Consider the following 62,027-nt stretch of genomic DNA (forward strand, 5'->3'; position numbering starts at 1 on the left):
AGACACATCGTGGTCGGAAATGCATGAGAGGTGAGGACTCTTGGAGGCCGGTGCATGTCCTCTACACTTGACAGAACGGGGCGAGGTCCCTTTAAGGACCGGTGTTCCTCGGCATCCTCACAACACCGTGTGCCGATGATTGCGTTTGCTTATTTGTTGAAATAACCCGCAGGCTACACTTTGCACTGTATAATATCTGGATCAAGCATAAGATTGAAAACAAAGATCCAGCCAAGCTGCTGCGGGGTGGCTGAGTGGTTATGGTGCTCGTAGCTGCAGACCCCAAAAACGCTGGCCCAATCCCGGGTCTCTGATCGAAATATCTTCAATACTTAAGTATATATTTTTGGTGTTTTGATTATAATAATAATAATAATTGGTTTTTTGGGGAAAGGAAATGGCGCAGCGCATCTGTCACGTATATCGTTGGACACCTGAACCGCGCCGTAAGGGAAGGGATAAAGGAGGGAGTGAAAGAAGAAAGGAGGAAGAGGTGCCGTAGTGGAGGGCTCTGGAATAATTTCGACCACCTGGGGATCTTTAACGTGCACTTACATCGCACAGCACACGGGCGCCTTGGCGCTTTTCCTCCATAAAGACGCAGCCGCCGCGGTCGGGTTCGAACCCGGGAACTCCGGACCAGTAGTCGAGCGCCCTAACCACTGAGCCACCGCGACGGGGCGTGTTTTGATTATAGATTTTAGTATTTTGTATAAGGATTCTAAGCATTCTCAGTAGGTTTTAAAGGGGCTGCGAAACACTGCTTGAACGGATGCCGGTTACACTTAAGATGGATTCTTTATGTCACACAGACGCTGACTCAAAATGAATTACGAGAATCGATGCATGGGAACGGGATTTATTCAATGAAGAAATTTCAAAGTACAAGCAAACAAAATGCTGCCCTCAACTCCTATTTTCGCACAGCTTCCCATACCCATTTCACTCTCCCAATGACGGCACTGAGGGCGACCAATCAAAACAGCCTATCTTAGCACGTGGCGGAAGTTTGTACTCCATGGTTGCCTGTTCTCAGTAACTCGTTCATACCAAGGCTGGTAGCGCCGTTTGAATGGTTACAACAACCATGTGAACGCCCAGCTGACCCAGCGATGTCTCATCGTCACGTCGGTGGCACAGAAGGGAACACTGATCAGTGACGTTCCCTTACTAATGGATCCGAACTCGAGCGCGAGATACAGCGACGGTGTGACAGCCTGCGCAAGATATCAGACACATTTAGCATAGCGTGTACCGCTACTGTTTACCGCGTGCCATCGTACGTCGCTCCCAGCGCGCTGGTTGGTCTCCGCGAACAAGGGGCGCGCGCTGTTGACGGGAACGTGGCGCCGCCATCTGGCGCCACCACCCGGTGATCCTCCACAAGCTGACGATGCGCACTGCCTGCTAAATGTGAAACGAACGCATCCTTCCTTTGGACCAAAACTAACGCTTATAGAGTGCAATGGTTCGATCGGATCTATTCCGCAAAGCCGCTCTCAGATACATAGAGAGTAGCCATAAGTGTTGAGTGCTAGGTCGTAGGATGTTTACCGAGAGGCGCAAAGTCCTTCAATGGAAAAAAGTTGCCAGAGCCTCTGGTGGTCTATTATTCTTTTACTTGCTTTACAGTGCTTTTATCAAGGGCAAACAAGTTGGTTTTGTTAATGTAATATAAAACAAAAAACTTGATAAAACATATTTGTGGTTATTAACTCAATTTGAAGTACATTTACTCTTTTTCCAATCACCAAGCCCCCACTAAGTGATGTCATATCCGCTGCTTAAAACCGTCACTGTGTGGTGACACCGTCAGCGCCACGAATTTGTTTTTGCGAGCTATTTAAAATATTAAAAACCGCAGTATACGTGGCACGACCGATGCAAATAGCATCACTATAACTCATTCTATGCAACCAACAGGCAAAACAATCCACTGAAATTGTGTTTCGGGGCCCCTTTCAGAGGATACTCAACATCATTTTAAACCAGCCAGAAGACGCGACACAAAGGAAGAAGCAAACAAGACGAGGCTGGACTAACAACTGAAGTTTTATTGAAAGGAAGAAAACAACGAAGACTCGCACTGAGATGCGCGCGCACATAAGCCGTATCAGTGAAAGGGCACACAAAAATTTTTCAATGGCAGGGTCTTACTAACAAGTTATCTAAAAAGGCAAATTCCTTAGCGTGAAGGTTTACCGACGGCTTAGCCACACACGTGTCCTTAGCCTTAGCAATGTAGAAGGCTTCAACTATCTCGCGACAGATTTGTTTTTCATTTCTATAAACTACAGTAGTGTCGCTGAAGTCAGGCGTGCAAAGAGACAGGTCATCGTCCGATTTGCATTCTCGAGATTGCACGTGCAACGCCAGATTAGAGTTCGCCTTCCCACCCAGAGAGTTAGAATGCTCCGTCAGGCGCACATTTAGACATCTGCCCGTCTGCCCGTAGTAGCATCGACCACAAGGCAGCGGAACGCGATACACCACATTCTTTCTGCAAGGGGTGAGCCGTGTCTTATGTGACACTGTGCTTCGGGAACGATCACTTGATGTTTTATCAAGCCTCCTTTTTACGCTGGCGCACAAGCCTCCTATCTTGTTTTTAGCTGTGAAGACAACGCCAACGTCATACTTCGCCGCAAGTTTCTTGAGTCGGTGTGAAACACCATGGAGGTAGGGTCTTCACAGCTAAAAACAAGATAGGAGGCTTGTGCGCCAGCGTAAAAAGGAGGCTTGATAAAACATCAAGTGATCGTTCCCGAAGCACAGTGTCACATAAGACACGGCTCACCCCTTGCAGAAAGAATGTGGTGTATCGCGTTCCGCTGCCTTGTGGTCGATGCTACTACGGGCAGACGGGCAGATGTCTAAATGTGCGCCTGACGGAGCATTCTAACTCTCTGGGTGGGAAGGCGAACTCTAATCTGGCGTTGCACGTGCAATCTCGAGAATGCAAATCGGACGATGATCTGTCTCTTTGCACGCCTGATTTCAGCGACACTACTGTAGTTTATAGAAATGAAAAACAAATCTGTCGCGAGATAGTTGAAGCCTTCTACATTGCTAAGGCTAAGGACACGTGTGTGGCTAAGCCGTCGGTAAACCTTCGCGCTAAGGAATTTGCCTTTTTAGATAACTTGTTAGTAAGACCCTGACATTGAAAATTTTTTTTCTGTGCCCTTTCACTGATACGGCTTATGTGCGCGCGCATCTCAGTGCGAGTCTTCGTTGTTTTCTTCCTTTCAATAAAACTTCAGTTGTTAGTCCAGCCTCGTCTTGTTTGCTTCTTCCTTTGTGTCGCGTCTTCTGGCTGGTTTAAAATGATTACTTACCAACTCGCCCAGTCCTCAACCTTGTTGAATACTCAAATTGCAGTAGATATGTGAAGCCACTAAGAAGTCAGGAAAGCAGCACTCTTCCTTACTGCTCATTTAGGCATCCATATGTAAAAATCAATTTCAGCTTTATTTCAGCTGCCGCAGTGGCTCAGTGGATATGGTGCTCGGCTGCCGACCCGAATTACGCGGGTTCGATCCTGGCCGCAGCTGTTGAATTTCATCATCATCATCATCAGCCTGACTACACCCACTGCAGATCAAATTCCTCTCCCATGTCTCTCAATATAAACCTGTTCTTTGCCAGCTGTGCCCAACCTATGCCTGCAAACTTCCTACTCTAATCCGCCCACCTACCTTCTGCCGCCCCCTGCTACAAGCGCCTTCTCTTGGAATCCACTCCGTTGCCCTTAAGGACCAGCGGTTATCTTAATTGCCTTCACAGTACATGTCCTGCCCAAGCCCATTTCTTCCTCTTGATTTCGACTAGGATGTAATTAACACGCGTTTGTTCCCACACCCACTCTGCCCGCTTCCGGTCTCTTAACGTTACACCTATCATTTTTCAATTTCAAGGGGGGCGAAATTCTAGAGGCCTGTGTTCTGTGCGATGTGAGTGCATGTTAAAGAACCCCAGGTGGTAGAAATTTCTGGCGGCCTTTACTACGACATCCCTTATAGCCTAAGTCACTGTGGGAAATTAAACCTCACAAGTTCGACTCCTCAAAATGTTTTGCCTCAAGTAACCCAAACAGCCTTTAAGAAGTGCCAAGGAACCCCCTTTCGCCTTTGATCGGTGTTGGCTGCGAAAGGAGCCTTTTGTGTTTTTTTGCTGTTTCGTTCACTTCTTTAAGTATTTGTTTTCTTGCTTTCAGAAACCAGCTTTAATTGAGTGCCCGTCTCACTCATGCTCAGACCTCTAACCCCAATACAAGAAAGCAGAAAATTAGTCGCACAGCCGCTTCCCCGCATTCGCGCTTTTTATAGTCCAGGCTGCACAAAGACGTGATGCCTCATCCGGCTTTTATTGGCGCTGTGGGATCACCGCGTTTTTTTTTTCATTCTTTCTAATTTCCACAAATACTAGCCTAACGCCTCAAAATGTCCTCATCGGAGGCAAAACCTCACCCCAGTGCGCTCAGCTGCTGACGCTGTCGAAACGCCCAGACAAACGTCCGATGAGGCATGCATGCTTTTTTTTTTTTTTGGTTCGGTTCTGCTAGCCTGGTGGTGCGGCCCACACTTTCAGTCGCCCCGCGCACGAGCGCACTTAGCATGCGTTGCCTTGTGCGCCATGCCCCTTCCAGCACCATCTTGCTGGTGGTGTCCTATACATACCTGCAGTAAATTCAAGATGATTCTTTGCGTTTCTTCAGAGTGGCACAGGACCTCTCCAAACGTGAATTCGATGGTGTTGAAGGAGCAGACGGTGCTGATGCCAGATGATAAAGACAAAGAGAAAATATATTTAAAAGATGTACATTGGCAAACTGCGTTACAAGTTGAGTCACACAGTCAAACTGCAACTTAAAAGAACAGATCTCACGCAGAGAAACTAGACAAAACCTTACTCATCGACCCGAGGTTAGAGTCTAGGTCTGTACAATTACGTGCCACTGCACGGAGCCTCTAGCTCAACTAGACAAGACCGCTCTCCAATGGTTTTACATGCAATTTTAATTTTTTTGCAAACAAAGCAGTTAGGGCGGTCATATATCGAGGCCCGCCCTAAGCCTCGATAACCAATGGAGGTAGCCACAGCCCCTGAAGGTTGGACCCAACTTCGAGCCCGGGGCTTGGCTATAAAGAAAAAGAAACACATACAGGAAACATCTCGAAAACCCTCTCCCCGAGGGGAGTTCTCGGCGTTAGCGCTTGATGCTTTCCCTTTCCCTGCCGCACCCGCGCGTCGCCTCTCAAAGGATGAAGCGTTTTTTTTAGCTAACTGGCGGGACCACTGACCCACTGGCTCGCCGCAGGAATGTCAGACGGCGGAGAACCGCAACGCTTCGATGCCATTGAGAATGCCAAAAAAAGAAGAAAAAAAGGGGCCCGTCGCGGAATGCGAGGTGGTCTGCATTCTGCCGCCGTGGGAACGCTGCCTATAAAAGGGGAAGAATCATCACCAGGAATAAAAATTAAAGCAAATTTATCGCTCAAACGTTTTCTTATGGGCGAGATAAGACAAAGCGAAAGACCGCTGGCTCTTTTATGCATGGCCTGTGAACGTGCTGAAAACTGCAGTAACAGCGACGAATCCAGTCCGAAGCGAGGCGTCCTGCATCGAAGGGCGCCGCCATGTTTGTCGCCGCGGGTACTCGTCTTCCTATTGGCTGACGAGATTCGGCGGATTTTTTTTCCGGCGGCAGAATTCGGTCCTGGACCGATCGGCCTTTCCGCTGGGTATTTCGGCGGAATCTCTGCCGCGTGAGCGGATTCCGCTCGCTCTCGCCGCCGAATGTCCAAGTGTGAACGCGCCATAAGACCAAGCGGCACCACGTGCTCGTTGTGTGCACCTCGCATGCTTTCTTGGCGCGCTTAACAAAGCCAGGCGTCTTCGGCCGTCACAGCGGTCAAGCAGCCAGTGCCTCTTTCCTGGTGCGCTTAACAAAGCCAGGTGTCTTTGGCCGTCACAGCGGTCAAGCAGCCAGTACCTCCTGCGCCTTTTCGATTGCTTGCGGGGTAGAGGGGGGGGGGGGGGTGAGGCACGCGGGTAGGGGGGGGGGGGGGAGCGTAGACCCGAGGCCCGCAGTGACCGCAAGCTAAGGGAATAATAAAAAAAAATGTGCGCGTTGATGAAGCGCGGCCTTGCACCTGCCCTGACGCAGCTGCGCTCAGCAGTGTTTAACGCGCTGCCAAGTTCACCGGACTATCCACCGTGGCCAGCGCTCTCGTCAGAACATTAACGTGTGGTCGTTATTTGCATGTATCTTGGCCTGCTCCCAAGGTCTGCGCTGGGGGTGGCAGGAAACTGAGGAATGAGCAAAGAAAAGCCCACACTTTGAAACACGTTTCAACGAATTGAGTACTGTGTTGTGCCTCCTTCGCACATGCCCGTCAAAAGTCCATGGGAAAAGAGGTATGGCCAATGTGCGTGCTCGCGGAAGCCACAAAAGTAGTCCGCGGAACCCCTGTGTTCCCAGGGGGTCCCCGTGGAACCCAGTTTGAGAACCTCTGCTCTAACCTCACTAAGCCCTGTGACGTCCCACTTAATGCCCGCTAGTTTCTTGATCAACTCTGCTAGGCTAGCCTCACTGGATGCGGATTTAGTTTTAAACATCGCTATGTTCAATTTCAAATAGCGCCCTGTCCACAGCCAGAGATTCTTAGCACCCTTCGCTGCGTCGAGGGTATGATTGCCACTTTGGTCACTTGATCCACAACCACTGTCATTGAAGGCTTTGAGTGATATGAGAAACGCCTGTAGGAGCATGTTTTTTTTTGGCATGCTCTGCTTGAAAGCTTGCGGCGTAGTAATTTCTACCGCTACCATTAACTATAATTGCTGATAATTGCACTGCTTGCTATTTCTTTTGAATTCAGGGACATTGTTCACTCTTCGTGGGATTCTGTGTTTCAGAGAGCCGAGGTCTGGACCACTTGCTCAGGCTGCAGCTTCGGCACCAGCTTAATTTCACGAAAGTACTTTGTAACCAGACTAAAAATTGGGCTTGGGGAGCATAACCTTTTCAAACTTCATGCACTTTCGATTAAAAACAAATATCTCTCGCCCTGAATAGCTTGCCTAAGCCTCAAAATAATAAATTCATTGAATTTTGAACAAACAGCACGTAGGTTAACTTTATACACGCGCATAACAAATTCCTCACGTGTCAAAATAGTTCGAAACTATTATTAACACACAAGAATTTATAAAATGAACACCACAGGGACTGTAGAATCATTTAGCAGTCTGAAGATGCAGATGATGCAGGAAATCCAGAAAAAAAAACGATCTATTATAGTACCGGTAGGAAAATTTGTCAGCAAGCAAATGACAGAGAACATGCCAACAAGCTTATTGTTTTGTGGAATATTTTTGCTGCGTCCTTTAGTAGGCATAAAACACTGCCCTGTTTGAAAGGTGAAGAGCGGCAAATTTCTTTGAAAGAACAAAATTAGTGGTGGCTTCTGCATAATGAGTTGGCTTTCCCGCACGGCGGCCGCCCAGCTGCTCCAATCCCTCCACCCCCTCCTGACAAAGTGGCTTAGCCCAGCTGCGCTCATGCGACGCTGCTCTCGCTCCCGAAGAGAGCCACCCGGCCACCCCTTAGCAAAAGTGGTTTTACTGCTCTTTGTCTCTCATCCATGTGCGTCTGCATGCGTTCGCAACTGACTCATTGGTGCGATACCTTCCTTCTCGAAATTCCCCCTCCCCACATCCCCTTTCCCCATCCCCGCTCCAAGCTGTGCCCCCGCGATATGGGTGGCAGATATCGAGCACACTGTCCCCCCACGTAGCCACAAGAAGTTGATGAGAGCGGTCGCGTTGCTCCGTGCGCCCGCTGAACCGTCTTCCCTCTCTGCGTCAGTCGCCTCCCAGCCTGCCGTCCGCACAGACGCGTGCGCCGCTCCCTGGATTGCGAGCACGCTTTGCCAAGGTCGCCTCCTCCTGTGTCCGCGCTCGCTCGCGGGCATGCGCCCGTGAACACTCCTCGTTCCCCGAGTTTCGCCGTGTCCTGACAGTGCTCAGTGTGCCCCAGTGCTTCCTTCTGTGATCAAGCCGTTGCACCTCCGATGCCGCGCCTGAGTGCCGGATTCGTGCTCGTCCTACCATGGCTCGCAGCGTGGATGCCACCGGTCCCACCACCCGTGGCCGAGGACTTCAGGACCCTGACAGACGTCGTAGCGTGAGTGTGGGCATTGACCCCCATTTCTTCCTGCGCCACCTGCGTCTCAGAGTACAGTACCTTAACGAGTACGAAGGACAGAGGGTTCTCGCCCAAGCATCATCTCTGAAATATCATAGCCCACAAAGTAGCAAAGCTCCTAAACCAGGTGACGATATAAAGTGGTTTTACAAGTGGTACCATTCCAAAGCGAGTGGTATTACAAGCGGTCCCACTTGCTTTCAAGGGGTGCCACTAGACTGCAAGAGGCCACAGCTGGGCCACAATCGATATATGAACATTTGCATATTCGGCAAACAAGGCAAGACTAAAACGATTCTTACTATAAGAACTATCAGCATCTTAACGTACTGAATTGCATTCATCGTTTGCTTGGTCACTGCGGTCGAAATGATGTGAAAAAATTAAAAAATGCTTTGTCACTGCGGTCGAAATGATACGAAAAAAATGATATGTGGATTAGCTCTAATGCAGGATATACAAAGCGAAATATGTCGGCGTTCACTGTTCGTTAGCGTTGACGATGTTCTAGACGGCGATTCCTTTGAGCAGAGGAAGGGCGCATACCTGGCTCCCTGTATATGCGGACGCCTCATTCGTGCTTGAAACACGTGGTGGTGTTGAGAGAAAGATGTGGCCTGAATGCATTAGCGCTCACAGCGTTGTGGCTGACATGCGGCACTGCAGCAATGGCTAGGCCGCAGCGTTCATTTGGTGATCGATCTCTCGCGATCAACCATGCCACGTCCCAGGGTGGCAGGGAGGGCGCACTGTCCTCCCTGTGCGGAACGCAATCAAAACAGGCTTTTGCAGTTGGACACCAAGGCCACGTACATGAAAGCGAGATTGAGGCCTCCACTGACCGACTGAGCCGGTTGTGCGCGTTTCCTTTCGTGAAAATGAACGGCCCGTGCAAAGCTGCCAACGCCAATGAACTGTATGAACGCCGCCGGCTCACTTGTTTTGTTTGGTTTTTGAGGAAAGGAAATGGCACAGTAACCGCCTCACATATCTCGGTGGACACCAGAACCGCTCCGTAAAGGAAGGTATAAAGGAGGGAGGGAAAGAAAGAGAAAATTGAAAGTTGGATTTTGAGGGAAGGCGCGGCGCATCGCAGCGGGGGAGAGAAACATCCACGGCGAGGCGCGCTTTGTGACGTCATGTGCCTCCTCGGAGCACCGCCACGGCGAAATCGAAAGTTCGTGGCCAGTAAAGCTTTCACTTTAATAACTGCTCTCAATGGGCAAGTGCCACTGCCCCTAGTATGAGAGTGTTATAAGTGGAGTATATATATTGGAGCAACCGTAGTGTGTTCTGTGGATGTACAAACGAGCCAATTTTACTATGTTCAACTATAGTATATGTGTTTCTTGTGTGTGAGGTGTGCTTGTATGTGTGTGTGTGTCGATTTTCATGATGGCATACACAGTTCTGTGAAAACGTGGGTACCAAGGCTGAGCATTGCCCTGCAGTCCTCACATATCAGTTTTTGTTTTGCACCTTAAACATGATTTGAAACCAACTTCAAAACGCAGCTGGAACCAACTGAAATATCCAACTGGTTCTAATTGGAATTTCCAATGATTTTTTTTTGGACCTGGTCAGTAGTTCCAAATGGCCACTTTTGTCAAGTGGTCCCACTTGCTCAAGTGGCTCCACTTGCAAATAGTACCTGTTGCAAAACCACTTTGAAGTGGGCTGACTGAATTTTCACATGGTCAGGAATGCCAAGAGAGTGCACCCACCCCCGCTGCCTTGTCCCCAGTCCATTCCCCAGCTTCCCATTCCTCTGCACCTCAAAAGGCCTAGATGTATCAGAGAAACATCTTGCTTAAGCCCGAGGTGCACCATGGAACTAAGTCCCTTACATTCTTGTTCTAACTCGCTCGAGAGCTCTAGGATAAGAATCCTCCCGCTATTCCTCCCAAACTACTACACAAGGGAAAGAAAAGTCGCAATGCAAACAAAGAGTCTTGTAGCCAGTCCTCTCGCTTTGGGAAGGCCCGAGTTCCCACTGAGGATGTCAATGACCGTCCCAGTGCTATTAGTATACTTCTGGCACCAATCCCAGTTGTAGCCAGTCATCTCGGTCTGCGCAGGCTCCAGCTCTTTCCACTATGGACGTCAATGACTTACCGAGTGCTATGTCTACCGCCAAACCCAGTCATGCCCCGTCACCCGCTTCTGAAGAAGCACGCAATGATTCTCATTCTCACAATCCAACCTCAGAGGATATTTCCTTTTACACCGCTGAGGGAAATACACCGGATCGTTTGGCCATATATGACTACACAGGCGAGGAAAACTCTTTGGAAGCTCATTTTCAGATACCCAGAACTAAGACTTCCACCTCCCATGCAACCACAGACGTTTCTTCGTGCCACACTGAGAATTGCCGGATCAAAATGAAAAAGAAAATCGCCCCCGCCCTCTGAAGGTAAAATATGCTACAGTCCTTTTCAAACCAGCGAAGGGCTCGCAGTCCCTGAAAGAGGCTGTTAAAGAACATGTAAGTGCCTACCTCTATTCCCAACAAGGTGTCCCAGAGGTAAGAATCAACCATGGTTGGAACCTCATTTCCGCGGATGTTACTGATGATGAGTCTCTCCAGTACCTCCTGACTCTGACATCCCTTTGTGGCATACACGTGCACTCTTTTGAGGCCACAAACAGTGAAGGCTCAATGGGCATAATATACGGCCTTGATTCCCAGATCGATCTCCATGCTGTGGCAGAGTCAATTAAGGCTGATGCCGATGTCACTAGCATAAAGTGTAATGGGTGCACCGTAACTGCCCGATTTGCAACCGCCTCACCGCCAGAAGTTGTATTCATCTGGGGCATGCGATTCAATGTCAAACATTTCAGGAACAAGACCCTCCAATGCTATAAGTGTGCAGGCTACAATCATGTAGCAGCTTCCTGCAGAAACCATCCTCGTTGTGGCAAGTGTGGGGGCAAGCATATTTTAAAGCATTGTGAAGCCAGCACTGCCAAGTGTGTGCATTGTAGTGGACCACACCCAGCCAACCATCCTTCCTGCCCAATTTGGCAAAAGAGAGCCAGGTTACTGCAGCTCTCTGAAGTACTGCTAATACAAATGAACTTAGCTCCATCCTAGCGGCACATTGCAAACCAGTTTCCTCCCCACTCAGCTCGTGCTCTCCCAGCAACAAAACCCAATGATCCTCTTGCAAAGCTCTCATACCTGGAAGTGGCTAAGGAGTGCAGAGTCCCTCAGGTTATTGGCAAGCCACAAAGAAGCCCCTCACAGGTTGAGACAGTGAGCCGTTCACTGAAAGACAATGTAACTTCTGCACTCATGCTGGCAGTATGAGCTCTCATGGCACAGCTTCCAACCACCTCTCCCGAACGCTTAATTTGCTAATCTGCACTGCAATCGCAGAGCCCCACCACTCACCACTATGGCTAGACGAGCAGGCACCACTGCAGGCCTGTGCATCCTCCGGTGGAACACCAACTACCGGCGTCCTAGACTTTCAGAATTTTTAGGACTGCTAAAAACCAGCATGCAAGAATTTAATGTCCTTGTGGTGCGAGACGTTTGTATACCCATGCAGGATACCAGAATTCCAGGCTATGTGGGCTATGGAAGCCGCACAGAATGCAAAGAATACTCCTGCTCTCCTTGCAGATCTCCCAACCATGTCCATGCTGGACCACGTAGCACTATTTTCGTCCGCAGTAACCTCCCTCGTATAGAAATAGACCTTGACAACTTTTTCAATGGCCCCCATGAGTGCTCCGTGGTCAGGGTCCGCACAGGCTCAGTAGACACCATAGTCATCTCTACTTATGTAGTACCTTGCACCCCTTGGGACCCCTCTGTCATAGCCACCATTCAAGCAAGACTAAGGAAAGGCACTCTCATCTGTGGATATTTTATTGCCCACCACAGAACTTGGGGCTGCTCGTACACGGACAGAAGAGGCCGCCTGCTCTATGAGACAACTGCTGCTACCTGCCTCAATCTGCTACCATTCCCCAAACCTACATAAGGGGCAATACCTCTTCAACCATTGACCTCGCCTTCACTTCTGACACATGCTGCTACAAACTAGAACAACCTGCAGACAAATGAGGATCAGATCATTTTCCCATCTTCATCACCCCAGACTCAAAACGGCGTCCTCCAAACAAAGCGTACAAAGTCATCAACTGGGCAACTTTCAGAGAGCTATGCAGTCTTCCAGGGGCAACCTCTTGGAGCACATAAGGGAATGTGCATCCATAGCCACCACCCACTGCAGTTTTCCAGGAATGCTACTTGTCCCTGACATTTGCCTTCTCTCATTGAGAGCAGCAGGACGAAGAGCTGAGCGGAAGGCAATAAAAACAAAAAACCCAGCTGACTGGATTCCCTACAAGAAAATTAGCGCTGCGTGTCGCAGACATGCAAGATGAAGGAGTCATGGGCTGGAATCTGCAGGAGCCTGGACAGTGCCCGAAGCTCAGCTTCAGCCTGGAGACTTCTCAAATCCTTTCTGCAGTCCACTATCCCCTGCAACTATGTTCTTGGAATTGCCATAGCCCAAAACCTTACCATTGAAGGCCTCACACAGCACCTTGCAAACCACTTTGTCTCGCCCTGAACACCACATGGACCTGCCCTCTAGCTTAGGAGACAACACCCCCTTCGCTTCCTTCAGCGATAACTCACAACGCACTAGTGCAGACACTGTGGCTAAAGCAATTCACGCCACCTATCACTCACCTATTGCACCCCATGAGCGCCTCTGAATTCTCAATCAAGCAAAAAACGAAAACTGCCCCAGGAGCTCATGGCATTATGCACCAGGTGCTCTTTAACCTTGATCACCCTCAAAAACTTGCTCTACTCGAAAGACTGAATGAAATATGGAGATCTGGTGACGTGCCTGAGGCCTGCCGTACTGCAATTGTCGTACCCATTTGAAAGGGAAATAAATCCCCTCAGCAAGCCTCATCATACAGGCCTGTATCCCTCAGTTCTGTAGCCTGCAAGACCTTAGAGGCTATAGCACTGGAAAGGCTCAACTGGGCAGCCTCTAACACATCGTTTTCTTCCGAACAGCAGACTGGATTCCGACGTCACCGCAGTACCACTGACTCCATATCAGATGTTTCATCACTAGAAGAAGCTAAACCAGTTGGTCACATTGCCATTCTGGCACTTCTTGACATTAAATCAGCCCTCGATAATCTCCCTCACAGATTCATATTATTAGCCCTTGACCAACATAGAATAGAAGGAAGCCTTCGGTTCTTTGTTGAGTCATTCCGAAAAGAACGTTATGTCATAGTTGGTACAACCCTCAGCACACCAAGACCAGTCAGGAATGGAGTACCCTACGGCTCTGTCCTAAGCCCTTTCGTTTCTAATCTCACTCTGGCCGGGCTCGTAAAAGCAATCCCAAGCAACGCTCCTTTCCCAGTTCATTGTACAATATATGCAGTTGACCTTGTCTAATGGATTCGTGGCCCTTCCAGACGACTAGTTTCCATCTGCAAAGCCCTATAGAGGGCCCTCTCTGCCGTTGTGACATATCGCATCAGGCGGACTCGACCTCTCCTCCTCAAAATCAGAAGCCCTCCTCATACATCCTAAAGGCCAATGACACAAGGCCACCACCTTAAAACTTTCTGGTACCCCTCTGCAATGGAAGACGTTAAATACCTTGGCCTAGTCATCGACTATAAATTCAGCTGGATTCCTGCTGAAAAGGCACTCGTCCCCAAAGTGACACGTGCAGGCAAAGCCATATACAAACTCCTTGCACAAGGAAACGGTTGCAGTCCAAGCGTTGCCGTGAAAATCTCTGAGGCAGCAGCAACCTCAGTTCTTTATGCCCTGCCACATGGGAACCTCTGACCCTCCAGACTACAACACATTGAAATCCTCCGCAGAAACTTCATTAGACAGTACTTAGGACTGCTAAAAATTTCTCAAATCCCTGCCACACTTGCAGAGGCTGGATTATGGCCACTGTCCCTCCTTCTCCTCCAATGAGCCCTACGCGTAATTGATCGCCTCAACCATGCCCCCGATGGAAGGGCCCTCCTCTCAAGAATCAAATCCAATCAGTCCTCAAGAGCTGGGAAGCTATGCACCACGCATACGAGGAGATCATTGCTAGTCCCTGCTTCCCCAGACCAGTTCTCCCTCCACCACCTACTCGGCCTACCTTGACCATTTCGACACAACTTGACGGGGTCAGAAAAAGACACTCTCGCACTCCCCACCATCAAGCAGGCAACCTATGCCCTACTTTAGGAAAAGATTACAACAAACTCCTTATTTTCACAGATGGCTGTGCTCTTCCATAACCGGGCAAGCCACTGCGGCCTGCCTCATCCCCTCACTCGCCCTTTCACGCACTTTTCGCCTGGACTTCCCAGCCAGCTCCACCAAAGTAGAAATGGCAGCACGGCACCTTGCAGGTGACACACTTCAGTCCCTGCTCCGTACAATTCCTCTCGCTATAATTTGTGACTTGAAAGCAGTACTATTAAGCCTGAATAGACCCAAGACTATCCCATTTACAGCCCGTCTTTGAACGCAGACTTTTGTCTTTAGAGAACTGGGGTCTCGAACTCTCCCTTCACTGTATCCCATCACTCCTGGGCATCCCGGGGAATGAAGAATTGGACACCTTGGCAAAAGGAGCCCATAATGACGAACCTCCCATATCACGCTACGTTTCTCCCTATGACTACTCCCACCACATCATACGAAGAGCCCTCACCAGACGTCATCCAGGCACCAGAATTTCTGCTGGTAACCCATTTAAGCCCTTCCCGAAACATGGTCTCACCAGGCGGGAATGTTCACTTCTTTTGAGACTAAGGATTGGCTGCTACTGGGCAGCATCCGGAAGGTACTCCAGAGGTCTCGTCCCATCTCCCAACTCCTCATTCTGTGTTGACATAGAAACGATTGATCACCTCCTTATCGCCTGCCCCACTTATGACACAGAGAGAATCGCGCTCTTTGATACATACCGCAAATTGGCTGTTTCTACCGGCACAGAAACACAAATGCTGTATCCCAGCAAACAGCGGCTTCAGGCCCTGCAATGCCTTGGTAAATTTTCTTCACATCACGAGCCTGTCCACGGTGCTTTAGTCTACATCAGGCCTTCACTCTTGCCCCGAGTGCTTCTAGCCAAGTCCCAACCCTTCCTAACTACCCTTATTCCCAATTCCTCCTTCCGGGTGCTGTGCAGTGTTCACCTAGAGGAGCCATATACCGCATCTGTGACGTAACCCCAATCATCCAACGAAGCCACCAAGCAAGCATTTGGTATATTTTTGGTGCTCCTGTTACCGGCCGCTGTACCTCGTGGCGCCAGCCGCCTGACGCCACTGCTGTGCTTACAGCGCCCTACGCGCCGCAGGGGACTGCGGTTTTCAGCGTCCCTCGCTGCGCTGCTACCTGTAGTTGTTTCCTGCGGTCTTCACCTGCTGCCACATGGACCAACCAGCCTGCTGACAGCCCCCGCTGCCCTGCAGTCCTTGCTGCTTGCCTTCAGCAAGCCCCTGTTGCGCGCGCGCCGATCTCAGCACGCTGCCATTCATCCCCCACCAGTTTCGTAGGGCCGCCGACGGGTGCACAGGTCAGCGGCCGTTGTCTCTCAACTAGGCCCTTTGTCACACCCTGCGGGCATCCATAAAGGCCCTTGCTTCTATGCGCGCCGAAACCTGGTTCGCTACTTAGGATTACTCAACTGTCATCCAAGGATAACTTTCGCTGTATCTCATATTCTGCGCTCTTACAGCAGCTACTCTCCTGTGCCCCTGCATAGCAGCGGTTTACCCAGCAGACTTTCATCACCACCTTCGAAGGGATTGCCATTGTGCAGTGTTCGCGTGTGTCTGCTGCTCGGATATCTCGCTCTGGACTCTGGACGAACAATGACATTTTCGCACGCACCTCGTGTGCCTTGTTCTTCTTCCTGCGTTGTTGGCAATTCTCTCCTCCCAGGCTTCGTAATGCCCTTCTCTTCGTGCGCCACTGGCCCGCCATTCTCGTGCACCATTCGTGCCCGCTCATCCCTTCTCGCAGCTTTTGCAAGCATTGCACTTTGGCTGGCAGCTACTTCTTATTCAAGTCTGCCATCTCTTCTACTTTTGTCCGCTCCTCTAAGGCGTTTTGTGCTCGTGTGGAGTGCTTTTCGGCGCATTCTCCGGGAATTCTCGTCTTGGCGTGTCCGCCGTGGGTTTGGCCGCAGTCATTGGTGCACACGAGGCTGGTGGACGCGCGCTTCGCTGTCTAAGGGCGGTAGTCTGCATTTACCCGTTCACGCATGGGCAGCCCCGGACTCCTCTGCTTCTGCCGCCACCGCTTCACTCCTTTTGTTGCCATTCTGGACTTGCCCTCCCGCTCCTTTCGCCGTGTAGCACTGCTGTTCGTGCTCTCTTTTGCTCAGGGCTGACCCAACTTCTATCGCACTATGCGCCATCAGCCGCTTTGCGGCACCTTCTTAGCTGGCTTACCTCGTCACCAAAATTCACTGCGCGCAGTTCCTTTGACCGTCATCCGCTCATGCATTAATTTAAATTCTGCCTTCAATCATTTCGGTGCGAGTGTCTTCAACTCGCTTGTCTGCGCGCCACAGCGGCCTTTCTCTCTCGTCCTTCAGACCTCATTTTTTTAATGCCTGAATTTCTTCTTTTTGCGTGCACTTCGTGCACGCTATTCCCATTTCATGCCTATTTTTCACATAACCCTTTCGTGGCTCTTTTATTTAATTCGCCACTTAAAATTTCACATACGTCTGCCTCCTGAAGGCTTCTATGCTTGAGCAATACGCCCGTTGGCGCATTCTGTGGGTTGTTCTCGTGTAGCGTGTTCCATGGGGTTGGCCGCAGTCGTAGGCGTGCATGGGGCTGGTGGACTCGTGCTTCGCTATCTAAGGGCGGTAGTCTTTGATGTTGGGTTCACGACGGGGCCGCCCTGCTTCACCCCATCGGACGCGCCTTGCTGTCTGTGCCCCCCTGCTCTTCTCGCCGTCGTGCGCTTTCGCTCACGTGCTTTTCTGCATGGGACCGACCTCACTTTCGTGCCCTCACACGCTCAGCCGCTCTGCGGCTCTCTCCAAGCTTGTTTTTTTTATTCGACCTACTACTCCGTGCGCAATTTATTGCCTGCTATTCGCTTCGGCAGAATCTCAATGCGAAGGGAGCCCTGACGTTCGTGTCTGCGGAATTGCTCACCTCTTCTCGGTTCATCCGATCACTGTGTGCTCAGCAGCCACACTGTCACCATCTTATCTACTCTTATCACCTCTATTTCACTCCTAATCGCCACCATGGCGCAGCGGCCATTTCTTCGCCAGAGCGATTGCTGCCGCGCTGCCCCTTTTTTCTCATCATCAATAATATCGCCTCTCTCTCTCATCTCCTACCTCCCTGGTGCAGATGCTGCTGCTGTGGTGGACCTACTGCCTGGTGATTGCGGAGAATCAGCAGCTCGATCCCACGATTCCCGGAATACGAGGAGCTCATTGACAACGGCAGCAGAATGCCCCCATTCCCTTCCCCTTGGATGCCATGAGTGATCCCATGAATTGGGCAACGTAAGCCACGTCCAGTATCCCCTCCTCAGAATATCCCAAAGTATCAACCACCACCACTATTCGGTTGCAAGATAGTGTGCCTTGTAGCATTAAGGGAACGAAGTGCTCATCCTCTCCGAAAGAGATGGCTGCCACAAACCGGCAGAAGCTGCCAATGTCCTCAGGGCTAGAGAATATCAGAAGAGTTCAATGCAGCGATAAGGTCTGATGTCGGCGCAGTGTACAGGGTCCTTAGAAACACGCCCAGTACGATGTTTAAATCTAAGGCCCACATTTCGGCTAAGACGGACAAGAGGCCTCTTGGTACCAGCGCCCACCGAATATGAGCAGCTGCTTATAAAGACGTGGAGGCAGCATTGTATAAGTGGTTAATTGATGTTAGCTCATAAAACATACCTGTTTCTGGTGCAGTGATTGAGCAGAAAGTGAAGGATTTCGCTTGCATGCTCCACTGACCAGACTTTAAAGATGGCTCAGGTTGGCTGCAGCATTTCAAAGGGTGTCACAGCATTACCAGCTGGGCTGTCACCGATGAAAGCCTTGTGATATACGTTGGTGGTGTGCACAAGTGGACTGTAGAAAAATGGAGCAACATTATGACAAGGTACCAACCCTGTGATACACTCAACGCTGATCAGACTGCTTTGTTCTGGGAAGTGCTTACAAACAAAATGCTCACCTGTCATGATGACAAGTCCCAGGGTAGGAAAGACAGTAAGGCCTGAATGTCACTGTTGCTCCCCACCATTGTCAATGGGTCAACCAAGCTTGGACTGCTTGTGATTGGAGAGAGCAAATCACTGAGGGCGGTATAGAATGCGCTTTCTGTACATTCACTTGGGTACAGCTAAGGGCTGCTGGCCAACATTGCAAGGTGGCTGGTACAGATTGGGATTGGGGACTGTCGTGTGCATTGCTCTGGTTTCTGTTTGTTGAGGCCTGTTTCTCTAATGTTTACTAACCTACATGCAGCTCAAAAGCCTGGAAGCCAAACGTCACCCAGAACATCAGCAGCTGAATTCTCACGTAGAGGCAGTGCTGTTCTGGGAGCGGCTTGATATTCCACAACATGCACAGGAGTGAAGCGCTCACATGATGGGCATCACCCTTGACACCATGTGAGCGGTATATGGTATGCACTGCCATTCCACATCATGAGAAATTTGTTTTTTAGGTTTAATTGCTTTAGTTTCCATTGATTGTTTTCCTTCAAAATTTTTGTCTCTGCATGCTTGCACCCAGCTAACTCTGCCACGTTGAACAGTCAAGCCCAGTCAGAAATGTCATCTTTGAAGGTACTGGATCTATCTGCATCGTAGCTCCGCGCTAAGTGAATTAATTATGCAGCAGACTCATTAATTTAAAGCTTTGGAGACTGGAGAGTTTTGTTTGAATTACTGTATCTACTAGTGTAACTTGCTCAAAATTTTTTCCTAAATTTAAGGGTTTAAAAATGAAAAAGGGGCTGTGCAAATTACGCTTAGATTTCACGGAGATTTCACGAACACCTCCTAAGAAAACTGTACAAAGCAAAGGCCATAAGTGGCATTGTATGTGGCATGTGGCTGCATATTATTTGACCCCACAACTCGCACCCCTGTGTGGTAAAAAAATATTCTTATTCCAACTAAAAAAAATTCGATGCATACTCTGCATAGTGGCATTTCTGTGTGGTGGTTTAGTAATATGTGGTGATTTCTTTCTTATTCTTAAACATATGTATGCGGAGCTGCACCTCAATATTAGTTCCGTTTCCACGGCTTCACCACTGCAAAAGTGTTCACTTGTAGTTTGGCATCTTCACACTGGTAACTGGATATACTTCTTATAGCATATCTGCATAATGTTATGGAATTTAGCAACTGCAAAACTGAGATGTGACTTTTTTTTTAACAAGTGGGCATGAAAAAGTATGCTTGGAAAACTAATTATGCGGCGATTTTTTCTGGCGCCAACAGCCTTGCAGCTCCAACAAACCTCCGCTTGATCGAATGCGCTGAAAATGGGACCGTGCATCCTCGCATAGCAACTGAGATCTTCGACTTTACAGAGTTGGTGCACGGCGGAAGTTCTAATGATCTGGCCAAATTTACATTATTAATTATAGGACCGTAAAAATTCTTTGAATCATCTATGATTTCTAATTATCCAAGTTGCAATTATTGAGATTTTTACTGTATATTTCTTGGTGGCAAGTGCCTGAAGCAAAACGGTAAATAAATGGGGGGGGGGGGGGGTGGAACCGGGAACATTGAGTGCAGTAAATAGGTACACTTCGCTTCAACAGCCACTAGTGCTGGACTTAGTCCTTGTCTATCAGATTTGGAAGCAAAAAAATATGCTGTGACTGGTTTATTTCTTCCACAAAGCTGTGAAAACTTCCCTGTAAGTACTGGTAGGTGACAGTATACCCACTATGCAGCTCTTCAGAAGTGGTTGATGGCACTGGCTTTAGTATGCACTGTTTTTATTGCTTGCATGTTATTGTTGTTACATTCAAATAGATGAGTGGCGGATTGGGCTAGCTGGTGCACATTTGACATTTTTTGAAAGCACTAAAGCAACACGGTCAAAGAAGGAACAGGCAGGGATGAGCGCTACTTCCAACTTTTATTTCATGAAACCGAAACTTTAATTGTCAAGTCGACTGATGCATTTTTCGGTCACTTAATTTGATACAATCAATTATATGGTGCAGCAGCATCGAGAAAGCTACCGCGGTATCTTATTGCGAAGCGTAAATACGCTGAAAATGAACCTGTGGCCCCACAGAAACGACCGACATCGCTAGCACGCATGAAAAGAAACAAATTGTTACCACAAACACAAGGGCCCCAGGGGACTACAAATTTATCTCCCAGGAAAGCAGTCGATAATCTTTGCTTGCGTGCGCTTCGTAAGCAATGGCCACACGGATTTCTCATAGGTGAAATGTGTCCAGCGTGTCTTCTCGTGTGTTCTGGCCAACTGCCGCAGCAGGTCAAGGGCATCCATCACTTGGCCTGGTATTGGCACGAGGGCTTTGTGATAGTGTCGTCATCAGCTTCTTTGGCCACCTCTCCCTCCACACTGCCTACAAGCCGCAAGCTACATGCGTCATCCAAAACTTCCGTCGTGACTGCGTTTGCGTCAGCACTCATGTAGTCGTTGAAACTTATTTCTATGGACACTTCATTCACTGGTCGTTGACACTCCCAGGCATTTTCGTGCTGGTGCACGGCACTCGCGCAGTCCGGTGCAGCTTTGGCAGTATCAGAACCTAGCATGTCGAAGCCAGCAGCCCTGAAGCAGTTGACAATTACTGATTGCTTCGTTGCTCTCCAAGCTGCCGCCACCATCTCAACTGCCATGAAAACGTCGACCTTCATCTCGCGCTTGAGCTCCAGGTTCAGAAGTCTGTTAACGGCTTGATGCCTGTATGCGCACTTGATGCTATATTATTAATTCCTTGATCCAGAGGCTGAACTATGCACGTTGCATTTGGGGGGAAGTAGTGAAGCTCCATGCTGGTCAGCTCGACTTCTGACACGTAGTCGGCCATGCAATTTTCCAGCAACAGGCACACTTTTCTTTTCTGACGGCCCATTTCGCTGTCAAATTCCTGGAGCCATGTCGCAAAAAATGACACGTGACATCCAAGCTTTTGAGTTCGCAACATACTTCACAGGAAGCTTTTTTGTGCCTTTAAAACATCGCAGCCTCGCGCTCTTACCAATGACTAGTGGGTGTCGTTTGTCAGTGCCGCCCATGTTGATGCACAGCAAAAGGATCAGCCTCTGCTTGCTGTTTTTACCACTGTGGCACCCTTGCCCCTTCAGACTGAGCTTTCTTTTGGGCAGCATTTTGTAGAAGAGGCCGCTCTCATCAGCGTGATGCCGGTCATCCTACGTGAATAGTTTCATGCGAGGTGTTTTTGCGATCTCCCAGCACCCTTTGAGACTTCATTTCACCCTTCGGGGAATAGCTGAAGTGGCAGAAATGTTGGTCATCATAAGTGGCCAGTGCAAGCCTTGGATTGTAATGGTTGGTGGTGCCTGATCAATAGGTAAAACCACACATTGTAGCATAGGATATAGGGACCACTTAAAAAAAAAGATTACTCGTGATTGCAGCAAAACTTTCACTTGGGTACAGCAAAGTGCTGCTGGCCAGCATTGCAAGGTGGTAGTGCAGAGTGGGCTTGGTGCTTGTTTTCAGGGCTAGTTAACCTCCATAAGAAGTTTTTACTAGTGGGAAGCTTTGTTTCAACTCTGTATGTGGGTTTACAGTTCTGTTGGTGAGATTATGGAACCATGCGGAACAATATGTTTTTTTGATTACCCTTTTCTGATGTTTATTTATAAATACTTCGTGGAGATAGATGAATTTGAAAATTTGGGAAGCATCTCTGCAGCATCTTTTTCCTTGTGTGGACATTCTTGCTCATGTGCATTGTGCCTGCTTTTGTTTCTTGAGGCCTGTTTTCTAATCTTTACTAACCTACGTGCAGCTCAAAAGCCTGGAAGTCGAAAGCCTCCAAGAACACGCTGGATTCTTGGTGCACAGGCAGGCCTCCTCTGGGAAAGGCTTGACATTCTGCAGCATGAACAGGAAGAGTTCAAGCGCTCACACGGCGGCATCACCCTTGGCACGATACCAGTGGTATGTTAGGCATTGCCATTCAACATCATGCGGCATTTGTGTTTTTTTTAGGTCAAATTGCTTCAGTTTCCATGCATTGTTTTCCTTCAGAATTCTTGTTGATGCATGGCTGGCGCCTAGCTAGCTTTGCCAGTTTGGTCAGTCCAGCCCACTCCTTAGAGATGTCTTTGAAGGCATGGCATCCATCTGCATCTTGAGATCTGTGATAAGTCAATTCATTTTGCAGGACTCATTAAGTTGCGGAGACCACAGATTTCTTTTTAGTTCCCATATTTACTCACGTAATTTGCACCATTTATCTTTCCTAAAATGAGAGCTTCAAAAACGGAAAAGTGGGTGTGCAAATTTCACGTAGATTTCACGAATGAGTCCTAAAGAATTCTAAGCAAAGTCATAAATGGCGATATATATGGCATGTGGCTGCATGTTCTTTGACCCCGCAACTCGCACCCCTGGCTGGTCAAAAAAAAGTTTATTGTATTGAAACTAAAACATCGACACATACTCCTCATAGTAGCGATGTTTCAGTGCACTGATTAAGAAATATGTGGTGATCCCTTCTTTACGCAGTCCTTCGCAGATGTATGAGGAGCTGCACCTACGAAGGGGTAGGGATTTGAAATTCGTCCCTTTTTCAGGGCTTCAGTAATGCCAGAGCGTTCACTTGTGGTTTCTCGGGCCTCTGCTATGGCTGATGTGAGACGAGTGCTCACAGACTGTAAAGAATCCTGGTACATTAAATGGTATACTCCTTGTATCTTCCTCTGTCCTGCAGGGCCCACTTTATTAAAGAGCGAACTCAACCGTGAGCAGACTGGTAGTGGAGCAGCTGGTTCGCAGGCACATTGCCCCAGTTTTCATATTTCTGCTCACCCTCTTATGTTTCTGAAGTAGCTTTCCTTCATTTAACTAATAATGAATAATATTTTTGTAGTATGCTAACTGGCATCTTCAGACTGGTAGCCAGGTATACTCCTTATAGCACGATGTTTACATAGTACTGGGAATAAAGCAACTGCTAAACTGTGAATCAGGTTTGGGATGTTACACTCTATTTGATGTGATAGGTAGTGATCATGAAAAAAAAATATATCCTTTTGAAGCCAACCATCGGGCTATATTTTATGGCTTCATTATTCTAATAGATGTTGAGATATTGGACTTCCTAACTTGTCAGGAGTCTGAAATTCACATTCAGAGAAAATGACAAAAACTAAGAATACTCCATTACATGTGAGATGATCAAAAATAATGGCATGTTTGGCCATGGAAATGGCTAACAAGCCTCAGGCGTGTAATCTGAATGACATTTTTCACCCGTAAGGCCCTTTCTCCACGCCTGCTGCCTGTTTTCAGATGCACATTTGTGTGCTGACACCTTTCTTCAGCGCAAGTCCTTTCCTTGACTGCATTAACTATAAATTTCTTGTTTTTGGTTTAATCTTGATGAAACTGCACAGTCCACTCAAGTTTTTCGAGGTGATTTCAAATATGCTATTAGTTTTCTGATAAATGAACAAATTGATATCATTAAAAACCAGTCTATTTCTTGGAGCCACATTGAAAAAAAAAGGCCGCCTAATTTAACCGCTACACCACTATTCTAATCACAGGCATCTCTAATCGAGGTCCGCCATGCGGTCCTTCAAAGGTTTTACCTATCTAAGATAACATAAGCTGATGTTATCAGCAGCCACTCCGGCTGACAGCCAGTGCGACGTCACCCAACCCGTGTCGTTGCATGCGGTAGAAAACTTCCTGCCCATGCCGCTCGCTCGCGCGTAGGTGCCACGTACAGAGAAACTGGCGGTCATACTGTCAGCTTTTTTTCTTAAGTCACTCACGGTAAGCTCCGCTGATGAAAGCTGCAAGGAACCATAGTCGACGCTAGCGATTACCAACTTCACCCTATTGCATGCCGCCGATGCGGTTAGCAGTCTGTCGCCACATATGCTACGGTATTGCCTGTTGTCGTCGGCACCGACGACCACAGATCAGTTTTCCACCCTGCTGCCTATTTTTTATGCATTCAATCGACTTTGCAAGTTCCCCTCTTCGACTTTGCGATTCCTCACGCTGATAGATTTTGCAAACTGGCGGCACCCCAATGCAACTAATAATGGCGGGAAATTCAAACTAGCCAATAAAGAGTGCCGATTTCGCCACGTGGTACAAGGCAGCCAGTCGCGAGGCTGCGAAAGAAAGCCGGCGAGCTCCACTATCAAACAAGGCTGGAGGGAGAGCATTATGGCAGATGGTTTTGATTTTCACATGCATAGAAAATGGCCGTATTTTGGTGCACCCTCTCGAGTTTCTGTGCCGCGGCGGCACATTCATCGGTCAATTTCTCAAAAGCTACGTGAGTCTTGGGCTCCAATCTTCACTTGTCGGTGGAAAAGAACCTCGCGAATCCAAATATGACAAAATTTAAAAATTGATATTTTCGAGAATTTTCTGCTCTGAAAACCCATGTCCCCCCCTTAAGGAAATATAGGTTACTACGGCATTCGTGGCTGAAACCGTTTATTTCAGCTGCATGTTCATTGCTTTCCACAAATCTTGTATCTTCTCTGAAAGGAGCTTCTGCACTGCAGCCAAAGTTTGCTCCGCATCAACGCCCTTCTTGCGCCCCCAATTTGCGCCCCCAGTGTGCTGTCTCTGCATATACAAAAGAAAACATTAGTTGTTACTTGCATGTCCAATTTAACATGACAGCTGCACTTGAGCAATACAAATTGCACATCTGCTGCAAGCTATAGCATGAAGAGAAACTACATCATAACTGTAGCAAAGATACCGAATGCACTGGTGATAATATATCACAGGCAGTATGTAACATGCAGATATAAGTGCCAAAGCATGTGTCCAGCATTATCCGCCACATGTCACGGTAAGCAGCCCCATACACTTCAACACAACAAAACCAGTTGATAAGCACTCTTCCTTACCTGCAACCATGTCCACTTTCTCAGAAGTGCCTGGCTAGGTGGCTTGCAAGCCCCTTTTTGGAGGGGCAACGTTGCGACTGAGGCTACGTGCTGCCAGGACTTTACTTGTCCATAAAACCTGTGCAGTGTCTTTGCACGCAATGGTTGGCTTTCTGGCTGTCATTACTTTTAGTGCACTTGCTGCACTTATTACCACTCCTTCTGCAAGGTGGACCTGCAAGGAATAGAAATTTCATGTCGTGCAATATAGGCTCATAAATGCTGAGCAAAAGGTTAAGAGGTGAAACAAATTGTTCAGCCCTATGCTATTTTGGCAAGTTGTATGTACTGAGGTTGTGACAGATATGCTCTAAATGACTTTAGGGTGCTGTTTCGAGAGAACAAAACAGCAGGTTTCTGTTTAACATAGTATATCCTCCAAATGAAACTCATATCTTCACAGTTATATTAATGTGACTTTTAGCTAACAGACCAAACATGTCTATGCCAGCCATGTATGACATGCAAATGGGAACACGATACAGTGAAAGCTCATTAATTCGAACCTCGATAATTCGATTTTTCCGATAATTCGAACTACACTACTTGGTCCGGCCAAGCTCCATAGAGATCTGCATATAAAAAAGCCTGTTAATTCGAAAGCAAGTCGGTTCCGCTACGGATAATTCGAACTACGCGCCGCCGCGTCTGGGCGGCTTGGCACACAGCACGTGGCCAAAAAAAGCACCTCCACATACATAGAGGCTGCGCACGACCTATAAACGGGGACAGAAGATGGAACCAGTAAAACCTTGGAAGAGTGGGTAAAGCCTAAATGACACCATCACCAGCGTGGCGGCCGGCGCCGCCGGAGGGTAGGCGTTGGCAGCTGCGGAGGCTGCTGCCTACCCTCATTTCCGCACAGCCTCCGAAACTCGCAACTAAATACTCGTTAATTCAAGCCCTGCTAATTAGGAAATACGGATAAGTGCTGTCGGCGCGGTCCCAGCCAAGGCACACGAAAGGCTGACTTCGGACGGGCGCTACAAATCACGCGTGAAAAACTTTTTTTTTCTTTTTGCGAGTGTCGTCCATCCTTCCACCCATCAGTCGCCAAAGGAAGCACACGTTCAGCCACGATCATGTTGCCAGCTTTTAGCATCGCCCGGCGGTCAGCCAACATTTTGTCAGCCGTTGGCCGGAAGCGGCCAGCGTGGGCAATTAGCACGGATCAATCAGGGCGCGACCGCGTCTGACTTCCGCTCGTTTCTACAACATGGCTGCGCCTGCCGAAGCGGCCTCTCGCTTCACCACGAACTCGTTGTTGCCGCTACACTGTGCCTTACGTGCACGGCAAACAAAAGTCGCACGAAGCTTTCGCTTTGTCTCAAGATGCCCGCAGCACAAAAGTTTAGCAATGAAATGCGACAGATTTTCAGAATGATTCTCGATTTTCAAAGCTCCTAGGCTTAGCCACTACGCGTTGGTTGACGTCAGGAAGCGCGGGAGGTTCAAACAGGTTTACTATTCTGGTTCAGTAAGTGGTCACTAAGGATAATTCGTCCTCTTTGTCGTCATTGAATAAATAATAGCTTAACTGTAAATGTGGAGCTATTATTTTCAGCATTTTACTAAGCATATGGAAACACGCCGTTTCTAACTCCTGGCAGCAGTGGTCTGGTGGCAGCCGCCCGTTTTCCGCCGCTTGTGCAGCATGGCGGCGGTGCGTCAACGTTTCGCCGCATTGCTCAAAATCAGCAGCGCTAGTTCGCTCCATGTGGGTCGCCCTTAAGGCGAACGTACTGAACACGAGGCTTGCACAACCAGACAAGTGCTGTGACTCTGCAAAGTTCACTTCTCCCCCTTGCTAGAGCTAACGTCAAAAGGTAAACACACTATGATGGTACCGCTGCGCTGCATGTTGGTGCACTGCCAAGAAATGCTTTCTTGACCGTGTGACTTCAAATTCTTCTTTTCAAATTCTTCGGCAAAAGTCTATGGTGGGTGGGTTCATTATGCGGGTGGGTTCGTTACGAGAGTAAATACAGTACATACACCATAATGCAAATGGTTCTTTAGAGGTCAGTCGATAATTCTAACATCGGATAATTCAAACTTTTTTCCCAGTCCCTTGAAGTTCTAATTAACAAGTTTTTACTGTACTTCTGCTACAAGACTTATTACAGGAAAAAGACACTGTGGTCGGAGCTGCTCACAGATCCATCTGCGAGGTGCGTGAAATCGACCTGGAACTGCAAACAAACCACAGAATTAAAGTTTATACAGCATAGACTGCTTATAACTAGGACTATGGAAATATTGAAATTTTCTAATATGAATCAAATATCAATATGAACAAAAATGGCTTTGAATATCGAATTGAATATTTGGTCAGCACAAAAAATAAATTCAAAAAAGAAACAAGCAAACACTGTTGCTCCTATTTTTTTTTTCTTCAAAATAGCGTATGTCCTTTGCAAATGAAATAAACAAAACTAGGCTGCCTGAGCACCAAGTAAAAAAACAATATGCGCAGAAATGTATACTACTTAATTGAACAGCATAACAGTATCCAACCTGTAATGCGGTCAGGCAAAATGAAATCCATAACATGACAAGACTGGAAAAAAGAACAACATGATGGCTAGTAAAACCTCATTAATTCGGAGTTCAAAAACCGACAGAAATGGCCGGGTTATTTGAAGGTCGATTTATAAAATGCCCTGCGGCCCCCCCAAAAAACTACCAAAAATGCGGTAGTCGTATGAGGCAGCTCTATCGTGCAAACACCTGTAAACCCGTGACGAGCACAAGTTTTGGCACGCTGGAATAAATGACGGACGTGAGCGAGATGGGACGCACGTTGACGTAGGAATGGCTAGACTGCTTCTAAAAAGGAAAAAAATTACCATCGAGGAGTCACTCAGCATCTGAAAGCAGCATGGTGCTAAGATTGCACTACTGGCGAATGCGCGGGCAGACAGTTGCCATTGCCACGGGCGAGTGGCGAAGCTCAGAAACCAAAACTACGCGGCCAGGTTATTTTTGGGGCCCTCCGAACGTTTGGACGTGTGCCGTTATGGCCTTTTAAAAGGTGCATGGGTTACAGTGCACCACACAAAAGGCGGGATTTTTACAGGATCATTTGCCCTGTTGTGACACCTCGACTCGCCACTTTGGGAGCCTCACGCAAAATTCCGCAAGTAGGCTTTCCCGCATAGCGTAGATGACCAAAACAAGATGGCGGTAGTCACACTCGTTAAGGTAGGGTCTCTAGAAATACTTGCTAGTCTGCCGTCCGCCGGCCGCGGCGGGGGCTGCTGATGAATGATCGCCGCGGTGGCACTGCTAGCAACTGGCCTGCCATGCCAGCCACGGCGTCTGTGGCAGACGCGCGTTTCGCCCGCGAAACAAATTCTCTGTGCGTTTTCATCTGCCTTGCACATGCGATTGCACTGATTATTTTTCTTTGATTTTAGCTTAGTCATGGTTTTTCAATGTGCACTTCAGTTATTAGTGTAGCGGTGCAAACGATTTTTTTATTGCGAAAACATTTTGTGCGCGAACTCCAGAGTCGAAGGTGAAACGAACCCGCTTATTTTTACACCCAATTTTTACACCGTGCCACTTATTATAATACCACCTTCCGAGGAGTCTAAATAAAAATTCTTTGTATCAAAATTATTACCCAGGATTCTAAACCCCACGGCCGTGTGTGCACGCAACAGAGCGCTATTGACAGCGGCGTTTTAATTCATGCTATCGATTCGATCTGAACTTCTATGGACTCTAAATAAATGAAGTTAGAAGGCAGACTGAATACTGGAAACTTCTACATGCATGCACAATTAAAACATCTGAGCCCTGCAAATCACGTGCTTTAGGCAAACTGCAGGAACGCATTCCTTAGTGCCTAGGCAACCGAGTTACAGAAGTAATGAACATAAGCATGCATTCTAAGCAGTTCCTTCGAATCCCATGCTTGGTAAAATTGCATTATTAGCCCATGCAATGTAGGTCACACGTAATGTCAGGCAAAAGGCACCCAAGGATCACTAATTTATAGCACAAAATAAAAATCGTTGTTGGACACATTAATTTTCGTCAGTTTGCACTCAAGCTGCCCACACTTTCGTTTGCACCACCTACTGGCATCTTGTCATCATTAACAGCTTCAGCTGCTCTTTCTTGGCTGCCCTCTCAACATTGATAGACTTCGTGTAGAAGCGCAGGCGAAGGAGAATATAGAATTTGATTATGCCATTAACAATTTCATGTCCATGTTTCACACAGGCCAGAGACGAAAAATTTACATGTTTTGAGAAATCAGCAAAGTCAGCAATGCTTTTCTCGTGCAACTTATTCAGACTAAAATAAGTGGTGAAGCTGTCTTCAAGGACGGTGATAATTTTCTTCAAGGGGCCAGACGGATAGAGTAACCCACCATTATCAAAGTTTGCAGTGAAAGCTGCAGCCCGATCATTTTCTGTAGCCACTGCTTTTTCACTCGTCAATGCGTACGCACAGTCTGTGCACTGGTTTTTTTTCAGTGCTTTTCGAGCTATGTAGCCAGAGATATAATAAATTAACATCTCGTGTCATTCCCCTATCACACAGGCACTATAGTCAGACGTGGTACTTGTACGTGGAGAACAAGAGACCAATGCAGTTTCTGCATCATTTAGCTCCCCTTTATCAATAAGGCTGTCAAGAATAGCTGTTTCTGAGGTACCGAAACTAAGGAAGTGACAACTTCTGGTGCACAGTTTCCCGATGGTGGTCGTTGCACAAGATTGTAAAATGTGAGTGCATTAACACTAACCAAAAACTGAGCGGCATTCGGATGGTCATTAGTTCCTGATGATTGCCGAACGATGCTGAATACGCTTTCAAGCCTGTCTTGGCTCAAGTTTGCAGTCATCATATACTTAAAGCCAAGGGTGCCTAGATGAGCCACTAAACTGAGTGTGCTCTGAATTGAAACACGGAGTCCCTCTGCTGTGCTGTTGCTCAGAAAACCGCCTATTGTGGCCTTTGCATGGTTTTCTCACTCTGTGAGGTGTTCAAGGCAAGGAACTCCTTTAAAAATTCAAAGTTTGGTGACTGCGGGTATAATGCTGCTTTTGGCACACGCGCAGTCATTATCCTTATGAGCTTATTCATCCTTTTTACGAAAGATTCTGTTGCTTCCACAAAGTCATAATAGCGTCTTAACTGGGTGCAATAAATAAAAGTACCTCTAATTAGTTGGAATGCTGGAGCAACCGTCATTTTCTTGAAAGAATTGGGATTCAGGTGTATGCTGATGATCTTTGGCATGGCTTTAAGGAAACACTCTGGCTGTCCATTTTCCAAGCGTCTCGGATTGGTTGAACGTGCACCCGACACTCAGGTGTGTTAAACCCTTTTCCTACAAATGCATTTCGCACATTTTTAATTAGAAGGGGGAAGTCCGAGATAAACTGCAGATGGCGCGTTGAGCTGACAGGATGTGGCGCCTTGCACCGTGTGCCTGTGCTCGCACCTGCAAAGATATGAGGCGACGCTGTAAGCAAATACTTTGAACAACCGTAACGCCGTAACCACCCAAATGATCTTAAGACAACAACACTTTGCAATTGAATCCAGTTCAGCAGTTACCTCGAATGCCAATACGCTTCCACATTGATCTATTCCAGCTTGCTCCTTCGCACGTGACATAGTCAACGAAGAATCCAGTCCTCGCACAGAGAATTGTCGCCGCAATGATGATCTTGGCTAAGATGTCTGCCTTGACATCGCCACGTGATGCGAAAATCCCAAGGGCTTGTGTCCACTTGCCTGGAAAGATATAACAGCAAATTTATTTTTCCCACAAACACAGTGTTTTAAGAGTAACGTGACAAATCTGACATATATGTTAGAAAAATAAATTACCCTGGAAAGGCTGGAACAGAACTACCATGCCATGGTCAGAGAGTTGGCCTTTTTGGGAATCGGGCATGAACTGAGCAATATCGACGAATCCTTCCAGCTCACCTGAAAAAATACAAGTAGTGTACACAGAATCTCAGTTGCCACATGTTTCATTTAAAGCTTACTTACGGGTGTAAGTAAGGTTTAAAAACCACTCACTAGTTGATTTCACATCAAGGTGCTCGGAGATTTTTATTTCATCAAAGACGATACCTCCTGTGCGTGAGAACTCATCCATATGTTGCGAATTCTCGGATAAAGCATTAAATATATTTGGGTTAAAATCAAATTCAGTCTTGAAGCTGTGGATGCGCTTTTGTAAGCATGTTCTACCTGGAAGAGCCAGGATGTTGTATCTTCGTATATGTTCATACAACTTAGGGCTTTTCATTCGCATCAGAATGCATTCAAGTAGCCACTCATTGGAATATGCCATCCCTTTCGTTGACTTTTGTTTGGCAGCCTCAGAACAAGTTCTGATAGCAAGCTGCTGCTTAGGAGGAAGGCCACTAACCCTTCTTTCAAACTGTTGCTGAAAGCTGTTCATTTTCATTTTTCATTTCATCTAGAGCCTTTTGCAGCTTTGCCATCTTGTCTTTCATATGTCGCACTGCCCGCGATTTTGAAGTCGGCGTCTTCTTTAGGCACGGCACTCTTGATTTCTTCCTCCTTGACAGGGTGTTTTAAGTTAGCTTTTGTAAGTATTTGCAAGCTATGCATGCTGTATCCGAAAGAATGGAACAGTTTAGAGCAAAGTAACGCCCATTTGAAGCCGTAAAGGATTTGCTGATAGGCTTCAATCCGAAGCCAGGGCACAAATTGAGTTTTGCAATGTCCTGAAGAAGATTTATTGTCTCTTCTGTGGATTTGACGTCCAACTCCTTCACTTTTTTTCCTCGAATGTACACAGTAGCCTTCATGGCAGCGTCATCCGAATCACTGCGACGGAGCAGAACTCGTCGACTTACGTATAAGGCGTCCGGAGAGCCGTCCTCACTTGTGTGGCACTGAGCAAATGTTACTTGCTGAGCATCCAAAAGATCGACATTTGTCCAAGGTGGCAGTGGCTGCAGCTCTCTGCATTCCCTGAGCAGAATCGCGTCACATGATCCACCGCCGCTAGATTCTTCAATCACCTCCACTGGTGCTTCAAGATCAATGTGCTTTTTTTTTTCTCTGGAGGTGCTCTGAGTCCCGGCGATTGCTTCTGCTCGCACAAGTTTCTATCCTTCCTCTTCCGAGGCAGTGGTTTTGAGATATACTTTTGGGCATCAGGAAACAGCGTAGGAACAGCATACTTCACAAGTTGCGGCACATCCTGGGGAATTTCCACTACCTTGCCCTGAATCACAGTCTTAAATCTTCGCTCAATAAAGCACGGTTCGAAACGACGCTCGCAAACGGCACTAGCTTCGTCGAGCACTCTGTCGCCACGCTTGATGTTGCGCTCCCACTGTCACCTCTTCTCTGCATCCTTTGGTGTCCTGAAGAGAGAGCATTTAACCTTGCAGGAACGGTAGCCCCTCTTGCATCCCGGCACGAAACACGTGCTGTCGCGCTTGTCACATTGTCTAGACTTCACGCAATCACACACCCATGAGCACACGCACACCAACACACACGCAGGTTAGCATTCACCTATTTGGAAAAAAACAGCAGTATTCTGGGCTTGCGACCAAATAGCAGCGCGCAACACTTCCGCAGCCACGGCAGGCACGGCACGACGTTCCGAATGTGTGCAGCGCCCCCTGCACATTCATCCGAGGCGAAGCCAACCAGTTCCGTAGGGGGCTCCGCACAAACGGCAGACTAGCAAGAATTTATAGCGACCCTAGTTAAGGTGACAGAACAAATGCCATGGGTGTGGGCATTAATTATATAACATGTTACGGAGGCATAAAAAAATTAAACGCGCTTTCGTGCTGCAATTGTTAGAAGCGGGTCGTCCCCAATCTTGCTCGCAGCATGTGTGGTATGTGGGAAAGCCCACTTGCAGAATTTCGCACAAGGTGAAGCCTAGCGGCATCGGAATGCGATTCGTCCACACGATAAACGATGGAGAAGAAAGAGAACAGGGCCTTTATATTGTTTTTCTGAAACGTCAAACTCTATATTCAGATAATCCGCCCAGATATTGAGCTTTTGCCACTACCAAATTTACGAAAGTCGGCGTGGTATACGATCGCTGCCGAGTATTCGTGATTTTTCGAATATTCGGAAATTCACGAATACCATTTCTTGAATACGAATATGAACTGAATATGAAACATATTTGATTCGTATTCGAATATTCGCACACCCCTACTTATAACGCATACCGTGGGAGTTGGGAAAATCGCATTATAAGCGGTACTGCACTGTAACCAAAACAGTTTTTCCGTGCATTCGCATTTTCATAATGGCCAGCCTACCTTTCGAATTCACCTGACAATGCATCAGACTCACAGCACTGCAATCACAGGCAACAAAGGTGTTTATTTGATCTTTTTGTCGAAGCGTCATAATGAATGAAAGAATGTTATTTTAGTCTGGCTCTGTGACTGAACTGCATTGCTAGTGGCTTCATCTTCAAAAACAGTGAAGCACTTGCTTGCTGAGGTTTCTCTGAGTGCAGGAGAGGCGCAGTTTGTTGCAACAGTCGAGCGTATCTTTGCAGGAAACTTCTCCACTTTCGCTCATTTCATCAGGCTCATCCTGAGATAGAAACTCATTGTGAGCACACACCGCTGCCACGATGTCTCCATTTGTGGCAGGCACTTCACACACAACTCCGTTGGAGTCGGCAACGACGAAGAGCTTATCTTGTGCTGGTCTCTGAAACGCTGAGCACAAACGCTCAGTGGGCTAAAACCATCATGCCCCAAAATGGTTACAAGGCACCTGGCCTTGGCTTGCAATATCGAGCCACTCACAGGAACGCTCTTGGCTCGCATCTCGGGAAACTGTTCAAAGTGGTGACATATTCGTACTTTGACGCACGAATCCGCTTCCTTGCAAGCGACGCGGAGTCTTCCTGCAGCTGTTGTTGCAGATTGCCTCTGTTCTTCCAAATGACGAACACAGTAGTGTCAGTGACAGCCTACTTTTTTGCCACCGTAGCCTTTTCCAAACCGCCTTCGATGCCCCTTGCAGTGCTCTGCTTGGTTTCAAGAGCTTGCTGTTTCCTGGCTTTCGGACGAGCAGACACCGTCGGCACTGAAGACAACCTGGGCTGGTAGACTTGCTCACGTTATAAACTTACCACTACTCCCGATGGCACATCTCGCTCATGGGCTCAGGCATGACAAGACGCTGCCGCACGTGCACTTGGTACAAGCAGCGCGTCGTGCTATGCGTGCCATGCGCTCGCCGCCGCGGCTGCAGCTCCAGCATGCTCGTCTGGCCGTGCCATCACATGCTTTCAAGCTTTGTCCAATCAGGGTGCCTAACGGAGGAGCATCGGAGGAAAAAGGCCTGCTTTGTGACTTAAATTTTTTTTCTATCCTCTCCTGCCTTCAGCCTTGCCTTGAACCACATTGACAGCGCTCTCCCGCCCTGCCTGGTGCCCCCTTCTTGTGCAATCTGGGAAGCATGCTCCTTGCGTCTGCTGGTACTAACGGGCCTGCACCGGTATGCGGCCCACAGGCTTTCCAGAAACCTCACTAAATGCTGTCTTCGGTTGTGCACTTCCGCGTATTAAACAGTAAGCCAATACATTGAACTCAGTGGGAAGCAATGTGGTTGTCACAAAAATTCGCATAGAATGCGGTCTTGCATTATAAGCGGTTACGTTATAAATGGTCTGAGGTGTATCACAATAATACATGCCTATCCTCCCAACAGGTTCATAGCCCTTGTACACTTGGCCAATTATGTTTTCCACTGTGTTCAGGCAGCCACCAGCACTACTCATGCTAGGTCACAGGTTTCTCAAGAAGTTTTGAGGTGGGTTGAAGTCCAGATTGGTCATATTATATCCGGTCCTGCTGTGGAACATGACCAGGTTGCAGTACCTCAGTATGTGTTCCACAATGAGCAGTGCAAAAGACCGTACATGACTGACTCCACTGCTGCAATGCTGGAATTGGGAGCCAGTATCAAAGTCATGCATACAACTGTGTTCAGTGATGTGGCTGGAGATTACAGAACATTTGTGATAGCACGCAAGGTCTTTACCACTGCAGCCTACAGGACTATGCATATACTCACTGCTGAACTGGCGTAACGTGAACACATTGCAGAGGTAAAGTCTGGTGTCATACCATGTGTTTTCATAGAAGGAAGTGCATCATGTTTTTTTATACCACTTAAATTTAAAGCACTGTATAAGCCAGTGATTGGTGATGTACAGTGCTGTAAAGTAGTATTGACTACAATAATATGCAAGTGCACAAGAAATTCACTTTTGTTGTACCACCATACAGCAACTGACAGAGTGTCTGAAGTTAATTTCTACTGAACTCATGCTTTCTAGTATTTGTGGGAGCTTTGCATGCTTTCTGGTGCACACACAAGTTGCACAACCCTTTACATTTAAATTCATCTGAAGCCATCTGTTGTTTCTCCCATTGGCTGCTCTGTGTAGCTTCAGGATTTGAAATGCTTATTTTTTTTTCAGACAAATGGGTTAGTTTGCAAACTTCCTTAGAACACAGTGCTCCTTACACATATCAATAGTTGCAGTGATTGCTCATTGATCTCAGTGAGGTTTTTTGGGTGGTATCCACACACATATCTCTTTGGAGGAACATATTCAAGCCAGCCTTTATCGATTAGTGCATTCCAGTGACAAAGGCGCTGTTTTCAGTGAAAACAAAGCTTTCTTAAGAATAAAAAGGGTAAACAATTGAAATACTCGTCTCTCAATCACTGGGTTATTCGCAGGCAAAGTGTGATGCGCCAAAACAGTTTTCAGGCTGTAAATCCTATAGGCTAGAGTTCAGGTCAATCCACTTCCAAGCAATCATGAAGCCTTTTTCAGCTTTCACATCATGATTTTGATAGATGTGGCAGGAAAATTTTTAAAATTTTCTCAGCGATACAAGTAACTGTAGAATTGATCTCTTCAAAAACAAAAATTTGATGAAGTTGTTTTCAGTGCCTCTAACCAGTGCTCGTTTATGGTTACATGTGATTCATGTGCATTCATTTAAAAAAATGTTTTCATGTCAGTATTTCATCTCCATTCTTTACCTTGAAATAAATTGAATATTACTGGTTTTATAATTTCACATAGTTAATTTCCTCCATGAAAAAAGAATATTCATTCCAGGGCTGTTCTGCATCTTTTTACATATGTAATGTTAATCACTTTATTTTTCCACACTGCGCAATCAGCAAAAATGTATGGATCTGTGTTGAAACTAGTACTGAAGACATAGGACAGTTCGAGTTCATAAGTCAAATCTTTTCACAAGCACATTGTGAATGTGTCAGTTGTAGAGCTGGCCAGATCTTTAGCTGGCCTGTACGACGGCCAGGTTTTGCGTGTTCCTGCAGCTTATGATGGAGCAAACTTGTGAAAATATCAAATCTAAGCACAGGCTCACTAAGCCCACGCTCAATATTGAGCGTTCAGCAAGTTTTCTTAGTCGTAAAGTGCAGGCGTGCTGAAAAAGTGACCGTCGCACACGCTAACTAAAGGTTTGGCCCGCTGTACAGGTGTCAAAGCATGCAGTTCAGCCTTTGTCTGATAGCAGAGCTGAAGTAAGTAACCAGACCGATTACAATTGTTAACCATACAGACTTTTGGGGAAAGAAATGTGAGCTATCACTGCGAGCCTTTACTTTTTTCTGCCAAAGCTCTCTAGGGCCTTCACAATAAGCATCAATTTGTATGATCTACAGGCCTGCACACTCAGTTGGAAACTACCTGGACAGAGCTCATTTCTATGAAGTGCCAGCACCTCATATGGGTATCAACTCATCTGAACCACACATAAATCCCACGCTCGAGTCCCAGTCTCCTCTGCTTCACAGTCTTGTTCCATTTCCAGACTACAAGGATTCCAATCAGCTGGTTCAGGCCAGCTGGTTTTGTTTATAAACCAGCTGGCTCCCTTTCCAGACTGGACTGGTTCCTGTTAGGACCAGCTGGCTACCAGCTGGTTCTGACTGGAACCAGCTGATTCCAGTTGAAACCAGCTAGAAGCAGTTGGGATTTTTTTCACCTGGGATTATTAGCACAAAGAGGTGCACGTCTTCTGTGGCACACCTTGAACCACGACCTTTGCTGCGGGGCAGACAGGGAACTGCTCTTCTTTCGTTTCGCACCATGGCTGGCATCGCGACGACGCCTTTGCTTCAAAGGGCTCCTACTTCTTTCCTGCGTGAGTTTTTTCGCTTGTTATTTATATTCCATTTTCGCCTCTCGCGATGCTGGCCTTCAGAGCACTCGTTTTTTATCTTCGTCTTTAATTTTTTGCTTGTTTTTTTCTTTTTGTTTTTGCTGTCGCTTTTCCCCATATTTTTAAAGCGTGGTTTCCCCGCCCATTCGCCTTGGCGGTTTCTGCGCGCCTCTCTTTTGCACCACGGCATTACTTGTTTTGGTTTGTCGCCCAGCCGCTGTTGGTTCCATTTCTTAAAATAATTTTGCCGATGCACTTTGCCTATTGGTGCACCAACATATTGCTTGTTTTCATTCACTTTTTCAAGCCTCCTTTCTTTCTATTGTTTTTTCCTTTCTATACTTTCTGGTTTTCATGCGTCTTTATGTTTCCTTTGCACCTTTTCCACATGCCAGGCCATGCCGGGGGTTCTCAGAAATAAGCTTGTCGACGTGGTGGCATCCCGAGCTAGCCATTCGCTGCGAGTCAGGACTGCGGTGGGCTTGAGGGCCATGGTCTGAACCACCTTCCACGAGGTGGTTTGCACCAGGTGGGCAATCTGGTGGCGCGACAACAATGCGGGCACCGAAATGTATTCCTGGTTCTGGGTGGTCTTTCATACCCAACACCTTTGCACTGCCGCGCTCGCTCGTTAAGCTCCTAACAGGCCATGGGTGCTTACATGCAGAGGTTTGGGCTGGCGCCGTCAGCCGAGTGTCCTTGTGGGAACGGGGGTTCTATGAGCTTACGTGTGGCATTGTGGACAGGCTCCCGTGTCGAGGGGGTGCGGGCAGCGGTCCGTCAGCCTCTTGGCGTGGTTGGATCACGGACCGCCGTCCCTGCGTCCTCCTAATTCAAATTGTGACTGTTATTAGCGCTGCACTGCTGAATTACATTCGGGGGCTTGTCCGAGAGAGGCGCTCTTTTTTTTTTATCACTGTGGCTTTGGTGGCTTCTCAGGGGGGCCCTTCAGGCCAGAAGAGGTGGATGCTTCCGCGTCCGCCCCTATGGGAGCCACGTGTTGCAGCTTTGTGGTGTGCATTTGTGTGCAGAAATCTCGTTGTCCCCAAACTTACTACTGTGAATGTGTTAGCATTAGAACTGTCTGGGTGGAGATGCGTGCCTTAAGGGTAACGCCAATTGTGGCCCATGTAGGGTTGTGTGGAGGGAGCTCGCTCTCTACGGGGGCCGGAAGAAGAGCATGCATGTGTCAGAATGACTGACGACAGAAATCTTGTCCCTAATTTCGCTACTATAAATACATTAGCATTAGGAAGTTCTGGGCGGAGGTGCGCACCTTGAGGAAGGGGAACACTGATTGTGGTCCGTATAGAGTTGCGCGGAGGAAGCTCTCTTTTAAGGGGGGTTTGAAAAAGCATGAGTGCACCAGAATGACCCAACAGAAATCTCGTCCCCAAACTTACTACTATCAATGCGTTAGCGTTAGAAGGAAGGGTCTGGGTGGAGGTGCCTGCCTTGAGGAAGGGGAACACCGATTGTGGCAAGTATAGGGTTGCATGGAGAAACTTCGCTCTCTATGGGGGCCTGAAAAGTAGCGTGTGTGTCAGAATGAATCCACAAAAATCTCGTCCGCAAACTCACTGCTATGAATGCGACAGCATTACACCGGTCTGGGCAGAAGTGTGCGCTTTGAGGCAGGGGAACACCGATTGTGGCTTGTATAGGGTTGCTTGGAGGAAGCTCGCTGTCTATGGGGCTTGAAAAAGAGCATGATTGTATCATAATGACTCGACAGAAATCTTGTCCCAAACTTACTACTGTCAGTGTGTTAGCATTGGAACGGTCTGGGTGAAGGTGTTCGTCTTGAGGAAGGGAACTTCGATTGTGGCCCGTATAGGGTATATTGGGGCAAATTTGGGGCACATCTTAAGATAAATTCCTGTTTTTTAAGCAGCCTGCTTTCGTATCATGTCCGACAGCTATTACGGAATTGTGCTTGAATGCCCATGATATTACCTGCCACTTGAAAAAAAAATTGAAAATTGATTTTTTATGAAAGGGAATGACATAGTAGTCTCTCATATCTCCGTGGACACTGGAAGCATGCCAATAAGGAAGGGATGAAGGAGGGAGTGAGAGAAGGAAGGAAGAAAGGTGCCATTGTGGAGAGCTCCGGAATACTTTCGATCACCTGGGGATCCTTAACATGCACTCACATCGCATAGCACACGGGCGCTTTTAGCGTTTTGCCTCCATTTAAATGTGGCCGCCGCTGTGGGGTTCGAACCCTGATACCCTGGATCAGTAGCAAAGCGCCCAAAACTCTACTTTTGACCCCACATATACAACGAAATTACGACTCCGCATATAGGTCGACTCCGAATATGAGTCGACCCCCAAACTTCAGAGGGTAATTTTTTTTAAAAAAAAAAGGTAGACTTATAGTAGGCAACTTACGGTTGTGCCGAGATGCCTCAATCGTAGGGATAATCGTTGGCACTTTCTATATGGCCTAAATTACGAACTGATTGGTGCTGAGGAGTTTTCCTTATATTGCCTTCAATGGCGCAGATTGTCTATTGCTCAATGCAGATATAGTGCCTCTGAATACACTTTATCTTCACAGGTTTACCACGAGCATTAATCGGGATGTGGCACTTTTCTTTCTCGGGAACTTCTAACACAAAAAACTCCATTTTGTAAATTCGTTACCCTGCTTAACTTTTGCTCATTTTTGCTTTTCATTGTCTTATGTCACACGATGTCTTCAAGCGATGAGCATTAACAATATATTGACACGGTGCATTCCGCTAGCACGCTCTGCTTTAAAAGAAGAAGAAGCGATCTGGAGCGGTGGTCAAGACCTTCGTCGAAGCCCACCGCTGTCTCTTGTGATCAGTGATCTCCCGCATTCACGCGTGACATCTTGGTGGAGGTGCTCGGTAGCACACCCCATGCCCAGGACCCCTCCAAGAAACCGGGACTCCAGCCCGCCTGAATCCTTGAAAGCCGAAGTTACGCCCACCCACCAAGGTAGCCGGCGGCTGCAAGGACTGCAACCAGAGTTTGGGCCTCTGCAGTCTCGTCCGACAGTGAGAAAACTTACCTCCGATTCAGCGCGACCATCAGTGTCCACACAATCCCCTGTTAGCATGCCGGATGCCATCCCTTTGCCGTCCGTCGGGTTGCAACAGCCACGTGAGCCACCCACCTTTTAAGGTTTTCCAGGTGAAGACCCGGAGGACTGGCTCCAGAAGTTCGAGCGCATAGCCCAATACAACAGGTGGGCTGAAGACGAAGCTGCAATACGTGTTTTTTCGCTGGAGGGTGCAGCTTGTTCTTAGTTTGAGAACAGAGGCCGCAATAACAACGTGGGGTTCCTTCGACTCAGTTTTTGCAGGCTTTTACCATCGTCCTCCGGAAAGAACGTTCCAAGCTGCTCCTCCAGACACGTTTCCAAATACCAAATGAGAGCGCCCTCGTTTACCCAGAGGACATGGCGAAGCTCTTCTGCCGGGCTGATCCCAACGTGTCCGAAGAGAAGAAGCTGTGCTTTCTTATGAGGGGCATCAACGAGTAGATCTTCGCTGGATTAGTTCGAAGCCTGCCCAGAACAGTCGCCGAATTTGTTTGCGAAGCCACTATGATGGAGAACATGCTCAACTTACGATCCAGACAGTACGAGCGTCCGCCGTCGTTGATGGCTACCAGTGGTGTCGATGCTTCTAGCCACGACGTCCTTTGGGAGACCATCCGGAATGTCGTACGTGAAGAGCTTCAAAAGCTCTTTCCAATCCAGCAGTCGCCTCAGGTTTCTTCCATTTCGGACACTATTCATGAAGAGGTCCAACAGGCGCTCACGCCGCCAGACCCTCTTCAACTGAACACAACACACCCCAGATGACGACATACGCCGCAGCCATTCACCGTCCACCGCTGCCTCCAAGTCGCCCCGATACACCTGTCCACATTCGCCGCCAACCACTCCTTTCTCACCCTTCTCAGGTCCCCCCTCAGAAGAGCGACGTCTCGCGTACTGCCGATCAGCGCCCTCTGTGCTATCACTGCGGCGCACCCGGTCACGTCTACCGCAACTGTCGTTACCGATGTATGGGTCGGCAGGGATATAGTGCCGATGCGCCCCGACCGCAGCGTGGTGAATGGCCTCGAGAAATAAGGTCTCCTATTCCCTGTCAGGAAAACTAGAAGCCGCAACCTTTGGGGGGAAGGTTGCTCACCGGCAACACGTCCAAGATCCTCCACCACTGCAGACATGACGTGCCGCTTCTACGACGTACCGACGATCACCAGCCCGATAACACACTTCGCTGCATCATCTCCGCCGCAGCGAAACCACGTGACGCCGCCACACCGCAGCCGTGAGCGGACTCCGCGACGTTCCCGTACACCTACGGCTACAGCTGCTGATCTGAACATTTCAGTCGACGGTACCGACGCCACCGCATTGTGGGCACCGGCTCCGATTACTGGGTAATCAGTTGACCTTTTGCCGCGACTCTGAAAAAGGTGACCACACTTTGGACGGGCCCACAGCTTCGTACTGCCGAGGGCCATTTGATCACGGCAGCTGGCAAGTTCACGTCACGAGTGACCATCAAAGAGGACACGTACCTAGCCGCCTTCGTAGTACTCGACCAGTGTTCCCGGGACGTAATCCTCGGAATGGATATTTTGACAAAATGGCGTGGTCATTGACCTTAAATCAAATTCAGTGATGTTCTCCACCGAGAACGCAGTCCACAGTTCTTCCGAACGTCCCGTGGCTCTTTACATCCTTGGGTGACGTCACCATTCCACCCCATTCAAGTGTTGTGGTATCTGTCGGCGCGAAGACGCTGCGGAAGTTTGAAGATGTCATTGAAAGGAAACAAATTATGTGTTTTTCGGCCGCTGTATTGCTGTCACCAGAGGGGTCGTTTGCCTCGAAAACGGAGAAACTGAAGTACTGCTTACGAATTTTGGAGGTGAGCACCAACATCTCAGCCTTGGGACCACTGTGGCCCACATTCATGGTATCGCCGACAATCAACGAGCGCCCAGCCTTGCCATGGTGTCGTCAGCAAAAGTTCTCACCGCTGTTCCCGACTTCCAGTACGACATTAAACCCACGCCTTTTTCGCAGCTGCGAGGCGAAGTAGAAAATCTCCAGCGCTACGGCGATACCTTCTCGACTTCCTCCCGCATCGGAAGAACACACTTGGCCAAGCATCGGATAATTACAGATCACGCCGTGCGCCCTCTTTGACAGTCATCTTACCGTGTGATTTCCACTGAACGTGCCGCAATCAGCCGTCAAACTAAGGAGATGCTTCGAGACGACGTCATTCAGCCTTCCGTAGTGCCTTGGCAGCACCTGTCATCCTCGTCAAAAAAAAAGATTGTACACTACGGTTTCATGTTGACTACTGTCGCCTAAACAAGGTAACTAAAAAAGATGTTTATCCCCTTCCTCGAATCGACGATGCTCTCGATCGCCTCTGCTATGCAAAATATTTTTCATTTATGGGCCTCAAATCAGGATATTGGCAAATCGAGGTAGTTGAACGGGACCGAGAAAAAAAAACGCATTTATTACTCCGGACGGGCCCTATGAGTTTAAGGCAATGCCATTTGGTTTGTGCCCTGCACCCGCACCATTCCAGTGGCTGATGGGCACACTTCTGGCAGACCTGAAGTGGCAGACATGCCTCGTCTACGTTGATGACGTGTTCGCACCAACGTTCGAGGAGGACCTTCGGTGCCTCGAAGTTGTGCTGCAAGCCACAAACTCTTCTGGGCTAACGTTAAAAAATCAGAAATGCCACTTTGCTTACACTGAGCTAAAGTTCTTGGGTCACGTCGTCAGTTACGAGGGATTTCGGCTGGGCCCAGACAAAACCAGAGCTATTGCCAATTTTCCTCCACTGCAGGACCAAAAGGTAGTCCGCCGCTTTCTAGGATTATGTGCCTACTACCGTCGCATTGTGAAAGATTTCGCTCCAATCGCTGAGCCCCTGACGCGTTTGACGAGGACAGACGCCTTTCACATGGGACGTCGCTCAAGCACAAGCATTTGGAACTCAACGCAACCTGCAAGCACCTCCAGTCTCTTGTGATCAGTGGTCTCCCGCATTCACACATGACAATATTCCCTGTCTTCTTTAGTAAGAGCAAGTAACTCATTTAAACTTGCAAGTGTTACGAGGTGCTTAGCACAACAGTGATAACATTGTACAGCCCTTGTACTTTTATACATTGCAAGGGGTTTGCTTCTAAGCTGTGACTGCAAGGATGACTGCCTTGGCTTCCCTTTCCTTGTATGTTTTACACTTCTTTCACGTTATCCCCAGCAGAGCTGTGGCATGCGCGCACGTGCCGTCTCAGATATGCCATGTCCAAGCACCCTCTCTCACAGTGTGGGCAGTGCAGCTGGTACTGGCGGCGGTGCACTGCCCCCTCATGTCTCACGTCGTCACCTTGTTGCGTGAACCTCTTGCAGCACTGTGAGCAGGCGTGGGGCCTCTCCCCCGTGTGCATCACTAGGTGCCTGTTGAGATCTCCCCTCTGCATGAACCCCTTTCAACAGAGGGCACACAGGTGGGGTGCGGCCCCACCGTCCAGTGTTGCACCCTGCTGCAAAGCGTCGGGTGATGGGCTAGTCTGAAGCGCTGTCCGCAATCGGGGCATTCGTACGACCTCTGCCCCGAGTGGACCAGCTGATGGCAGGTGAGATGTGCTTGCTGAGTGAAGCTCTTCTAGCAATGGGGTACACGATAGGACGCTTGCCCATTTGAGTCCACTCGTGTGGTCACATCCGCTCTGTTTGGAAGCAAATGAAAGGAGGCAGAAAGAGTACACACCATGAGCATGTCAGCCTCACTGACGGCACAGGTGGAAAACTAGAAACCTACAGCTGCATGCAGATATGCCACCACAAGCTGCCGCGGATCCACCTTCGTCCGGAAGGAGAGAAGAAAAAAGGGTGTATTTTTTTTTCCCAATAATGCAACACCATCCTGTTGTAACATATTCCTGCTGTAACACCCAGCTATTTCCCTCGTCTCTTCCTGGAACTGCCGCAGCGGCGTCCTAGTTGCTTTTCTTGCAAATAATATCGGAACATATTTGTCGCAAGTCGCAGGTGCACCCACATATTAACTGAAGGAATTCGTCCTCTTTGGTTTGGTTCCCACGATGAGTCCTCCCTAAATTCTAGTTACTTTTATGTCCTCTGGATGTCCATATGATGTTCAGTTTGATCATAGTGGGTGTCCACATAACACCCACATCATGAGCACACGTGACATTTCTGAAACACTGAGAGGATGTTCATTAGATACTCATCTAATCGGTTTCGAGGTGCGCCGGGGGCACGCAGCAGGCTCAGTGCTAGATGTAACGCCATATAGTGGCAAATATCACAAAACACGGCGGGCTGCAGTGATGCGTCATTTATTCAACACGATGGCAAAAATTCACACATGGACATATCAGATCAAATGAGATCCCGTCATCCCTCGAGGACTGGAGGGTGTTCTTTTCTTTCACTTTGATGATATGAGCAGCTACTGTATAAAAGGAAGCGATCTATCAATGAAAACCGAGTTGTTAGTTAGCGCTCTGTACTGTCAAGTTCGTTTCTTCGTGTGGTGTCTTTCCGCTACATAAACAAATTCTAGTTTGTCTAATTCTTCACAGATGTTAAAATTGCACGAAAAAACACGCAGAGCTCTCGCTAAGGATGACTGCCTCGGCTTCAAGTTTCCTTGTTTGTTTTACACTTCTTTCACGTCATCTCCAGCGGAGCCGTGGCATGCACGCACGTGCCGTCTCAAATATGCCATGTTCAAGCACTCTCTCGCAGTGCGGGCAGTGCAGCTGGTACTGGCAGCAATGCACTGCCCTCTCATGTCTGACGACATCACCCAGTCGCGTGAACCTCTTGCAGCAATGAGAGCAGGTGTGGGGCCTCTCCCCCGTGTGTGTCATTACGTGCCTGTTGAGGTCTCCCCTCTGGGAGAACCCCTTTCCGCAGCGGGGGACACAGGTGGGCTGCAGCCCCACCGTCCACAGTGTTGTACCCTGCTGCAAAGCGCCAAGTGATGGGCTAGTCTGAAGCGCTGTCCTCACTCGGGGCACTCGTGCAACCTCTCCACCGAGTGGACCAGCTGATGGCAGGTGAGATGTGCTTGCTGAGTGAAGCCCTTCTGGCAGATGGGGCACACGATAGGATGCTCGCTCATTTTGGGTCCACTCGTGTCTGGTCACATCCGCTCTGTTTGGAATTGAATGAAAGGAGGAGGAAAAAGTAGACACCGTGAGCATGTCAGCCTCACTGGCTGCGTAGAGGTGGAAAACTAGAAGCCCACAGCTACATGCATATATGCTACCACACGGGGCCGCGGATCCACCTCTCACCGACACTACTTCGTCCGGAAGGAGAGAGGAAAGAAACGTTTTTTTTTTCCAATAATGCAACACCATCGTGTTGTAACTTATTCCTGCTGTAACACCCAGCTATTTCCCTCGTCTCTTCCTGGAACTGCCGCAGAGGTGTCCTAGTTGCTTTTCTTGCAAATAATATCGGAACACATTAATTGTTTGTCGCAAGTCGCAGGTGCACCCACATATTAACTGAAGGGATTCGTCTTCTTTGGTTTGGCTCCCATGATGGGTCCTCTCTAATTTCTAGTTACTTTTGTGTCCGCTGGACGTCCATATTATGTTCAGTTTGATCATAATGGCTGTCCACATAACGCCCACATCATGACCACACGTGACATTTCTGAAATATTGAGAGGATGTTCATTGGAGATTCATCTAATCTGTTCTGAGGTGCGCGGGGGGCACGCAGCAGGCTCTGTGCTAGATGTAATGCCATATAGTGGAAAATATAACGAAACACTGAGGGCTACAGTGATGAGTCATTTATTCAACACGATGGCAAGAATTCACATATGGACATATCAGATCAAATGAGATCCCGTCATACGTCGAGGACTGGAGTGTGTTCTTTTCTTTCATTTGGTTGATACGAGCAGCTGCTGTATAAAAGGAAGCGTTCTGTCAATGAAAACTGTGTTGTTAGTTAGCGCTCTGTACTGTCAAGTTCGTTTCTTCGTGTGGTGTCTTTCCGCTACATAAACAAATTCTAGTTTGTCTAATTCTTCACAGATGTTAAAATTGCACGAAAAAACACACGCGGAGCTCTCGCTAAAGATGACTGCCTTGGCTTCAACTTTCCTTGTTTGTTTTACACTTCTTTCACATCATCTCCAGCGGAGCCGTGGCATGCATGCACGTGCCGTCTCAAATATGCCATGTCCAAGCACTCTCGCAGTGCGGGCAGTGCAGCTGGTACTGGCAGCGGTGCACCGCCCCCTCATGTCTCACGGCATCACCCAGACACGTAAACCTCTTGCTGCAATGTGAGCAGGTGTGGGGCCTCTCCCCCGTGTGTGGCATTTGGTGCCTGTTGAGGTCTCCCCTCTGGGAGAACCCCTTTCCGCAGCGGGGGCCACAGGTGGGATGCAGCCCCACCGTCCACAGTGTTGCACCCTGCTGCAAAGCGCCAGGTGATGGGCTAGTCTGAAGCGCTGTCCTCACTCGGGCCACTCGTGCAACCTCTCCCCCGAGTGGACCAGCTGATGGCAGGTGAGATGTGCTTGCTGAGTGAAGCCCTTCTAGCAATGGGGTACACGATAGGATGCTCGCTCATTTGGGTCCACTCGTGTCTGGTCACATCCGATCTGTTTGGACTCGAATGAAAGGAGGAGGAAAAAGTAGACACCGTGAGCATGTCAGCCTCACTGGCTGCGTAGAGATGGAAAACTAGAAGCCCACAGCTGCATGTATATATGCTACCACACGGGGCCGCGGATCCACCTCTCACCGACACTACTTCGTCCGGAAGGAGAGAGGAAAGAAACGTTTTTTTTTCCAATAATGCAACACCATCGTGTTGTAACTTATTCCTGCTGTAACACCCAGCTATTTCCCTCGTCTCTTCCTGGAACTGCCGCAGAGGTGTCCTAGTTGCTTTTCTTGCAAATAATATCGGAACACATTAATTGTTTGTCGCAAGTCACAGGTGCACCCACATATTAACTGAAGGGATTCGTCTTCTTTGGTTTGGCTCCCATGATGGGTCCTCTCTAATTTCTAGTTACTTTTGTGTCCGCTGGACGTCCATATTATGTTCAGTTTGATCATAGTGGATGTCCACATAACGCCCACATAATGACCACACGTGACATTTCTGAAACATTGAGAGGATGTTCATTAGAGATTCATCTAATCTGTTCTGAGGTGCGCGGGGGGCACGCAGCAGGCTCTGTGCTAGATTTAATGCCATATAGTGGCAGATATAACGAAACACGGAGGGCTACAGTGATGAGTCATTTATTCAACACAATGGCAAGAATTCACATATTTACATAGATCAAATGAGATCCCGTCATACGTCGAGGACTGGAGTGTGTTCTTTTCTTTCACTTGGTTGATACGAGCAGCTGCTGTATTAAAGGAAGCGATCTGTCAATGAAAACCGAGTTGTTAGTTAGCGCTCTGTACTATCAAGTTCGTTTCTTCGTGTGGTGTCTTTCCGCTACATAAACAAATTCTAGTTTGTCTAATTCTTCACAGATGTTAAAATTGCACGAAAAAACACGCAGAGCTCTCGCTAAGGATGACTGCCTCGGCTTCAAGTTTCCTTGTTTGTTTTACACTTCTTTCACGTCATCTCCAGCGGAGCCGTGGCATGCACGCACGTGCCGTCTCAAATATGCCATGTTCAAGCACTCTCTCGCAGTGCGGACAGTGCAGCTGGTACTGGCAGCAATGCACTGCCCTCTCATGTCTGACGACATCACCCAGTCGCGTGAACCTCTTGCAGCAATGAGAGCAGGTGTGGGGCCTCTCCCCCGTGTGTGTCATTAGGTGCCTGTTGAGGTCTCTTCCCCTCTGGGAGAACCCCTTTCCGCAGCGGGGGACACAGGTGGGCTGCAGCCCCACCGTCCAGTGTTGTACCCTGCTGCAAAGCGCCAGGTGATGGGCTAGTCTGAAGCGCTGTCCTCACTCGGGGCACTCGTGCAACCTCTCCCCCGAGTGGACCAGCTGATGGCAGGTGAAATGTGCTTGCTGAGTGAAGCCCTTCTAGCAATGGGGTACACGATAGGACGCTTGCCCATTTGAGTCCACTCACGTCTGGTCACATCCGCTCTGTTTGGAATTGAATGAAATGAGGAGGAAAGAGTAGACACCGTGAGCATGTCAGCCTCACTGATGGCGCAGAGGTGGAAAACTAGAAGCCCACAGCTGCATGTATATATGCTACCACATGGGGCCGCAGATCCACCTCTCACCGACACTACTTTGTCCGGAAGGAGAGAGGAAAGAAACGCTTTTTCCAATATTGCAACACCATAGTGTTAACTTATTCCTGCTGTAATACGCAGCTATTTCCCTTGCCTCTTCCTGGAACTGCCGCAGCGGCGTCCTAGTTGGTTTTCTTGCGACAAAATAATATTGCAACACATTAATTGTTCGTCGCAAGTCGCAGGTGTACCCGCATATTACCTGAAGGGATTCGTCCTCTTTGGTTTGGCTCTGTGATGGGTCCTCCCTAATTTCTAGATACTTTTATGTCCACTGGACGTCCATATGATGTTCATTTTGATCATAGTGGATGTCCACATAACGCCCACAACAGGGCCAGCACTGGTCCTGTTGTTTCCTTTCTTTGTTCTCGTGTTTTGTGCTATTTTTCCAGAAGTCATTTATTTGCGTCGGTCCAGCACTACTCTGACGAGGGCTCATCTGCGTTTCGAGCACCCTGTGAATATAATAGGGCACAATATAAAATAGTAATGTAACTGAATAATGCACTTTGTACAGAAAAATGTGTCTGTTAAAGCAGTTTGTGCTTGAGAAAATTAGCTCAGGAGGTGAAAAAATTATAATTATGAACCAAAAGCAAGAAAAGTAAAAACAATAGGGAGCAACATCACAACCTGTAGTACTGTGCACACTGTTAAAAAAATCTAAAAGTGTCTTGCACCTTAATATAAAGTGGATAGCAGAATGCATGCAATCTAACTTTTGCAAATGCCATGTCATGGGTATACATGCACCCTTTTGGCCATTACCCTATATGAAAAACATTTCCATGCTTGCAAAAAAAAAGGAATCAGCTTGCCTGGGCTTTCTTAGCAGCCCTTTCTTGTAGCTGTTTCAGACTGCAAGGCACGTGCTGAGCCACTTCTTCACTACACCCTCAATTTCATCTTGCATTGTCGAGAAGACTGCGCGAACAGCGTCTATGCAGAATGAAAGGACATATTCAGCATTATAGAACACTGCTAAGAAAGAGCAGAGAATGGTTGGTACTGTATTAAGGCTGATTGTTGGGCTAGTTGGTGCCTTTAAACAGGTGGAGTACAACGCAAGGAAAAACAAGACAAAGGGACTGGCATGGAGATGTGTGTTTCCTCCTCTTTTGTTTTTAAAGCCCACCAACCATCTAAATGCTATGAATGAAGCAACGCGAGTCCGTGTCAATCCTTTCTCATCTGTGTCCCTGGGCTGTACTCCCCATTTAAACTGGTTGATAGTGTATTACTGGCTATATCCAAAACTGTGAATTCACTTACACCAAAGAAGGAACACACCTTGCTTGCTACAAAATTTGCCGGACGGGACGAGTTCGCTGAGAATGTTACCGCGAATGTTCGCCCCGCTGTTCGCGGCGAACAGCGGAGTGCCGCACCAAAACCTACCGTCGCGAAGAGTTCCCGAGGGCGAAGAGGGAGGAGGTGGGAGGGTTCTCTGCGACCGAACAATCACGCCACCTCTATCGCTAGTGCCACTGGGACGCCCTCCCCTGTTGGATAAGGAAACTAGAGGAGGAGGCCGAACAACTTTATTTTCAGAAAAGAACAAAAAGTCCTCAAGGGTGGACTGCTACTTATGAAGGAGTCTGCAGACATAGCGCAGCGGTCAAAATGTTGTAAGGGTTTGTCTGGCGTGGAGAATGAGGTCTCGGATTTCTCCGGTAATCTCTGGAGGAAGCACAGACACAACTTGGTGAAACTTGAAAGTCTGCGATGTGATCCGGGCTCTCGCAAAATATCTGTTGCTTTGCGCCAGCCAGAGGGTGGGGTCAGCAGGCCAGAATTTCGGCAAGCAAATCGAGACAGGAAACTGCTTGGGATGCTCCGGAGTCGTATGTGGCTTGCCAGGAGTCGCCAGTGGATTCTATTTATGCCTCAGTTAGCCGATGGTTGCCAAGGTTCAAATGACCATGGTTAACAAACTTTTGTGGACCTAGCGGGCTTCGTGTTCACGTGAAATAATTATGTAAACACAAGAAAACGTAATGTACACGCAAAATCTACAAAATGAACTGTATTGAGCACTAACTTCCAGAGTGCTCCGCAGCAAGCGGAGGACAGCGACCGACTGACTCGCGGTTCTCCTGCACTCGCGGCGCGAACAGGAGATCACAGACGGCGCCGGCTGTGGCTCCGTCGCTCCGTCCCGTATTTGCTCCTGTAAGTACACGGGCGGAGAGCTTTACAGAGAGCTCTGTCCACTAGACATGCTTGGCCAGCTGGTAGAGCAGCTCGCAGAGCGGCCTCCTGTGAGGAATGAAATGGGTTGGTTATGGGGGAAACCGCCATGGGTTGGGTGCATACCCACAGCAGAGCATGATGATGGCCTTGGCTGCCCCGCATGTTGAGCAAAGTGGGAGAGTCAAGGTTGGGTTGTAGCGATGAAGGAGGTCTAAATTTCTCTGGAGTTCCCGCCAGGCTGCACTGTATTTTGGTTTGGTTTATGAAAGTTTAACGTCCCAAAGCGACTCGGGCAATGAGAAACACTGTAGTGAAGGGCTGCGGAAATTTCGACCTCCTGGGGTTCTTTAACGTTCACTGACATAGCACAGTACATGGGCCTCTAGAATTTCGCCTCCATCGAAATTCGACCGCTGCGGTTGGGATCGAACCCGCGTCTTTCGGGACAGCAGCTGAGCGCCATAACCATTGCGGCACTGCAGGGACGCAAAGATGATGCTGTTTTTTGCGTTCCGCTGCTTCGTGGCTGAAACTGCTACGGGTGCCTGACTGAGCACTTTAAGTCTATAGGTGGGAAGACGAATTCTAATCTGACGTTATGTGTGAATGCAAATCGGAGATTGACCCATCTCTTTGTGCGCCTGATTTCTGCGACACATCAGTGGTTTATGGAAGTGATAAACAAATCTGTTGGGAGAGAGTTGAGGCTTACTGCATCGGCAAGGCTAAGGATACGTGTGTGGTGTGAACCTTCCCTGAAGGAATTTTTTTTTTACATCATTGACTAGTATGCCAGTAACTGTCGATTGATTTTTCACCCTTTTACTGCTTTGGGGTCTTCTGCACGCACATTTTTTTGCAAGTCTCTTTTCGCCGCTTTCTTTTAAAAAAATTTCAGTTAGTTCAGCCTTATCATGTGCTCATCTCTTGTCCTGTGTTGTATCTTCGGGCTGTTCGTAAAATGGGTGTGAGAACATTTTACAGCAGCAGTCGAAAAAGGAAACGGGTTCATGAGCATTTCAACAAGTGGTAAAGGCCTTTCAAGCATTTATTCTGGCTAGTGACAGTGCAACCAACAGACATAATCTCATATTTGAACAACAAAAGTTCACACTGCTCCTGTGCTCAGTAAATTTCATCACTCTCTTCATATTAGGCACTTTTTAGCATGGAATAAAAAGCTCAAAACCAAGGAAAAGATACTTCAGTGATGTTCTGAGACCAAAATTAAAGTAAAAAGAAAAACGGCTACACAATTTAATTTGTGGTCTCGTGAGGATTCATCAGAAGCTGCCCCTCAAACCAGTCGCCTCAGATAATTGTTGCGAATTCAGGCAACCGTTGTGCAATAAACTCGGAAGTACAACTCGATTTTGTATGTTTATTTTAAAGCATGCGCCTTACAAGATAAATGAAAAGAAATGATTCGCGATACTTTCCTAAACATCAAAATGCACGAGAAATAAACGAACTTGCACGGATGAAAACTACAGTTCTACCTTTAGTAGTTGCCCTCAGTGCTACAGTCCATCAGGTGAATAGGTCAATCGCGGAGTCAGAAGAGGAAGTTTCACGTTACCAAAATCATGTTCCCATATTTTGAAGGCCCACCTCAGCACTGGAACATAACTGCATGCCATAAAAATGAGTGCGCTGTTAGAACAAGCGGCTATGGGGCGGCTCATCGCAGCAACTGTTTCATTCGGCCATGGCTTCGGCGCGGTGAATTATATATGAAACTCGCGCTATGCTTCATGCTGTGTAAGTATGATCGAGACCTGTCAAGTCTTGGCACCATATTCGCGCGACTCCATACACGCAACATGAATATAGCGCAGAAGACAAATGAGCCTCTGACGCATGCTCCGACGTGCCTCTGCAGCCTCCATGCTCCGCAATATCAACCAAAATAAACTAAAAAAGATAGATCAGTGTGGCCAGATGAGCATTCGGACCTCGCCAACTTCTGCACTGGCTGTGTGATCATTTGTAATGTAGTGAACCATGACGGCCGCGTGTGATGCCGCATAGGCAGATCACTGACCAAGCGCCAATGAAGACGAGGCATCGCAACACTGCACGAGATCACTTGGTGTTTGGACTGGCCGTCGGAAAGTGACGACGTCATTTTTGGTTTGTCGCTTCGCACTGCAACCGGAGAGAGGATTGCACCTTTGGCCACATGCACAGCGCGGGTTGTCATCGATGACATTTTGTACAGTGTCTAAATCTTGGTCTTGCCGTCTTGTTCCCACAACGTGATTCTCGGGTGGGACTTCCTGTCAAAAATTAACGCCATAATCTACTGTGCCCGCGCTGAGGTAGAATTTTCTGCATTGTGGGACGAACTGGCCAACGACCTCCATTTTGTGTGTCCGCAGAAGCTCACCATCACTGAAGACGTCCATATCGCTCTGGAAGCTTCAGCGCTTGTATCCCTCTCGTGTCCTGCCATGCCGGCCATCACGGTTTTATTTACGCCATCTTCTTCCTTTGCCCACCGCAATAACCTGCCACTGCCGTCTAGCTGTTCTTGATGTTCACGGCGGTCTCACGAAGATGCTTATCAACAATCCATCTCCTTGCCCGCTTACCCTGCTACGTGGCGAATCTCCTGGTTCAATTCAACGTGCCCACCTTCTCTCTGACCTGGATGCCCCTGTGACCTCCCGCCGTTCCTCCATCAATGCTCTGCATTCCGATTCGGCACCTGATCTATTGCCCGACGCCGCTTTCCAAGCCGCGATCGACGACGCTCTTCCTTCCGCCCACCGGACGCAGCTCTCAGCCCTTCTGCACACGTTTCGCTCCGCTTTCGACATCGCCCACACTCCTCTAGGCCAGACTTCCACCGTCGCTCATCGCATAGAGACCGGTTCTCACCCGCCTTTTCGACAGCGGCCATATCGTGTGTCAGCAGCAGAGTGCCGCGTGATTAGTGAACAAGTTGAGGACATGCTACACAGTGATGTCATCCGTCCGTCTCACAGTCCTTGGTCTTCGCCGGTGGTACTTGTAAAGAAGAAGGATGGCCCCATCCGATTTTTTGTCGAATACCACCGCTTCAACAAAATTGCCCACAAGGACAATTACCCTCTTCCCCGCATCAACGATGCTCTTGATTACCTCCAAGGCGCTGACTACTTTTCTTCCCTTGATCTACGTTCCGGCTACCGGCAAGTACCGACGGCCGCACCTGGCAGAGAAAAGACAGCATTTGTTACACCCGACGGCCTCTACGAGTTCAGTGTGATGCCGCTCGATCTGTGCAACGCGCCCGCCACATTCAAAAGGATGATGGACAACATCTTGCGGAAGTTCAAGTGGCAGATATGCCTCTGCTACTTGGACGACATTGTTGTCTTTTCCGCCGATTTCACCACGCACCTCGCACGCTTACGACAGGTTTTGACTTGCCTGACTGATGCCAGCCTGCAGCTGAATCTTAAAAATTGCCACTTCGCAGCTCGGAAGTTGATCAACTCGGGGCACATCGTCTCCAAGGAGAGCGTTCTCCCTTACCCGGCCAAGCTCCATGCTGTGGCACAATTTCCTAAACCTATGTCGCTCAAGCAACTTCGAAGCTTCATAGGTTTGTGCTCCTATTTCCGGCGCTTCGTACGCAATTTTGCGTCGATCATTGCGCCACTGACGAAGCTACTTGGCAGAAACAATGACATGTCTGGCTGGTCGGCCTATTGCGACGAAGCGTTCACTACGCTGCGCTATCTTTTGACTTCCCCGCCAATACTCCGACACTATGATATGATCCAACAGTACCTACCGAGGTCCATACGGATGCGAGTGGCGTTGGCCTCGGAGCTGTCTTGGCTCAGCGAAAAGATGGGTTTGAAGAATACGTAGTTGCCTATGCGAGTCGTGTGCTCACCAAAGCTGAATCCAACTATTCCGTCACGGAGAAGGAATTTTTAGCTATTGTATGGCACTAACGAAATTCCAGTCCTATCTGTACGGTCGCCGGTTTGACGTCACAGACCACCATAGTTATCGTTATCGTCTATTAAAGATCCATCCGGTCGCCTCGCTCGGTGAGCTCTTCGCCTTCAATACTGACATATACCTTATACCGCGTCATATACCGTTCCGACCGTAAGCACATGGGCACCTATGCTTTGTCTCGGTCTCACATTCCCAGCGATGCTGCCTGCTCCTTGGCGACAGATCCCGTGCTTTCATCTCTTACCATCGTTGATATGCCTGCGGAGCAGCGGAAAGACCCGTGGCTTCCTTCCCTAATAGACACCGTGTCTTCGTCACAAAACGTTGCGCCTTCAAGAATATTATGGCGTCGAGCTCCGCACTTTGCCCTCCGGGACGGCCTTCTATACCGCCACAACTACATGCCTGATGGTAGGCGATGGCTTCTCTCAATTCCCCGCAAGTTACGATCTCATATTTGCGCCTCTTACCACACCGACCCTCAGTGTGCGCAAACTGGCATGCTGAAAACATTCAAAAGACTTTCTCGGCGTTACTATTCACGTGGCATGTACGCCTATGTTCGGAAATACGTCCGATCTTGCATCGCCTGCTGCGGCTGAAGACCTCTGCTCCTCGTGTGACCGGCCCATTGCAACCACTCCCTTGCCCGGCACGTCCTTTCGATCGCGTTGTCGTTGATCTTTACGGCCCGCTTCTCTGTATGGTCTCTGGGAACCGCTGGATTATTGTCGGCGTTGACCTACTCACCCGGTATGCCGAGACAGCCGCCCTTCCTGCTGCTACTTCCCGTGATGTTGCGATGTTCCTGCTGCATGATTTTGTTCTTTGCCACGGCGCGCCCCGCAAGACCCTAAGTGACGGAGGCCACGTCTTCCCTTCCCACGTCATTTAACCTCTGCTTACCGAATGTCGCATCGTACATCGGACCACCACTGCCTACCATCCCCAAACTAACGGGCTAACCGAGCGCTTCAATCACACTCTCGGAGAAATGCTCACGATGTACGCCGCAGCGGATCAGACCAACTGGGACGCTATCCTTCCTTTCGTGACGTACGGGTACAACACCGCCACGCAGTCAACCACCGGTTTTACCCCGTTCTTTTTGCTGTATGGGCGTGAGCCGTCGTCCACGATGGATACCATCTTGCCATATACTCCCGACGCCTCCGATTGGACGCCCCTCTCCGAAGTCGCGAAGCATGCGGAGGAGTGCCGCCAGTTGGCGCGCTCTTTTACCTTGGCATTCCAAGGCCGCCAAAAGCATCGTCACGATAACAATAACAGGCAACACGTTTTTTCGATAGGATCCCTAGTTCGGCTCTGGATTCCAGGCACACCACCAGGATTGTCGTCAAAATTCCGTACAGAATACCACGGCCCTTATCACGTCGTCCAGCAAATGTCGCCTGTGAATTACATCGTGGTGCCGCTCAACCGCTCTTTGGACTTGCGCCATCGCGGCCGAGAAACCATCCACGTCAGCCGCCTGAAGACCAACTACGACCTGCTCCTCTTGTCCTCGCCGTTGGTCGCCAGGGTGGCTCCTCTTCGTTCCCGGGGCAGTTGTAGCGAACCATGACGGCTGTGCCTGATGCTGAATAGGCAGATCATTGACCAGGCGCCGATGAAAGATGAAGCGCCACCGCGCTGCACGAGATCGCTTGTTTGGATTGGCCGTCGGCGCTGCCCGCTGTCATGCTCGCCGTTTTGTGTCACCCGCCCTGAACTCTTTCCTCTGACCTATTTGTGCACAAACCCCCCTTGCACTAATCACTTGTTTGTATATAATTACTGGACGAGTGTAAAGTAATATTCATCGCAAAACCTTTAGAAAGGTATTACCAGTTGCATGATAGTATGTAACCATTTCGTTCCTAACTGTATTCTTATTGCGTAAACCGCTAAGCACTCGAGCACAGATAGCCTTTCCAAGTGGCAGTTAAAGCGCAGAAGTTGAGAGAGATCTTTGCTGAGACTTTCATGCGATGATTGAGACAGCGAGCGAAGATGACTTTCCAGAAATACGTCACTATTTCTCGAACGAACATCAGCGAGAAGTACGAGCTGATGCTGAAGCTGGGTGAGTGAACTCTTTTTGACTGCCTTCCTTCGGAGCAGCTTCTTTGAAAATGAGTCTTGGTTTAAAATTTTTCGGTGATTAATGTATTTTATATGGCTACCAGAATGATGCTGTTTTCAACAAAAATGCAGAAACTGTGGGTATTATAAAAATTGCGGGCCCAGAATCAACGGCTCAGTCGCCCACCAAAACAGATTGCTAACATAGAAGGAGATACAAACAGAAAAAGAATTGAGGAAAAAAGTTATGACTCTTACCTGCATATTTACACCACTGAGGCCACTGCTTCCTTAATTTACGAAACCAAAACTGGCTTCTGCTAAACGTCCAACAAAGTCCAGCTCCCCTAAGTATAAGCAAAGAACTGTCACATTGTGTAAAGTATTAAGTGCTGAGCTAATTCTTATAATTGTACTACTTCGGCTTCTTTCCTTCTTCAGTTGTTTATGGCCAGTGTGCACGCCTCTGAGTCAGTTTCACCTCACAGCGATATCGGAGAAAGAGTTATCAATGACTTAGCGTAGAAATTGGAAACCATATTGAAGCAATATTTTGTTCAGCTGAGAAAACAGGTAGCTTTCCAGATTGAGCAGAGTCGAGCTGATGTGATCCGAGTGCTGCGAGCTATTTCTTTCCTTATGCAAATGTTATTTTATACGTATGTCAGATGTTGCTACATATGTTGGCTAAGAGAGGCGCCGTAGTGGAGGGCTCGGGATAAATTTAGACTAACTGCCTAGCCACAGGTTTTTTTTTTTTATGTACGGTGACATATCACCTACAGAACATGGGAAAATTACATTTTGCCTCCTTCAAATTGAGGCCGCTTCGGTCGGGATTCGATCCCACGTCGATCCTTAATTGGGCTCAGCAGCCGAGTGCCACATAGCCACTGAGGCTCCGCAGCAGGTAAAATATAAAGGAAAACGACAACCATCCGAACATGGAGTTTCTTACTGTTAACTGGGGGGAAAGCTGGCGGCACCGCACTTTAGCCATCATAGACGCTCAAAGCATAATGGGCCAGTGAGCTACCTGGTGAAGACAAAAAATTTTGTGGGGCCATAAAAAGAATGAAAAATAAAGTGTCCCTGCCACCTGGTGCGGAAAGCCGGACTTTTTGTCGAACAACGACCCAGGAGCACTCGAGATCTTCGAGACGTTTATTTTAGAGATAAAACGGATAAAAGAGATTTTCGACCAAAGTAAACGCTTTCAAAAGATCTTTTACCGTCAGGATTCAGTCTGTCCTAACAATACGCTTAAAAGAGGCCCTTAGAAGACGGGTCCTATCTCTGCCCTCTCAAAGGTATCTTAAAGACGATAGAAGTTTTGGCGAGAAAGGAATCTTATTTTGGCAGGATTTTGGCCTCGGTTTGGATACCAGGCAGACGGCTGGTTCTATGTCAGCCCTATTTAAGGCGCCTTATAGACCACAAAAGTTTTGGCGGCAAAACATTCTATTTTGGCGGGCTTTTCAGGCTTGTGGTGCACGGGATTGAAGACGGGTTATATTACTGCCCTCTTTAATATAGATAGTAGACGACACGCGTTTCAGCAGAAAGGCCCATCTAATTCTGACGGGCTGTTTGGGCTCGGTGTTTTTCTCAAGAGTACACGCAGTTGCCTGTCTCGAAGCTGGCAGGCGGCGGCGGCCCTGCCATCTTTGCGGCCTCCACGGTGCACGCCTGGAACGTCACACGCTCTCTTCGTAGTTCAGCCTGATTTATATGATGTGAAGGTTCCTCATCATCGTGCTAACTTTGGGGGAACCTGTATTCGCACGTAACCCTTACCACAACTCTGCCACGTTTCCCCAGCAGCGAATCCCTCATCCTGTTTCTCCGCTGCGCGGCGGCCATTGCTTGTGCCCTCGTGGGCTCGCCCAGCTCTCCGTGCTACCGCTACGCGTGAATACCCTGTGGACCTCCCATCGTTGCTCTGTACTCGTTCTGCAGCAGTCTTCGCTCGGACCTTTGCGTGCCTGCAGCCCTATCCGCATCGCTGCCTATATATACTAAAGCAAGGTTGCAATGGTTCCTTCGTGCAGTTTCCTCGCTGCACGGTGGATATCACGTGCTCTCTTCCTTTCAGCTATTTGTCGCTGTTCGATCTCTCCCGGCGTGGTGCTGGCCACCATCGAGCGTGCAGACCTCTTCGCTGTGTAGTGGTTCTTCGGTGGTCTTTTTCTTCTCTTTCCACCGTGTTTCGTCTGCGCGCCTCTGAGTGTGTACCATTCACCAGTGCTTCCGTCCGACCCCAGGAAGCTGTGACCGCCTCTACATGCGTTTCGTCACTCACATCTCCTTCTCTGCAGCTACCTGGGCCAAGTTGGTGGCAGTGAGTGGTGGATTGTGCTTCCTGGACTGGCTGCAGCGACTCTTATGGTATCTTTGAGAGCTGCGGTTACTGCAGCAGATGAGGTGGCCAGCCAACTGCCGCATACACCACCGGAAGTGGGCCTCGAGGCCCCTCTGCTTTTGCGGGTGTCATATTGACTTACCTGCTACAGGACGTCCCTCCGCCCACTGTCATATATTGACCTGTACCAGCTGGAACTCGGGAACCACATTCCCTCCTACTCGCTCCACGTCCCCCTCTGCCTCTCTGTCTTTATACACACCTAATCCCTCCACAATCCCACTCTCCAAGCTCGAGTTCCTAGCTATGGTTGTTTTCGATGACAGCAGAACTGTAAGTCTTTCTGCCCCAATATTGTCACAGTACTCCTCTTATCTTGTTCGCATGCATTGGTGTGGCTTGATTCACTTTATCAAGTTAGTACACAGAATCTGCTTTCGCTTTTGCTAATTGATTCACCGTGCTCATGTACTCTCGCCTTCGAAAGTGAGGAGACTACACAAGCACGGTGAATCAAATCCAGACAGGAAAATAATTTTTGAACATATTATTTATTTACACTGCACTGTAGCTGTACCAGAAGCACCATTGCTTTTTCTCAGAGTCGAAGCTGGCATATGTGCATGCAAAGCAGAAGATGCATTTAACATTTGAGTCAAAACAATGTCGACGCATTTCCTTGCACACGTTTCGCTTAACTGGTCTCTTTTTGAATTGCAGCATATTGGTCAATAACTTTGCTGCTTATAGAAACTATTGTGGGATGAGCGAACAATCAATATATGCCACGCAGTCTGTGCAAGGAGGTGCAAAAGTTCACGATCTGCTTGTGCCGCATTATTTAATTTAAACTGGTTTAGGTCGCTGTGCCATGGACGAAGCAGTCAGAGGTATTTTTATAGTTTTTTTCTGGTCTGCCCACCATCTAATGAATGTTTCACGACATAACACAGTTTCCTATTGCTCTCCATACGTCTTATGTCTCAGTTTATGATACCTGGGGAGTGGCATTATTAAGATGTCCCATTGTGCGCCCCGCGCGCAGACGACTGTCGCGAACGTAGTATGCAAAAGCCGTAGTAGCTTGAACGTAATGGCACACGACACCAATAAAAAATTCTGTTTTCCAAAATTCCATTAAATGTTCTTAAGTTGTTCAAGCAGTATAAAAACATTAATTCATGAAAGTCTGCCTGTTATGCTTACAATATTTTGTTTCTGGGGTGTGCGATATACTTGAGAGCAAGCCGTATCTTATTTTGGACAAACTTTACATTTACATGCCTTTCTGCTCAATTGTTGCAATTTATATGCAGGATAGCCCATAAATTTTTTCGGGTTATACCGCCGTGGTGGCTCAGTGGTTATGGCGCTCAGCTCCTGACCCCAAAAGACGCGGGTTCGATCCCGGCTACGGTGGTTGGATTTCGATGGAGGCTAAATTCTAAAGGCTCGTGTACTGTACGGTGCCGATGCATGCTGAAGAACCCCAGGCGGTTGAAATTTCCAGAGCCCTCCACTACGGCGCTCCTCATAGCCTGAGTCTCCTTGGGACATTAAACCACCATAAACCATTTTTCAGTTTACTGTACTCGAATATTACCGCAAAACTTCGGCACAAAACGAAACTTACGACTGCTTAAAGACAGGCCATTTGCGGTACAGCGTGTGACAGAAAAGTTTACAACTCTTGTTCACCTCTGCGGTAAAATATTAAATGAGAGGCGTGCTACGGATATCCATACTTTTTGAGAACTGCATCATAATGCAGCATTCTTTTTTCTCTTGTATGTCTAGCGAGAGCAATTTATTAAGGAGCAATCAAAGCTCAAGCACTTTTCTCGGAGCATGTTTCACGACCGCGTTGTTGTTGGTTTTAGGTATTTTCACATGGATACTTTTAAAGCTTGTTACACTTTCTTTTTATGGTTTTCATTGCATACTTACTGAAACATCATCGGTATATTTGAACTTGAACCTTCGCCTGAAATTCCCCCCGCAGTCCCCATTCTTCCAGAAAAAAGAGAAGAAAATATATGCATCCATGTTTTTAATGATACCCACCCCCACTGATTCGTTTCACCAATGCAGACCGGCAGCTATGGCAAGAGAATCAAGGACACGGGTTCAGTTCTGCGCAGGCGGTCCTTTATTCGACGCTCTGCTTGTAACCTATATTGGGCCAACACTGGCCCAATACACGCTGGTAACACCTCAGCCTTCTGTCTTTGTTTTGGGAAGCTGAAGTGAGTTTAGCCTCGAATACTCCTCTGGCGGGAAGTATTCTTAAGCAAATTACGGGACGTTAAAATTATGTTAACCCCACAGTACTGACACAGTAAAAGCCTTTTAGCACAGTACTATTCCCTAATGGCATGAAAAAAATTCAGTGCGCTTGAAGTTCCTTCCAATAAAAATGTTTGAATTGCACTCAGTCTTCATGAAATCTAGTGTCGTCACTGCAGGCAATAGTAGGCCACCTGCCAGCAAG

At 48.1% G+C, this 62,027-nt stretch overlaps 1 pseudogene; it reads right to left on the reverse strand.

Annotated features, from left to right (window-relative positions):
- Positions 1-29,482: 29,482 nt before the first annotated feature.
- LOC144134267 (uncharacterized) lies at positions 29,483-44,128 on the reverse strand (annotated as a pseudogene).
- Between the last annotated feature and the right edge of the window lie 17,899 nt (positions 44,129-62,027).

The sequence above is a fragment of the Amblyomma americanum genome, chromosome 5 (assembly GCF_052857255.1).
Source record: "Amblyomma americanum isolate KBUSLIRL-KWMA chromosome 5, ASM5285725v1, whole genome shotgun sequence".
In the NCBI taxonomy this organism is placed as follows: Eukaryota; Metazoa; Arthropoda; class Arachnida; order Ixodida; family Ixodidae; genus Amblyomma; species Amblyomma americanum.